Source organism: Tasmannia lanceolata, unplaced genomic scaffold, assembly GCF_043159265.1.
Source record: "Tasmannia lanceolata isolate RefF3 unplaced genomic scaffold, GAP_Taslan_0.1 ptg000011l, whole genome shotgun sequence".
NCBI classification, from domain to species: Eukaryota; Viridiplantae; Streptophyta; class Magnoliopsida; order Canellales; family Winteraceae; genus Tasmannia; species Tasmannia lanceolata.
Window position 1 is genome coordinate 4457751 of NW_027518688.1, and position 63519 is coordinate 4521269.

Below are 63519 nucleotides of genomic sequence, written 5' to 3' on the forward strand. Positions count from 1 at the left end.
GAGTAACATTTTTCATCTTCTGTTTGTATTCCCGGAACTCCGAGAGAAATTCTTGGATCTCCGAGAATTTCTCGGAACTCCAAGAAAATCTCTCAGAACTCCGAGAACACTATGTCATGTGAAAAATTATATCCGTTGGGGTTCTCGACAGAATTACGACAATGCCCTCAAACGGTCATATTTGGGTTTTTCTATATATATGTGTTCTAAACTTCACAAAAATCAATCATAACACTCTAAAACATTATTGGAACATCCTAAGAGTGAATCAAGCTTGTTTATGCCTCTCATCCTCTAGATTTAGGATTTGGATCATAGGCTCTCATTTGTACATCTTCTTCAAGATTGTAACCCTTGTGAAGGGATTTTTCTTTGTTCTTTCTTTCTTGATAAACCGTGTATTTGGGCGAGTGTTCGGAGAAGCGAAGCCCTCTCTCTATGGTGAGGATTGCCACCAAGGTTAAAGCATTTGGACATTGTAATTGGCACCAGTCTTCGCCAAGGTTAAGAAGATCAACATAGTGCAGCCATCAACATGTTTGGTTGGTGGAGTGGAGTAGGCCTCGTGTATGAGGACCGAACCACTTAATCTCGGGTGCACTCCTTCTTGTCTCTTGCTCTTTTATTTGAATTTGCACTTTAGATTTAACTTAGTTGCTTAAATTGTGTTTTGATCTCTTAATCTTTAATTGGGTTAAAAAGTTTTCAAAAGGTTAAATTTTGTTTTTATAAAAACCTAATCTCCCTCCTCCTAAGTTGCCAATAAGAATACTTGGGCCTATCATTGGAATTTCATCCTGCCCCCAATGTGGATGAAGAGCACTGATCTTCCGAAGGTCGCCACCCGAGGAGCATAAGGTCCCGCCGCCATCGGCAAGGTTCAGCCTCAATTATCAGTCCGCCGCCAAACCCTCGCCGAACGACCCATCTGCAAAGGCATCTTGAAGAACCGGCGGAACCAACCTTGGCAAACATCGCACGACAAGGTAAAAATTAAGGCAGACGGTCCACCATGTCGAAAACCAAAAAAGGCGATGTGGTTGATGGAAGTGACTTCTCATAAAGGACAAAACCTCGGAAAGCCGGCTAGACTTTCAGCTCAGTATTAGCACCATCAAAGTCTGAGTAGTGCTAGCAAGACTTGCTTTATTATTCCTCTAAGCTAGGGGCATTAAGACCATGCAATCCAAAGGGTATAATAACCATGCTGGAAATTCTGAAAAGGAAAATGAAACACCTTTAAACACAGTATTCAAGGCACTCTAAGAGTGGTAAAGTGCAACCATTTAAAAAATGTTTATCAGGTCAAGAAGCAGATTCTGTCTTGCTTAGAGTCCAGATCCTGTAATCGTCAAAGTTCTTCATTTGTTACTTGTCAAAGTTCTTTCTTTTTCATGTCAAGTTTGAGTTTCAAAGTCTTGTTTGGTCAGTATCTTTCCCAAATATGGGGTGATAGGTACAAAAATAAGAAGCTGCTTCTTTAGAAGACAAAATAAATCAGAACACAGTTCAAAAGAATGGCAGGCTCTCAAGCCTATTCCAGGTTTCTGCAGCCATAGAAATGAAAGAAGTTTCACAAGGAGAATCAGTCTCATGTATACATGAAAAACCTTTGTAATCTCCAGCATTCATTAAATAAACTTTTGGTCTCCTAAGACTCTTCTCATGGAAGTAAAATTACACTAGGGGCATTCTTTTATGACCTGGTTTGTTAGGTCATAAAAGATATCAAACACATAAAGATAATTGGGATAACAACTATTTCCAACAAATTAAGATAAGAGAAGTGTAAGCCCACGGGCTCATCCTCTTACCTTGTTTTGATGATCAACAAACCCAAATTGATTATTTCTTTATGGTGGGCTAATCATTTGCATTGAGTGTTGTGCTTTAGACACGTCCTAAACAAGTCAAATCATACTAGCACACACCTTGTTGGCCAATGCTTGAATATGAACCAAACACAATGGCAAAGGAGCTCAGAACATACTTGGACCAATCACACCTTCAAGTATAAACCAAGGAGAAGCTAAACATCAACTACAACAAGCATTTGGACAATCAGAAAAAATCAATGAAGGCCAAAGCTAGAGGATCAACAAGCAATGCAAAGGACAAAGGAGCTTGAACCAAATGGTGGCATCATCCTTGGAAGGTGTCAAAGAAAGAAGCTCAACTTTGAAGATCCCAAAGCAAGCCAAGCACCACATTGAAGATCAAATGAAGATTGGCTCAAGAGAAGTTCAAGAGAGTACTTAGAATGGTAGTATGTATCACCTTTCTCTTTTGTGTTTTCTCTTGATCAAGGCACATCTTAAAACCCCTAAAAATATATTTTTCAAAGAGACTAACACACCCTTTAAGAACTTAAATGGATAATGGAATGGCCATGGTAATGTACCAACATGTTGGGACCCATATGGCATTCAACACAACATTGAACAAAACAGAGTTTCAAATAAACAACCTGGACCAGCAACTAAATCCTATCACAACTTATTTAAACTATTTTCAAATATTTTTAAAAATATTTTTAACAGATAGCTCTTGTTTTTCTCATGTTCGTAGAGTACAAGAACGTCAAAATCTAACTAGAAATGAGGGAGATATGAATTTTACAAGTTGGAAGTAGATTGCTGGAAATCCAGTCTCGGAGCTCCGAGAATTTTTCTCGGAACTCCGAGACATTTCTCGGAGCTCTGAGCAAACAACCAGGGAAAAAAAATATAGCCGTGGTGGTCCAACGACTAATTGACTGTTTGACCCAGTTTTGACTATTTTGCCCCCCAAACAGTCATATCGAGTTGGGACTTCATATATACCCATTCAAAGGGTCTAAAAGAGTTAATGAACATGGTCCAACTCTAACAAACCCTTGAAAATCATTTTGCCATCATTTTTGGATTTTTCTCTCCCACTTCTCTCTGTGCCTTGACTTGGAAAAATTATTTGAGATTGGTTTAGGCTTAAACTTGTTTATCTTTGAGAGTATATTAGGAGTTTCATTGTGCATTACAGCCTACTTAGAGTCAAAGCTTTCTTCCTCTTCCTTCTTAGATCGGTGGCAAGGGCATCCATTTTTAATTTCCTTCTGAGGAGCGCTTAGAACTCGGCGAAGTAGGAGAGTCATTGTAAAGGTGGCTAAGGCATCCTTATTTAATCCTTTGGGAGTGTAATAGCCTCGGAGCCAGGTATCGTGGAGGTCTCAATAGTGGAAATCCTCAAGTACGGCCTTGAGTAGAGTGGAGTAGGCCGTTGGCCGAACCACTATAAATCTTTGTCTCACTTGTGTGATTGGTATTTCTCTCTCCCTCTCACTCTCTTATTTGTGCTTGCATTTTTACTTAGAATTGAGTGAGTTAACATTAGCATTAAAACTTGAATATCTTTGCATTGCTAAATTTTCCATCTTAATCACTTAATTAAGTTTGGTAATCAACAAAAGTTTTGAACTTATATAAATTTGTCTAAGTTCAACTATTTTAAACTTAATTTAACAAGGGATAAGTCTTGAGTGAAATCTTAGAAAAAAAATTTAAAAGGCAAAGGTTTTATAAACATCCTATTCACCCCTCCTTTAGGTTGCCAAACCGAGTCACTCCTCGAATTTCAATTGGTATCGGAGCTTAGGCTCTTGATTAAGACCCTAACAGGTTAAGAGTTAAAAAATCAGATTTTTGACAACTTTAAAAGATAGGATCTAGACTACCTATTTTGAATGGATCGGATTATGGATCATGGTTGATCCATATGAAGACATATCTTAAAGGTCTAAATAGATATATGTTGAAGATAATTGAAAATTGTTTTGTTTAAAATGCTAAATCTAGAAAAATGAGTGAAGATGATAAAAAATTATCATCATTAAATACTAAAGCCCTAATTGCCATATGTTGTGCCTTGCCACCAAATATCTATGATAAAGTATCTTCTTGTCAAAATGCAAAAGAAATTTTGAACAAAATTAAAAAGGTTAGTCAAAGTTAAATTCTATGCTTGACCGAAATACTTGATAAATCAAATGAAAAGACTTTAGAAAATTTTGGTTTCACTTTTGAAGAACTACAAATTGCATTTCAAGATTTGGATAAGAAACTTAAAGATCAACTAGCTAAAAATTCAAACTTGAAAAATCATATTGCTAGTATTAACAAGGAGTTTAGGTTGTTGGAAATTGATCATGCACATCAAAGTGAGAATATTGAAAATCTAGAACAAACGAACAAACTCCTTAAAGAAGAAGAAGATAAAATAAAGATTTCCTCATCTCTTGAAACAAATAACTTAACAATGGAAATTAAGGACTTGAAAATCAGGAATGAGAATCTTTTGTTGAAAAATCATAATTTACAAGAGAATGCTATTGCTCACTCTTGTAAATCATCATGTTCATCTAGTCTATCTATCTACTCATATACATCTTGTGACTATTGTGGTAGATTTGGACATTACAAGTTTAAATGTATATTTAGACTTGTAAAAAGTACCAAGCTTGTATGGATTAGAAAAGATTCATATTATAGGACAAACTTGAGTGGAACAAACATGGTTTGGGTTCCAAAAACCCCAACTTGATCTATATTATGTTTTAATTTAGATTTAGGGGTATGTGCTATAATTGGAATATCATTTAATAAATTTGATTGTATAGGTACCATATGTTTATTCTTGTTTTGATTCCATGTATCTATGCATGCTTGTGCTTAAATGATAAATCTCTGTTTAGAATTCAAAGTCTATGTGCTTAAATTTATTTGCAATAAGACTTTGACATGTTATATTGTAATATCTATTGGAAAATGTTCCCTAGATATCCCATGTTGATATCTAGTTTATGTTTGTGCTTCATGATTACATCTTTTTAAAGAAGTAATTTATAGATACAATTGTGGGACCCGATCCCGCGAGAGGGGAATGGCCCTGAACCGCCTTCCTCTTTCTTGGTCTCTCGTACCCACGCGATTAGCGCGTGTCTTTTATTATTATTGATTATTGATTACCCAACCAAGCCGGCAACAACCAAGCCATAGGGTGCAAACGAACGTGCAACCCAGTACCCACAAGGGCAGGGGTAAGCCGCCGAGCCCAGCAAGGTGTGATTTAATTCATCATTTTCGTAAACTTGGCTCACTAAAAGAATCTGAATTCCACATAAAGGAGAATAACAGAGTCGCCGCCTAGATGAGGGATCTAGGACTCATAAATAACCATAAATCTAGACTCGTTACCTGGTTACGAGAATGGAAAGTATGGGAAGTTACCACCACATGCACCATCCTCGCCCGATAATCCGGTCTTCGATTTCAAAAGTTAACTCTCTTGAATTTCTTTTAAATGGCTCATTTAACTCTATTGAAGTGTGAACTACGTGACATGCATCATAAAATCTAATTTTTATGTAATTCCTAAATGTGTATTTTGATTTTCGTAATTTGTTTGAATTCAATCTAAGTGAAAGTTCTCTTAAAATTCTAATTTCATGGAAAGTTTTAAGTGATTTAATTAGTTTTAATTTAAGGATTAATATACAAAATCCCACCACTAATGTGTGGAGCCGACTCGGGCTTGGTATGCCACTCAAGTATCCAAGTTACCTACGTATCACAGCCTTACTAGAATCAGAGTCGATCGTAGTTTGGTGCACCTGAACTAAGCTACTTATGGCTAACTCATCTAGGACACCGATCTAGACTGGATTGACTGTTTTAACAGTTTAAGAGAAATTATTTAATTCAAGTTGAAGATTTTATTATCCTAGGAGTTCATCTAAGATGCTATATGGTCTTATCTAAGTCCAAGTCGTCCCTTCGACTAATGTAGGTTAATCTACATCCTAGGTAACTAGGTTTGTCGTAGGAAAAAATTGGGTGACTAGTGTAACTAGATCTATGGCACGGTTGTTATCCATAACAAACGGCCGTGATGAGGCTGGACTCCTAACTCTAGGACTCCCTAAAACCTAGGACACAACGTGACGTAAGTGTTCCTAAGGAGCCCTAAAAGGTTCCTACGATAGGAGACCGCAATCCAACAGCTCCTAAGACTTTGATTAAGTTAATTCAATTTGTTGATATTGGTGATTTTTAGATTGACTGATTTTTTATTTTCAAGAATTTTTGATTCCTAAATATCTAAGGGATACCAAAGGTTCTATGGTTTACCAGTTTCGGCCTCGAATCGCAACCATGGATGGGAATCACGCTCTCAACCTTTGTATAATTTAGCACATAAGTTATAATATCTTATTACCTGGCATGTTTCTCAGGATTTTCGTGGACAGTGGACCTCGGAGCCAATATCATACTATAATTTACGCACTCCAATTATGCTGGATTAATCGCAATTAGTATACGATTGTGGTTGCGATCTCGGCAGTTAGACTACCACGGTATAACAAATTTACATGTGAGATCTATGAACCCTAGGGTTTCTGTTTCAAAAAAGTTAGGGATTAAATTCATGATGTAAAGTTAAGATTGTTGGAGGTTTTTACTCACTTTTGTGTTGATTTGCTATTAAATTATGATTTATTAACATTAAGACCAGATTGTTAGGATTACACAGAATCCCTAACAATCGAAGTCCAAATCAGTTAAAAATTTTCCAGTAACAAGATATGGTTGATTGTGGCTTACTGGAAAATGTTCATGAATTTTCATTAAGATTTAATATCAATCTCCGATTTTTTAAAATTCAAATGAGTTCATAGGTTAAGACAGTAACTTATAGCATATCAATTTTAAATTAATCCAAACTTTCATAGAATAAAGATATAGATGATTATAGCTTACTGCAAAATATGCATGAATTATCATTAAGGTTTGATATTAATTTCTGATTTTTCCAAATTCAAATCAGATTATAGATTAACACAGCAACCTATAGCATATAAATTTTAAATCGACTCAAACTCTTACAATATAAAGATAATCATGAGATTAGACTACTGTATGACTTTTATGGATTGTTATTACGATTTGATGCCAATTGAAATTCACACACGAATCAGATGAAACCAAAGAAATACTTAAAAAGCAAACCTAATGGAATCTTAAAATCAAATAAAAAATTTCAGTAGATATATAATAGATTATAAAATTTTCTATCAAAATTTTAAAACTTAAAAATTAAATTTCAACCCTAAAATCAATTTTTAAATAGAAAAGGGTAATTTATTTCCTAGAAATTGAAACCTGTTTATTAAAATAAATTACAAAGCCATATTAAAACTTTGCAAAACAATTTGAAAATTTTCCTCTAATATTCCAGTAACCTAAGTTACTGGTTTGTAAAGAAAATTTTTAAAAATTTACTAATTTAATATGAAAAAGAATTACGGTACGTAAGCCGAAGAATCGATTAGAAAACAGTAAAGAAAACATTTTTTTCAAAATTTTATTCCATGAAACCTTCAATTTATAATTAAACATGAGTTCTGGATAGTTTCATCAATTTTAAAAATCGTTTGATATTTATTACAAATAACCCAAAATTAAAATAAATTAAAACCGGATTAACCAAAATCAAAAAATTCCAACAATTTTATGATGAACTGGAACTCCAAAAATCGGTTGGAACCAAAGTTTCATGAAATTTGGATTTGATTTGACCCGTTTTCCATTTTATTCTTCAATAAATAACCCTTTGCCGAGTTATCTTTCGAAACATAAAACGGAAATCGAGGCGGTCAAACCGTGGTCCAAGATTTCACTTTCCAGTAGTTTTGAAATTTTTATTAACCTAAAAAAATTCATTTTTTGAAAAAGATTATGTTTTCAAATACTTACCTTGAAAATTGAATTTAAATTCATATTAAAGAATAAAGAAAGAAAATTAATATTTTTATGGAGGAAAACTAATTTTTTGCTGAAATTTTGGATTTTGAAAGCCTTTAATCTATGCTACAACATACTGGAATTTCAAAAAGAAAACTCATTGATTTGATATTTCAAAAATAAAACCCTAGCATGCTTGTTCTAATTCGCAAAGAAGAGATATACCGTTGATCGCGATCATTGTCTCTAGGGTTGTTGATCCGAGATATACACTTTGTCCAACCCTTTTTATACGCTCAAAAAGATTCAAAGAACACTCCAATAATCCTTGATTCTAGGATGCCTTGGAGAAGAAGAAGAAGTTCAAGAACCCCTTTTGTGAAGAATACTTGAGAGAGAGATGAACACACTTGAAGAGAGGAATGAATTCCAAGGAGGAAAAGAGAGAGGTATCACTTTTCTAGAGCCAGGCCAAGGGTTGTGCTTGCTTTGTTTTTATATAGGGTTAAAAGAGAAATAGTAGTTTTCAATATGAGAGCTCTCATCTTTGGCTTGTTTTCAATTTTCCCCTCTTGCTTTCTTTCTTTCTTGTTTCCAAATTGGATTTGATTCCGATCTTAATTTCTTGTCAAACAAGACATGCTATTCCCATTCCACACTGCTTCTTTGGAAAATCCTTTTTAAGCAACCATTCATCTTTTCCTTCTTTCCTTCTTTTCTTTTTATTCTTTTTATTTTTATTTTAACCAATATGATGTCACCACCATGACATCATCTAGGTGGGGCACCCAACTCATGTGGGTCAGCCGTGTGGGGTGCCCACCATGGTAGTCGACCCACATGGGCTCCATTCTTGCGGGCTTTAGCCCAATGGGCCATTTCACAAGGGTTTCGGGTTTTTTTCGTAAAAATTCAATAAAATCTTTCTAAATTCAACATTTTATGTATGGACCCAACCCATTTGAGATTTATGGTGCATCCCTAACACATGATCGAACCATCTTTTTTGGAAAAATAATTTTTCAGACCAAAATGTCCCTATTTGACAATTACACATCCAAATGTGACCAAAATACCCTAAATTGGTTCACTCTTAAAGAAAAAAGTTAAAAATAAAAAGTCTTTGTGGTCAAACTTCAAAAATAGAAACTTTTAAAGTTGGGTCCTTTTGGTGAGGAATATCAAACAGGATCATTTGGTATCTCCTGAAAATATCCAAAATACCCTTGACACATAAAATTTCCAAGTCAAGTAAAACCCCTGAGAAATTTTAAATTTAATAGGTTTTCCAAAATTCATGAAATCATCTAAGATTCCTTAGATACACCCTAGAGGTCAAATGAAACACATTGAAAATGACCAAATTACGCCTGAAGTGCAAGAATAAGAGAAACTCCGAGAAATCTAAATTTAGTAGGGTTCCCAAAACTTATGAAATTACTCATGATTTCTTGGCCATACCCTCATGGTGATTTTGGATATATGGGAAATGGTCGAAATATCCATAAGATGATGAAAATGTGGAAGCCTCATGAGTTTCTAAAAATAGGAGATTCCCTAAAACACTTGAGATTTTCGAGGATTCTTCAGTCATACTTTAGAGATAGTGTCAGGCACACTAGAAATGACCAACACAACCCCCAGTATACCCAAATTGGGGAAAAACCCAAAGAGTTTCTAAAAATAGCAGCTTTTTCAAAATTCGTAAAATCACTCAAGATTTCTCAAATACAACTCGGGGGTCAAACGGGACACATCGGGAATGACTAAAATACCATGTAGTGCAAAATTGGGCAAAAATGAGGGAAACCCTAAAAAATTTTAAAATAGCAGTTTTTTGACTTGCTTGGAAACTCGAACTTTCATCTTCTAGATACTATTGGAACACCCTAGAAATCTTTAGGATTGCGAATCAACTTCAGGATTCCTTCAACAAGGCGAAATCTACCCTAAAATGCACAGATGCCTAATCCGAGGTGGAATGCGGACTCGAGACTTGACAAACTACGGAATATTTTGCTTTTTAAAGTATAGCAAACTGGGAGTGTCTACAACAATAGGCTTGTATTGTTTGATTCTCATGTATCTATATGTTCTACTCTAAGTGCACACACTAAGACTTAGATCCTTTTGCACTTAGTGATCATCCACAAAAGAAAGCCACTCTAGAGAACTTAAAGTGAAAATCATAAATTGTTCTTATAGAATATTCAACCACAACTCTTGCCCATGTGTTCAAATTAAATCTTCAAGTACATCTTTTTTTGTGCCCTAGGTGAACAAAAATATTTATTACTTTGCACTTATTTGTCCTTCACTCTCTCACAAGACTTTTCTATTATGTGCTAAATAGTTATCACTATATGTAATATGAAGTCTTTGATGAGTTATATGTGAGTGTGTATTCCTAAGAGCTTTAATTGGAGATCCCTTCATGACTAATATGAATCTTGAGATTTAGATATATTTAGTCATGGTAGTTCATTTCTTGGAATACATGTGTCCAAGGTAGTGTCACTAGATGATTATATTCTTAGTGTCCTTAGAGCCTTCCCTAGATTCTTAAAGAATATATTTTATAGGAAAAATTGAAAATGGTCTAGATTCAATGTATTTAAGTAAAATTGAAAACATCTTATGAATCTAGTATCTTATTTGGGCATATTTCACCTTGGTGGTTAATACCCTATACCTTGTGATAGGAACATGTATCTCCCACATATTTTAGTTTTCCTGTGGGCTTATGTACTTTGTGCCTAATGCCTTGTCATTTCACTATGTGGATCGTGGATGTAGGAAGTAGATGTTTGGACCTTGTATTTCATTTGCCATGATTAACTTGTCCAAACATTGTTGACTATCCATGAAGACCTTGATATGGATCATATCTTTCTCGTGAGGTATACTCTCACCTTCATGAATCATGGATGTCTCTCTAAGACATGGTACTTTATTGACCATTCTCATTATATCTTAGTCCTATAGAATTAAGCTCAAATTTGTACATATATATATATATATATATATATATTCTATAGTTATCACCCCTTGTTTGATAATACCTACACATATGAGATGTTAAACATTTATCTTAATAGTCACTCAATTGGTACCCTTAGCCTTCTTAGTTTCTAAGAGAGAGACGGTGCATTCACCTTAATTAAATATATATATATATATATATATATATATTCTATAGTTATCACCCCTTGTTTGATAATACCTACACATATGAGATGTTAAACATTTATCTTAATAGTCACTCAATTGGTACCCTTAGCCTTCTTAGTTTCTAAGAGAGAGACGGTGCATTCACCTTAATTAAAATACATAACAATTTGGCCTTGTGCCAGCATCTCAAATATGGATAGATATATATATATATATATATATATATATATATATATATATATATATATATATATGTGTGTGTGTGTGTGTGTGATCTCCCTAACTAGTTATGTATGTTACATACTTAGGGGAGTAAAGCTTGAATTTAAAAAATATTATATCATATTTAGGAGGAGCATGAGCCAAAGATTGAAAATCTTTTGTGCTATGCTTGTTTATCATGTAGAGCAAGACTATGGCTATAATTTTATTCATGATAAACCGACACTTAGAGAGTAGAGTGTCATTGTAGCCCAAGGGTTGAGTCTAACTTGGTATCTTTTGAAAAATATATCCAAAAATCCTTGGAGTCAATGTGAGGACAACCTTTGGATTCATGCATTGTATGATTATTTTTCAAATGGGGGGCTTTAAAGGCAAATTTTCTCCTTAGTAGCTTATCATATGATTCCTAATGTGGTTATCACTTCACATATGATAAGTACACTCATTTGGAGCATGGTTGCTCCATATGGGTCATGTTCGGGTTTGTCTTGTGCTTTTATGTGTGTTTTTGAGTTTAAGACAAGAAGCCCATAGCCTAGGTTTTAGGGTCATATCTTTTTAGGCTTGTGACTTATCTTGGATGATCAATTATGTTATCATCTCTCCAAGAATAAGTTTTAGTGGCCAAGTATTCTACTGTCATATCTTTAGCCTATTGTGTCATGTCATGCCTTAAATCTTAGGTTTATCTAAGGCCAATGACAAATAGTAAGAGGGAGAGCTAATTGTTGCTATCTTTATGTTTATATGGATCATTGTATGATGCTTAAAATATCCATTCAAATATTTTCCCACTAGTGGTGCTAAAAATTGCATATATACATTCATAGGAGTGAACTAAAATTACTAATCTTAGTTTCTATGAATTTGATTGCTTATCATGTGTACCTTCACTTGGATATTTGTATTTTTATGATAAGTTTCACTGTCATGCCAATATCCTAATAGTTAGCCATATTATGATCAAATGTCCATTTCTATGCATGACAAATTTAGAAAAGGTTCTTAACTTGATATACAACTATTCTTGCTTATCATGATAGGTTTTACATCATAATTAATCCATCACCTCATGATAAAATTCTATAAGGAATTCATAAAAAAAAATAATAAAAATGGGGGCGTATCATGCTAAGTCTAAAACTTGCTAAATTTCTTTCATGATAAGTTGAATATAAGCTTTAACTTGCTAATCTATTATTGTATTATGGGTCATAGGGTAGATTTATATTGGATTTATACATATACTAAGATATACCCTAAAAATTTGTGCTAAAATTGGAATGTCTCATTGTTTGTCTAACATAGGCTTTATTTGTATTAGTTTATTCATTTCCTATGTTATTATGCTCTTATCATGCCATATAAACTATAATTTTAATTAGTAAATCATGAGAAGAAGTTAGGGGGAGCATCTAGTCTCATTGAATATCTTTGATGCTTTATGTATTCTGCTTAAATGTTTAATCCTTCATTTTCGCTAATGCCGAAAGGGAGAGAATTTGTGTAATTGATTAGATCCATAATCATATGCAATCTTGTACTATAACTTGTTAAATATAACTCATGCATATGTTGAGGGGGAGTAGTAATGATTAAATTGTTTATCTAATCCTCACAAGAGGTTCCTCCCACCTATCTAATCAATTTAGTTTGTCATCATAAAAAAAGGGGGAGATTGTAAGCCAAAGGGCTCTTCCTCTTACCTTGTTTTGATGATCAACAAACCCAAATTGATTAGTTCTTTATGGGCTAATTGTTTACCTTGAATGTTGTGCTTTAGACAAGTCCCAAACTAGTCAAATGATACTAGCACACACCTTGTTGGCCTATGCTTGAAGATGAACCAAACACAATGGAAAACGAGCTCGGAACATACTTGGACCAATCACTCCTTGGAGAATTAACCAAGGAGAAGCTAAACATCATCCACATCAAGCATTTGGACAATCAGGAAAAATCAATGGAGGCCAAAGCTAAAGGATCAACAAACAATGCAAAGGACAAATGAGCTTGAACCAAATGGTGGCATCATCCTTGGAAGGTGTTAAAGAAAGAAGCTCAACTTTAAAGATCCAAAAGCAAGGCAAGCACCACATTGAAGATCAAATGAAGATTGGGTCAAGAGAAGTTCAAGAGAGTACTTAGAATGGTAGTATGTATTACCTTTCTCTCTTGTATTTTCTCTTGATCAAGGCACATCTTAAAACCCCTAAAAATATATTTTTCAAAGAGACTAACACACCATTTAAGGACTTAAATGGATAAGTGAATGGCCATGGTGGTGTACCAACATGTTGGGACCCATATGGCATTCAACACAACATTGAACAAAACAGAGTTCCGAAGAAACGACCTGGACCGGCAACTAAATCCTATCAAAACTTGTTTAAAATATTTTCAAATATTTTTAAAAATATGTTTAACAGATAGTGCTCATTTTTCTCATGTCCGTAGAGTACAAAAACGTCAAAATTTAACTAGAAATTAGGGAGATATGAATTTTACAAGTTGGAAGCAGATTGCTGGAAATCCAGTCTCTGAGCTCCAAGAATTTTTTTCAGAACTCTGAGCTCGGAACTTCGAGACATTTCTCGGAGTTCCGAGAAAACAACTAAGGATAAAAAAAAATATAGCCGTTGTGGCCCAACGGCTAGTTGAGTCTTTGACCCAGTTTTGACTATTTTGCCCCCCAAACGGTCATATTGAGTTGGGACTTCATATATACCCATTCAAATGGTCTAAAAGAGTTAATGAACATGGTCCAACTCTAACAAACCTTTTGAAAATCATTTGGCCATCATTTTTGGGTTTTTCTCTCCCACTTCTCTTTGTGCCTTGATTTGAGAAAATTATTTGAGATTGGTTTAGGCTTAAACTTGTTTATCTTTGAGGGTATATTATGAGCTTCATTGTGCATTGTAGCCTACTTAGAGGCAAATCTTTCTTCTTCTTCCTCATTAGATCGGTGGCAAGGGCATCTGTTTTTAATTCCCTTGTGAGGAGCACTTAAAACTGGGCGAAGTAGGAGAGTCATTGTAAAGGTGGCAAGGGCATCCTTATTTAATTCCCTTGGGAGTGTAATAGCCTTGGAGCCGGGCATCGTGGAGGTCTCAATAGTGGAAATCCTCAAGTATGACCTTGAGGAGAGGGGAGTAGGCCGTTAGACGAACCACTATAAATCTTTGTCTCACTTGTGGGATTGATATTTTTCTCTCCCTCTCACTCTCTTATTTGTGCTTGCATTTTTACTTAGAATTGAGTGAGTTAGCATTGGCATTAAAACTTGAATATCTTTACATTGCTAAATTTGCCACCTTAATCACTTAATTAAGTTTGCTAATCAACAAAGGTTTTGAACTTATATAAATTTATAATATTGTCTACGTTCAACTATTTTAAACTTAATTTAACAAGGGATAAGTCTTGGGTGAAATCTTATGAAACGTTTTTAAAAGGCAAAGATTTTATAAACATCATATTCACCCCCCCCCTCTAGATTGCCAAACCAAGTCACTCCTCAGATTTGAAGAAGTTTGAGCACATTTGAGCCAAATCTCCAAATTCCTCGGGTGAGTTTATTCTCTAGTAGAGTCAAGAAAATCAGTTTCTCTAGTGGAGTCTAGAATTAGCTCCCGCAGTCTTCAATCCCCAACAGAATTCTTTTATCTTTGTAAAGGGTCAATCTCAGAAATCCTAGCAAGTTTCTTGAATCTGATCTTCAGCAAAGATCATGCACACTTAATTATTCTCGGCAAGAGGTAATTAATCCATTAGTGAAACCAAATCTATTAATCATTCTGTGATTGTTCAAAATTCCTTGAGAAATTGTCAATGGAAAACTTCAGACCCTGATGTCTGACCTTTTTCCCAATAACTAGGTTGGTGATAAACATTCTGTGGATTTGCCTAGTTACTCCGTGGTAAGCCATTCTGTGAGCTTGTATAATTTGATATTCTGGTAAGTAACTCTTGGAGCCCGGTCTATCATTGATAATTTGTATGGCGAGAGACCGTTCTGCAGGTCCATATAACTATCGTTTCCTTAACTAGTACGATGATATGCCGTTCTGCAGGTTTCGTCTAGTTATTATGATAATTAGCAGTGAGAAACCAGTCTGTCGTATGTTTAATTGTCGACTTTTTGTGTACCTCTACCTAAATTAGGAGTCAGGTATACCAGTAATGGTTAGTAGGGTAAGAAACCGTTCTAAACATCCATATAACCATTGTCGACTGTAACTAGTTTGGTGATATGCCATTTTGTAGACTCATCTGATTATTCCATTGATTAGTGGAGAGAAACCATTTTTGGGTCCATCTAATAGTCCGATAATAAACTGTATTACCAATTTTTCTATCCAATGAGATTTTGTTTTATCAATTTATCTTGTGGTTCGATAAAAGGCTGTTTATCGATACCATTGTGGGGGTAATAGGCTGTATTACCGGTATTTGGCGTTTGGTGAAAGACTGTTTCACCAATTTGTCATGTTGAGTGGTAGAAGGCTGTTTTACCTAGTTACGTTTCCGGTGAAAGGCTATTTCACCAATGTGTTCTGTTGCCGAGTTACGTGTCCGGTAAAAGGCCATTTCACTTATGTGTTCTGTTTTACCAAGTTACGCGTCCGATGAAAGGCTGTTTCACCAATGTGTTCTGTTGTCGACTTATATGTCCGGTGAAAGGTTGTTTCACCTATTTGTTTTGTTGTGTGGTAAAAGGTTATTTTACCCATTTACCTATTGTCCGGTGAAAGACCGTTTCAATAATATCTAATTCCCTAAATCAAAACCCAATTTTTATTCTTTTGTTCGTAATTTTAGGCTGGTCGAAATGAGTTGTCTCGTCAACTTTGGCATTTGTGCGACAAGCACACTCTGCCAAAGAGGGGTATCTGTAGACACCTCATTTTGACCGGACCCTAAACCATTATTTGTTTGAATAAAAATCCCAAAATAAATGAATTAGAGTCCCAAAATCACCCAAAGAGTAGTTAAGGATATTACGAAGATCCCTGCGAAATTCAGAAAAATTCGATAATATTTGCCTAATAAGACGAGCCAAGTTTTTATCACATTGCAAAAGGGGAGTGAATTATCCAGTTAACCAATCATCTATGAACTAGAATAAAAGAGAGGTTAATTAGCAAAATCAGGGAATATCTTAGCCTATGATCTAAGCTAACACCTACAAGGGGGTGGATTCCCCACTAATATTTCATTAAACGTTTTCTTATGGACTACCCCACTCAACAACATACCAAAGCAAAACACATCAACTAAGTGGGTTGTCCCGAGGAAGATTGGGGGGGACAAAATTATCACCAAAACTCTATAAATAGAGCTCAAAGTCTCTCATTTGGGGGAGAATTCTCAAAAGCTAGGGTTTCTTAACTTTTCTAGAGAGAGAGAGATCTAGGGTTTGCCTTTCTTTTATTCCATAGTGAGAGAATTAGAGAGAGAGAGAGAAAGAGCCATCGGCCATCTTCTCCGGCCAATCTTCTCTACCGATCATCATTTTCATCTAGTTTTCTTCTATTTAGGGTCAGATCTTTCCTCTATATTCCTTTTACTCTTACAAACCTAATTAAAAACCTAATTTACTTTGTCGTTTACTATTCCTAACCTTAGCTCCAAAGATTCCGACGATCTGGTCGGAATCCATTCATCATCATAATCCACCATCTCAAGCCTCAACCTCCATTGATTCCGTAGAGAAAATTTGATAAATCTGAGAGAGATGGGATGAGAGATGAGTTGGATCTAAGAGATTGAGAGAAAAGAGATTTGAAAGAGAGTGAATAGGTATAGATCTGAGTGATTGAAAGAGAAAGAGAATCTGAGAGGGGAGCGGTAGCTAAGAAAGAGATTTGAAAGGTGAGAGCTTAAAGTAGCATAGGGAGAAGTAAGGTAGAGAGAAGAGGAGAGAGAGCGAAAGATTGGAGACAGAAAAGAGAGACAGAAAGTAGAATTCACATATATTATCAAAAGCATGGTATTCTCCTTTTCCTTCTTTTCCATTTCCTTGTATGTCATGAATCAGTTAATGTCTTGGTTCGATTTGGTTTTAAAAGTAAAAATTTGATAATTGATTTGATAATTGGGCTACGGTTTTAGGCTCTGGTTTTGAAAACATTTGAATAATGAGTTTTGATTTCGCTAGAAAATCATAATATTTCTTAAGGAATTTTATGACAAAGTTTGCAAGATTTGAAATGATACAAGTTCAATCTATTATTGCTATCAAAATCAATTTTCTGGCTTATTCTTAAGAATTGCAGAGATCTCTGAAGTTTAGGTTCTTAGCTTCTTTGATTGAATTGCATGAATAAGATGGAATGAAAGTGCCATTCATCTACTGTAACGGCATAAAAATTAGCTTGTTTTTTCTATTAAAATAAGATTGCTCTTTATTGTGAATAATTCTGAGTGATAGTTAGTTTGCTTTTCTTGTTAAGAATGTCAAGTTTAATTTTGTACGGTTACTAAATGAAGATGACGCTTGTGTTTGAAGTTCTTTTTCTTACTCTGAATCCAATATGATTTAGTTTCAAGCAATTATCTGTTTTAGGTTAGTAGCTACTAAAACTTGTACTATCATTTTTTTTATATCAACATGCTCCGGTATCAACATGCTAATATTGATTTGATTAGAGTTAAAGCAATGCAAATGTCTTTCCTTAGATTTGTATTCACACATATTTTTAGTAGATTGCTTTATGAATGAGAATATGAGCAAATGTTAGGTGATAATTTGCTCTAATACAATTTTTGTTGAGTTGGATCTCTCTCATGCTACAGGTTGATTATCCAACTTATCAAATTCGAGTACTATGTGCATGTGTTCTTTTTTATTCCAGTGAGTGTGTATCAATCACATATTTGATTTCATCATATTTATGATCATATATATTTTTTCTTGTTTGTATCCCTTGCTGTGCACCTAGTCTTGTTTATTGCATGTGAGGAAGATTGCTTTACATGTTTTAAGTTGGAGGTTTAGGTCATGAAAAAATCACAAGAAGAATGATTAGAATAGTTAGTGTGTTTGTTATCACCTTATCAAAGTCATTCATCGGCTGTCCAAAGAAAGGTTATTTCATCTCAACTTTCTCTAGCTTTCGTGATTGTTGCTCCTTCGTTCTCTAGGCTTTAGTTTCTATATGGTTCGTGAAATTCAAGTGACATTGTTTTGTTTTAACAAATAAATAAAAAAAATTGTTTTTTTTTTTGACACACCTGTGGTTCTTAATCCCTCACATTCAACATTGCCTCCCATGTCTTATAATCAGGAGACTTCAGTTAATCGCAATTGATGTTGTATTTTGATTTTTTTTTTGGAATTAGTTTTAGGTTTCCTTCTTTCGTTTTCCTTGGTTGTCACTTGCACCCTATCCTTTCTCCCTTTCTTCGATAGGAGCTTCTTCAATTGCAGGATTTCTTTTGAGGGATTAACCTGGGCTTGTGGATTTCCTCTATAATATATATTCTTGAGATTTCATTGGGATTCAAAACTCTTGGGTTCTGGTGTTGACGGAATGTTTCTTGAGCCAACCCCTTCTCTTCCTGCCTTGCAGCTTTTGCAGGTTAAGGGATCCCGCTCTCTCTTTAGGGTCATTCTTAGAGTTTAAGATTTTGTCCATTAGCTTAGAATTCTTTCCACTAGTTTAGGATTATGTTCACTAGATTATGATTTTGTCCACTAGTTTAGGATTTTGTCCATTAGTTTAGAATTATGTTCATAAGTTTAAGATTTTGTCCACTAGTCTGGGAAGTTGTCTAGAAATCTGTCCCCTCAAGTCTTATTAGGATTCTGTCTTATTCATTCCTTGCTTAATCTTATTAGGATTCTGTCTTATTCATTCCTTAGGATTATTCTTAGCATCGTTTTGGGACTCTCTTATTCATTTGTTTTCGGGATTTCCCTTAGCTTCAGGGATTTTATCCTTTCGTGTCGGCATTCCACCAGACTGTGGAGTATGGAGTATCTCTTGTATGTTCCCTTTAGCTGAAAGGGTGAAAACACATTAAAATTAAAAAAGAAAACACTTAAGAAATGCTAAAAATAAAAAATAATAGAAAACTTAGAAAACACAAAAAGCTTTTTTGAAAATACAGTTTTCGAACTATGTTGACTTGATCCCTTTCCACATGGTACGTAAGCAGCTTGGGTTCACCCAAGTCCAGTCAAACCTTTCAAAACAATAAAATGGTTTTTGAGAAGTAAAGAAAAAACAGTTTTCAACCAAAAAAGAAAAAAGAAAAGGCTTTTCTTTCCCTGGTCGACGGCATAATGAGATCGACATCTTTTGATTTCATTAGACCTAGGCGATAGGTCATGATGATTGCCCTCTCTAGCTTATTGTGCCTTTACCCCTTTTCTTTTGTTTATTATTTCTTTATTGATTCTTTAATTGCTAGCATGCCTATTGCTTGCACCTTTAGATGCTTATTATCTTAGCATGTGATAGATTACCGTTCTTTTGCATAGGTTTGCATAGATCACCTTTTTATTACTTGCTTATTGTCTTCTTATCATTATCTCTTGATACCAGTTCACTTATCTGCATAGCTGTAGCGTATGATTGTTTATTTCTTTCCCTATTATATCTGCTTAGCTGTAGTAGAGACAGAAATTAGGGTCATTCAACGTTGGAGTTGCACTCGTCTTTTCCGCCTCCCCATGAGAGATGCGGGGATTATTGATTTATTCTATATTTGGTATGTATATTTGAGAGGGGAAGACTGTAGACTCTAGTGCTCCTTCCAAGGTTGGGTGAAACTGATATCAACCCTCCTTAGGATGTGGATGTGTTTTTTCCCTTTCTTTATGGTTGTGAATGCTCATCCCTGAGCTATGTATGCCGTAGATAGGTCGTTTATTCGGGGATGTAGGTTCCCATTTACATATTTTCGCCCAAAATTCTTTAAAATCAACAAAAATGGCATTAGAGACCGAGTATCTCAGGCATTACTCTGTTATAACTAAATGACCGAACCGAACCGAATTGGTTTGGTCGGTTCGGTTCGATTTTGGTTTTTTTTTTTTGGAAATTCGGTTATTCGGGTTCGAGTTCGGTTATCTCAAAAAAAATAAAAATTGGTAAACCGAATAACCGAAATTATGGATAAAAATCATTATTTTCCCAAAAATAGTGCTACATGGGCACTCCGTAGGATGACCAAAACCATCCATTTGATTGACCACAACTTAATTAGGTTGTGCTCAAAAAATCATTTCGATTGGATGATCCTAGCCCTCCGATCCAAACTGAGATTTCGTGCACAAAAATTGAATAAATGAATTTTAATCGGTTCAGTTTTTGGAAATTTCGGTTCAGTTTCGGTTATCGAAATTATTTCGGTTATAAAATTTCGATCTATTCAGTTCGGTTATAACCGAATGAACACCCCTAGAGTGGGGTACTTAACACCTTCCTCATTCGTAACCAGACACGAAACCTATTCTTCTGGGACATCCTTTATTCATATACAGAGTTCATATGTGGGTTCCAGGTCCTTATCTTGGATGGCAACTCTAGTCATTATTTCCCATTGGATTCCTTATCCATATGGGGACATAGATGTTAGTACTACTCGGTTTTGGAGCTTTTGATCCCAAATCCAGTGTACTGCACGTCGTTCACGTCGAGAGCCACACGGAGCTCCCCATCGTGTGGAGATCGAGGGGGATTCCCCATCTTCCCTCGAGGGTCCCACGATAAGTTTGGGAGTCCCAATTGATTCACTAAATCCAAAATGAATAAATGTAAGCCTTGGTATTGTACTAGACCCTGAAATAATTTTTCCATGATATATCTTATTTACGAGGAATGCTAAACTGAGGGCCGACCTTGAATAAATTGGAGGAAAGGGCACCGTCATTGGTTGCAACTTCACAAAGTGCAATGTTCTTTTACTTTTACATATTTTGAATGCACTTTGTGAAGTTGCAACTAATGGGGCCCCCTTTCCTCGCATTCTGCAAGGGCTCCTTTCATCCGTGCATCTCTCTTTATTCATTGAAATATTTTCCATAAATTTTCTGTCGATCCAAATACCATAACGTCATTAACTAGTAATTTTTTGTCGTTTGCCTATCTGACACTCGCTGTTCAACGACAAAAAATACAGAGCATCTCATCTTATGCTTGCATGATTGGATTCATTTCAGGCAATAAGAGATCTAAAGCATGGGATATCAAATGGACGGTTCAGATCAATATGCCATAGTGGACACGCCAAACGGTATTACAACGAGGTCGCTCCATACTACACAGTGATTCTAATTATGTCTTTAATTTTGAATTTTGAATTTTGAAATTCTGGTGGGGCCCGCATATAATGCAGGCATCTCGCCGGACTTGGAAGAAAAGCCCAAAATGAAATAATAATAGACAGAGCAGCGACATTTTTATAAAGCCTGCAAATCACCTTCTGCTTTTCCACATTCAGATCTCTCTCTCTCTCTCTCTCTCTCTCTCTCTCTCTCTCTCTCTACCACTGTTTTCTAGGTAATTTATCTTGCCTTTCTTTTGTCTTCCGATCTCTTCTCATTCATCTCTAGATTTTGATTTAAAAAGAGAAACCCATTTCACAACTTGGATCTGTTTGTTTTCTCCATATAGATTTCACAGATTTGATTTCTTATTCATCAAGGAGAGATGGGTCGAGGTAACAGCAGCGGAGGTGGTCAGAGCTCGTTGGGATACCTTTTCGGAGGCCAAGACCCACCTAAGCCTGTTGCGCCCAAGCCCACTGTTGAAGCCGCTCCTGTGGAGCCTAAAGTGAACGGTGAACCTGCCGGAGTTTTGGCCCGCAACTTAAACAATTACCAGAGAGCAGATGGTCAGAACACAGGAAACTTCATCACGGTAAAGATCTTATTTACATGTTCGATGAAATGGTGCCTTTTTTTTTGTGACTGTACATTACATGCTCGATGAAATGCCTAACTGACTTTCTTTTGTAAATTGTACATTACATGCTCGATGAAATGACTTTTTTTTGTAACTGTACATTACATGTTCGATGAAATGCCTAACTGAAAGAAGGTGGCGTCTGATTTTACAGGATCGTCCCACTACCAAGGTTCATGCGGCTCCCGGGGGAGGCTCCTCCCTAAATTATTTGTTTGGCGGGGGAGGAAATTGACGGGGTCAAGGGTGCAGAAGAATCTCTTTCAATTTCCTTGTGTTTTTTTTTTTTGGTTTTTCTTTCTATAGTTCTTTGTCATGATGTGAATGGAATATTTTTCTGATTTCTGTCTCATTCCTCATTTATTACGTATTTTTCAAATCCAACCTATGTGTTGGAAATGTGGTGGGTTTTTTCCTACGCAGATCTGCGCGTATTAGGGCTTGTATTGCACAGGAAGAAGAATCTTTGATCAATCCAGATTGTCCACCATGTGATCTAAGTTTTGAAATTAATCAGAGAAAATCGTTTTTACAGTCACTCATGGGCATGATGATCAGGTCTGTGAATCTTGTCGGCCATCAGAAAGCGAGATCTAAAGGCCAAAATAATTTCTGGGAAGATAAATGCTGCAGCAATACAGCATGCAATTAACTTTGATATATCAGTATACTTGGATTTATGGGTCATATCTAGACCTGGCAAACGGGTGGGTCGGGCCGGGTCAACCCGCGGGTGATGCGGGAGCGGGTAACACGGGTCGGGTCAGGAGATGACCCGCATTTTTGCAGGTCAGAATTTTGGTGACCCGTGCGGCCCGCTGGTGGGCCGGGTCAACCCGCGGGTCACCCGCAAATTCAAACAGTAGTTTTTTTTTTTTCCCACAGATAATAATTTTCTACATGGAAAAACAGACGTGAGGAAAGAATAGAAGAGAAGAGCAAGAGGAGTGAGTCTAACCGATTTGAACTCGGCGGCAAAGACAACCGCCCAAAAACAGTGTTTTATTTTTCCTTCTCGTTTTTTTTTTTTTTCTTGAGCGATCGATTTCTAGTTTTAAGAAAAATCTCTCACGCAAATCGTATGCTTCGGGTTTAAGGAGAGAAGAAGGCACGTGGATGGCTTCTGTGAGATAGAGCCTTTTTTAATACTGTAAAAAGTCATCTGATCAAATGTCATCAATACAGAAGTTCTGTCATACAGATGCTATTTTTGAATAAAGCGCCCATTAGATCAATTTGTTTTAGGTCCTAATGAGTGATGATCCAAACCGTCCATTAGATGGCCCACAGCCTAAATAGGTTGTGCCCCAAAAATCATTTCAATAGGTTGATCCTAACCCTCCGATCTATAGAGGGTTAGGATCAAGTGATCAACCCTCTAACATTCAAATCGGAGGGTTGGGATCAACCTATGGTGCTAGCCACAACCTATTTATATTCTATGGTGCCAACCATAACCTATATAGGCATCAAACCCTTAAAAAATAGATTAGCATGACAAAATCTAACTAGATTAGCATAACAAATCACCACCCTTTAAAAAACCAAGTGACTTGCGGGTGCCCGCGGGTTGACCCTCCCGACCCGTGTTTTTGCGGGTTGGGTCACCCGCGGGTTAGTTTTGACGGGTCACTAAAACTCAGACCCGTGCCCGCAAATTTGCGGGTGGGTCGGGTCGACCTGCGGGCACGGGTCGCTTTTGCCAGGTCTAGTCATATCCGTTTGTTAGATACTTAAAGGGCAATGACCCACTTCTATTACAATATTCACCACCTATTTTTCAAAATGGACTGTACAGACCATACCATTGGACCGTACATTTTATGGACCACAAAGTAAATAGAGGTTGTGCCCAAAAATCATTTTCATAGAATGATCCTAGCCTTCCGATCTATAGGGGTTTGATTATATGGGGTTCTCTATAGTTCGGAGGGCAAGGATCATCCTATGGAAATGATTTTTGGGGCACAACCTATTTACATTGTTGGCCATCAAATTGAGAGTTAGTTTCATCCTATGGTGCGGGCTGTACAGTCGATTTTTTAAAATAGGGGGTGAATATTGAAATAGAAGGGGGATGAATTTATCATAGCCCTATTTAAATTTACAAAAATCATCACAGGTGATCGGTGCGGACGACTGGCAACCATGATGCATTTATAGCAATTTTTGCCAATGTTTATGATCTTTTGGCCGATTTCTAATATATTGTCCGATGTTTTTATCCCATTTAAAAAAACTGATCAAGAAAATAAAAAATATATATTTATTTGGAGCCTGTTTCATGCCCAAAATATGAGCCTTTTACTTTCAGGCTCTGTTCGCCTTCCCGAGAAAGCAAATCCCTGGAAAACAACCTCTTTATTCCTTGACAAGACAGAATTCTGGTGTTCACTAGCTTTCTCGGGAAAATAAAATTACACATGTGGAATTTCTACAATAAGTCAAAAAATGACAAGGAAAAGCCCATCCCCCCCTTTAGGGTCTTAATTAAGGGAGATTAAAAATTAATCTTCTAATTAAGCACTAATTAGTCTAACCCTTGTTCAAATATGTATATCAATAAAAGCAAGGATTTAGACTTTCTAATCATGCACATTTACTAACCCTTGTTTAAATGGATATCATAATGCAATTAGGATTTATAACATTTAACACAAGTGCATTTACTAACCCTTGTTCAATTAAGGCATAAACACAAGTAAGGTTAGAGATTACCAATCACCACACGTGCAAGAGAAGGAAAGAGAGAGAGAGAGACAATGCACACCACAATGAGGACGCCAAGATTTTATAGTGGTTCAGTCACAACTTGACCAACACCACTCTTCTAAGTTTGGCTTCTTAGGTAGTCCACTATGGTGTGATTTCAAGCCTAATCTGGAAGCTCTTACAATAAGCTTTTTCATTCTCAAGGGCCAAAGCGAAGCCCGTCGCACGAAGCCTTGGAAAGGAAATCAAACCCTCACACATGATTCACCTTTCTTCACGGCCGAATCGGAGACCCTTTTCTTCACTTTTCTTTACGGGCCGAAGAGAAGACCCTCTCATGAAGAACAAATAAAATGTAAAACTCTCAATGCCTCTTAATAGGCGGATTACAACTTTGTAAGCTCACATTCACTCTAAGAAATAAACAAATAAAAGCCCTATGGAGTGCCTCTTGATAACATGTTGAAATGGAAGATCAAAGAGGTTTTTAGCTTTTGAAATAAAATGTTGAAGCTCAAAGAGAATTGGTCAATTAGAAATTTTAGGCTTAATTAAGGGAGATTAAAAATTAATCTTTTAATTAAGCACTAATTAGTCTAACCCTTGTTCAAATATGTATATCAATAAAAGCTAGGATTTAGACTTTCTAATCATGCACATTTACTAATCCTTGTTTAAATGGATATCATAATGCAATTAGGGTTTATAATATTTAACACAAGTGCATTTATTAACCCTTGTTCAATTAAGGCACCAACATAAGTAAGGTTAGAGATTACCAATCACCACAGGTGCAAGAGAAGGAAAGAGAGAGAGAGAGAGAGACAATGCACACCACAATGTGGACACCAAGATTTTATAGTGATTCGGTCATGATGAACACATTTATGTATGAATGGTAGTGGTAGGATGCATGTATATTTTATTTTTTAAGCGGTGCTACTAAGATATTTTTGTTGTTTCAGGGTTTTTATTGGAATTATGAAGGAAATGGAGCTTAACATATGAAAATAATAAAGAAATGACCAATTGCCATGAGAATCCAAAGTTCCAAGATGCCTTAGTTGGCCGAATTGGCATGATGCTTTAGTAGGATCAAATTGATAATGCCACACCCCCTTACTTTGCTTTGAAAGATGAAATTTCAAGGATAGATGATGAAAAATAAGAGAAGAGAAAGGATCTTAATTCCAATGGTTGAGATTGAAATGATTAAGAGAGGAGAAGGGAATTATTAGTTGTTTATGTGCATTACAAAGGAATGGTAGATTTGCCATTTGCGAAAGTATATGGCATGCTTGCAATTCATTTGAAAGTTAGGGACAATTTGGTTTTAGAAAGTTATTTTTCTATTATTTTTCTACCATTTAGAAAGTTACTTGACAAAATAATTAGAAGGTTTTAGATAAACCTTTGAAAAGAAAAAAAAAGAAGAAGGAAAGTAACCCATGTGTTTTTTAGAAGAGATATAGAAAGATCATTCAAGCCTTAACTTGTCCTTTCATTTGTTTCCTAAGATTAGCTTTTTAATCTCCACCTTACGTCTTTTTCAATCCCCTAATTTAGCAACCCTTCTCACCCAAAATCTATATATTAATCTCTCTTGAACTCTCTCCCATCTTTTTGAATTTTTAGTCTCGTCTCGTCTCGTCGCGTCTTCAGCAGTTTTTTTTTAATTTTTTTTCTAAAACTTCAATGGACCATAACTTCTTCGTTTTAGCTCCGATTCGCGCGTGGTTAGATCCGTTGGACTCGTATCGACGAGAGGAATCCGATCAAGGCTTGAAAGAGGACAATGATTCAACCATTGAAGGAGAAAAAGAATAAGTTTTTCTTATTTTGCTCTTTATTTTAAATTATAATTTGATGTATTTTTGCTTTCAATTTCAATTAAAGAAGAGTTCTTTTTATTTTCTTTATCCTTCTCAAGTTTTTCATTGCAATTCTCTTCTTTCTACTTTTTATTTTTATTTCTTTGACTTTCTTCATAGGTAACTAAATCCTATATACTTAGGGTTTAGTTGAAGCCATGGCGAAGGAGAAATATTTATAATTAAATCAATATACTCGGTTGAAAATTTGTGTAGGATTTTGTGTTTGGAAAATCCCAATCATTCATGCCATTGGCTTTCTCCTTTGTATGAATGATTGTTGATTAACAAATATAAAGTTCTATATAATCAATGTAAATTGAAGAGTGGATTTGATTAATTACTTATAAGGAATGACATCCCTTTGATCTTATTTCTTATTGACTAGTTAATCGAATTTTCAACCAAATTCAAGAGTTGTTTTAATTAATCAATCTAATCCAAACCCATGGTGGATTCTAACCCTAAGTATTCTTTTATATTGAATTAAGGTTTTTACATTATTCCAAATTACTTTTGCAATTTTTCAATTTACTTAAGCCCTTAGAATTTGGTTTTCTAATTAGATTAGAAAAGTAGTTAATAAAGATCATTACCGGTACACTTTGCCTAAATTAAAATTTCCAAATCGCAATCTTATTTGTGTCCGATTCTTAGATTGTTTAGAATAAAAATTCATAGATATTGTTGGCTCCAAGGTACATCCACGGAAATCCTGAGTAAATGCCAGGCATCATATATCATAGTTTATATTCAAAGTGATACAAGAATAGGATTCACAAACAAGATTTCTCTTTCCTGAGTTCGACCCGTGACTACACGCAATCCGTGCACTTGCGGTTATTTAATATTACAAACAAGTTTTTGACACCTTTGCTGTAGACACCCCATTTTGACCGAACCCTAAAAAAAATCCTTTAAATAGGTGAATTTCATGTCCCAAAATCAGTCCTAGCATAGGTCAGGGTCCCATTTAGGTCCCTCTAAAATTTCAGAAAAATCCGTTGCGGTTTGCATAGCGAACGAGAAGGGTAGATAATGTTGTGTAAATTTAGTGTCACAGAAGAGGTTTGCATTATCCTGACCCGCAGGTGACTGGTGGGAGTAAAACATGGGTGATTTGCTGCAGGAGGGTGTCCCTGGGTAACCAGAGAGGCACGAATTTATCTCTTTTTATCTCATTAAAATTTTTACTCATGGGCCACCCTTTCCAGCAAAGTAATGTAAAAAAAAATACACAGAGGGAGTGTCCAAGCAGCTTAAAGGGGGCGATTTTATTCCTTTATTTTCATTAAAGCTTTTCTTATAGACCACCCTTCCCAACCAAAGCATAGTTAAAATACATTGTATGGGGGTTGTCTCAACAAATTCAGAGGGTGATTAATTAAAGGAATTTTCTATAAATAAGAGGATCAAGTCCTCATAAGAAAAAAAAAGGGTTTTTCCCAAATTCTTTAGAAAGAGAAGCTCTGAGATGAGAGAGAAAGTAGATCTGAGCCAAACCCTCACCCTTATTCCTTTTCTTCTTCTCCGATCGTCCATCTGGCAAGATCACTCGAGCTCCGGTCGGATTTTCAACTCCGGTCATCTTGTTTCTTCTTGGCAAGCTTCGGTTGTTATTATTATTTTTTCTTTCTTTTTTTATCATCAAAGCTTCAAATCCTTGATTCTAGTTTTCAAACCTCAAGGTAGCTTTTAAAAACCTCCGATCTAACCATAGCCTCTGCGAAAATCATAGATCTGTTGATTTTCTCCTTACAAACCCTTAGAATTTTAGATTTCATCATTTTGTTCCAATCTAGCCGTTACAGTCAGAAATATGCTATTTGAAATTGAAAGACAAGTGAGGAATTTGATACAAATCAAGATCAGAAGGATAAGAAAAGAAAAAAGCTCATAAAGTGATGCATTTTAATGTCTCAGAGGTTAAAAAAAAAAGAAGAAGAAGAAGAAGAGCATAGAGCATAGAGCAGAGGATCAGAGGTAGAAAATAACATTATCATCTCATATAAGGTGAGCTTCTCTTTTATTATTCGATATTCTTACTAATGCACTATGTTCTTGTGATTAACTAGTTTTATTTTGTTTATCTATCCGATCGGTTTGATTAATTTCCATGTGTAAATGAGATATTTATCTTTTGAGGATAGCACTATGAGTGATTTTATAATTTGACTACTGTGATTAAATGGTATTTACTTCTGGGCAAAGATATATGCAATCGCTAATTGATAGTGCTCTGGATCAGGTCAATTTAGAAAAATTATGCAAAAATTCATATAGAAGTAGATAGCTTTAATTTTCATTGAGGTGATCTCGAAGTAGTGATATGTTGAGTATAGGTATTCAGCTCTTGATGCAGTTGGTATACCAAACATAGTTTAATTACGGTATACAAGAAGGATTTGATATTCTCCATGTTCTAAGCTTGTAGATGAACTGAAAGATTCTCTAACTGAAATAAATGTTTCAGTATCCTTGTAAATTTTTGAGCTAAATTGATCTTCTTAATTTGTAGCTTCTATGATAACTGGTTTTGTGCTACCTGTCTCTATCCAATTGGACTTCATTAGCCTCCTTTCATTTTAAAGATTTAGTAATCAGAACCTTCATTTGGCTGGAGTGTTAGTTGGCAAAAGACTACACCTATATTTTTGTTTGTTAAATTTCTTCAAAGAAGTCGAATTAATGCAAGAGTGACATGATTTTTATTTTTATTGGCTTTAGAATGAGACAAGAAGTACATCCATAGTTTCGAAGTTGAGTTTACATGTAGTTTCTGCAGTCAATGAGAGAGCAGTGTTCTCGTGGAAAACAAGCATTTGAAACTAGCTGCAAAGCTAGTGGACAATCTTTTCACTAATAATAAAACCCCGCTATAGATGTCCTTTGAATTTTTAGCTTCACCGGCCACAGCACAACCTTTTCTATGTTATTAAATCAACTTGTAAATCAGCCCTAACATATTTGATGCTGGCAGCTTCTCCACCATCCTTTTTATGCTGTTTGTCACATAAAGCTGCTTGTGGGGAAAACTTCAGTGTTTTTATGCCTAAAATTTCAGCCCATGTGTAATGTGTATGTGCATACGTGTCTGTGTAAACATCGTGTGAGCTTGATTGCTTTGAATTTGGGGCATGGATAGGATTGTATGGTTGTAATTGCTGCCCCTATAGGCTGTTTCACCTTACAACTGTGATTTATGTCTGCTTAGAAGCATTTAGCTGCTGCCTTACACAGTTTTATACCCTATTGTTATGTTTTGTAATTGTTCATAGGTGCATAATGGCAGCCCTCATGCACATTTGCTAATGGCAGCCCTTATACCCTCAATTTTGGAAAATCTTGCACATCTTTTGATAATAGCAGCTCTTACACTCGTATGATTTTGGTAGCCACTACCATAATATTTGCAGCCCCTTTTGACTTGGATTTTGGCAGCCATTACTTTGATATTTGTAGTCCTTTTATCACTTTGATGTTTGCCTCCTTCTACTTCACTTTGATATTGGCAGCCCTCGCCCTTTGCTACTTGACTCCCCTTTGCATGGGAGCGCATTTTTTGTAACATGTTATTTGTTCACCAAAATATAGTCAGGTGCATGATGGCCACAGTTCTATGCATGTATACATGTCAGGGTGCCTATTGCATATATGTGAATAGATGCTTCCGAGCATATGCGCATGTGTACATATGTATACATAAGCATGTATTTGAGAATATGCCTGTATATGTGAGGGTGTACAGGAGGGTTATATCTATAAGTGGTGGTTTATTTTGGGGAATTCGAGGTCTGTTGTGAGGGATCTTGTTTGCCACTTAGGGTGATATATTTGTGTCTTTTAGTGTTTTCTTTGGAGGTCTATTACCCTTTAGAAGACTACCTTTCGTCTCATTAGACTGTCATTTGTAAAAGACTTACTAAGTCTTTTAATTGTTTGCCCTGATTTGTGCTCCTTCTCATTGCAAGGGCAATGAAAGAGTCATCTGGAGCCCCAATAGGAGACACACTCTATCTCATTAGGCAGTTCTTCTTAGGAGACAAGCCTTATCGTTTAGAGCCCATTCCTTAGGAAGTCTACTTCAGTAGAGAATTTTCCCATTAGGAGGCATGCCCTGCCTCATGTATAGAACCTTTTTAGGTTGTATCTCAACTGGTATCCCCTATTAGTTGAAGACCAACTTGGTCTGTTAGTTGCCTTTAGACTTATTCATTGCAAGGGCAGTGATAAGAATACTTGGGGCCCACCTTTGTGTCTGGGAGGCATGCCTTGCCTCATTTACAGAGTCCCAGTCTAGAGACAAGCCTCATCTCATTTAGAGAGTTCCCCCTTTAGGAGGCTTACCCAGCCTCATGTTAGAATACCCCTTTCTTCTAGCGAGTCTTTGACTCATTTTTACCCCATTCTTGATAGTGTTATTAGAGAGTCTCTGGCTCATTTGTACTCTCTCTCTAGTGTTATTAGTTAGGAGTTTTTCCATTAAGAGACTAACTCAGTCATATAGAGCCTTCCCTGCTTGGGGATCTTAGATTGTTTTCTCTGTTCTTGGGACACTAACTTTCTTGTTATGGATTGTCTCTTTGAGACGCTAGTTGATTGTTCGGGGTTTCCCCTTTAGCTTTAGGGCTTTGCCCTAGTTTGTGGTTGTACTTGCGTGTTCCCTTTAAGAGTGAAAACATTTAAAGGTCTGAAACATTAGAAAAGCTTTAAAAAAAACATTAGAAATTTGAAACTCAAAAGCATTTGAAAAACATTAAAACCGTTAAATCATTTGAAGTGTTAGGTTTTAGTTAAGAGAGTTCAGTCCGAACTACGTTGGTTTGATCCTCTTTCACGAGGTACGTAGTGCAGCTTGGGATCCACATCCCAAGTCCAGCCAAACCTTTAAAAATAAACATTTCAAACTTTCAAAAAAATACAAAACTTTTCAAAACCTTTTCAAAAAGATCTTCCCCTAGAGTTAGGAGTCTGTCATAGATATTTTGGGTGTTTTAGAGTTAGGAGTTTGTCTTGTTTGTATTGATATGGTGTATCCTGTCGTGTGAGTGTCCCTAGAGTTAGGAGGCCTCGAGTTGGTTGGTTAGACATTTAGTCGAACCGATGGCTAGACCAGGAAGCATATAGTCCGCCCGTGATTTTCTTTAGGATGCACAGCCTAGTTACACATATGCTTTAGGGTCCACCTGCATTAGCTTAAGGCTAATCAACTTGCATTAATTAGGGCATATAGAGAGTCCTGAAAATTACAATTCACCTGAACTTAAGCAATCGTGCAAAAAGCTTTAAAAATCAGTCGAGCCTAGTGGATCGAGTCTAGAATAGCGGTTCTAGATGGTTAGGCATCGTAGTTAGAATAGGTCATCGAACTACGTTGACTCTGATTCTTCCCGAGGCCGGGATACATAGCGCAGCCAGGGTGGATGGCCATTCTGGTCAGAGTCAAGTCCTGCATTAGAGTTTTAGGATTTATCTTGTTCAGTCATGTATAGAATTGATTTGTGTTTTATGTTTTGATGTGTTTTCTTACTTTCTTATACTGATACTATACCTTTAGCTGTAGCTTGTATGTGTATGTCCACCAGAACTTAGACACTCATTAGGCATGTCACTCATAACCTAGTTTTGCTTAGGTGACACATCTTTCATGTCATTTTGTGTATGCTTATTACTTTATCCTCAGGAAATGCATGCTTAGGTAGACTACTCCTGAGAATTGTTCCTATTTCATATGATTTTCACCTGAAACTCTTCGAGGTTAATAATAAATGGCATAAGAGACCAAGTGCTTGCACTCGGACGAATTGGGGGTACTCTTCAGACCTTCTCCATTCGTAATCAGGCACAAACTCATTCATTTCTGGTTATCCATGGTATACAGAGCATATTTTGTTTAAGGATCCATGGCCGTATACCATGGATGGCGACTCTGAGTTTGTTTAGGTGCGTTTCGAATCCAGACTTGTTCCCGAATCGAGATGTATCTCTTTTATATCGCCACTCGTGCTATGCTATGAGGGTGGCATCCGTTTCGAGAGTTCCTTGGTACAGCTCTCCTTCACGTGTGGATGATCCAAGAGGATGCAGGGACTCGTTTCCTCATCATCCTCAGGATCGGGGTCCACAGGCTGGCGACTCTGCTGGGGATAATCTTTCGAGATATTGCCTAACTCTGTTAAAATGCCATTTTAATTAATTTTGAAGAAATTTGACCAAAAATCATTATAAATGGGAATTTAATCGCTTAGAATCCAGGGGCACCAAATAGGTGTTTAAAACAAAGGATTCATACACTGCACAGCATACATTATTTTGTTTTTTATTCTTATTTTTCTTTTATTAATTTTTATTATTATTAGCTCCACGGGATAGATACAATGCGTGCCACATGGGATGTCATTACCCTGATGGTGCTGTTGTATCTATTTCCAAGCTATGCGCCAGTGCTGCAGTCGTAAACACTCGGTGTACTTGTGTTTACAGCAGCCGGTGAGCAATGAAGCATACTGTATATAACACTCGGTGTACTTGTGTTATACACTTAAAGTATGGATCATATGCATAGTGCCCGATATATTGAGTCTGGAGCCCTACTTTCATTTTAAATATATTATGTATGTGAATATATCTGCTGACTTAGTGAAATCCAATTAGGATCTGCATGTGCTTATATATATATATATATATATATATATATATATATTGCATCCATATAAAGACGAACATGTGTTGCTTAGGCATGTTGGAGCCTAGATTTAGGAGCCATGTTGAAAAACCGATATAGGGGGTCCCAAGTTATAATTGAAATGGCAACTATGAGGAGGGAGAATACGGTTGTTTAAGAAAACTAGAATTTACCAATTTGAAAAACTTAAACCGATTAAGAGATCAAAAACAATATTTTAAGCATACAAGTTAAATCTAATGGTGCAATGCAAATGAAAGAGCAAAGAGATAGAAAGAGTGCACCCGAGATTTAAAGTGGTTCGGTCCTCAAACCCGAGGCCTACTCCACTCCACCAACCAAACCCGTTGATGGCTTCACTATTTGATCTTCTTAACCTTGGCGAAGATCGGTGCCAATTACAATTGCTTTAACCTTGGTGGCAATCCTCACCACGGAGAAAAAAGGGCTCCGCTTCTCCGAATACTCGCCCGAATACAAATTTTGAAAGATGAAAGAAAGAACTAAAAAATCCCTTCACAAGGGTTACAAAAGATGTACAATTGAGAGCCTATGATCCAAATCCTAGAGTTGGTGATGAGAGGCACAATTGAAGCTTGATTCACTCTTGGGTATTCAAATGAAGTTTAAGAGTGTTAGGATTGATAGTTTGTATGTTTAGAACACCCATATTTATAGGAAAAACAAAATATGACCGTTCAGTGGCATTATGGTAATTCCAGCAAAATTCCAAACGGCTCTTTTTCAGACCGTTGGAGTGTTCTCGGAGTTCCGAGAATAATTCTCGGAGTTCCGAGAATTCTCGGAGTTCCGAGAAAAAATCTCGGAGTTCCGAGAAGCCACACAGAAATTGGAAAAAGTCTACTGGACCATTTCTCGGAGTTCCGAGAATAATTCTCGGAGTTCCGAGAAAACCTCTCGGAGTTCCGAGAAGCCTATGCAGAGCAGATTTTCAATTCTGTTTTTGGGCTTCCAGTTCTCAACCAAGATGGGATTGCTATGAGGGTTCCAAGGTGTTGGAACTCCACAAATACAATCACTTGTCTATTTAGGGTGTGTGAGATTACCTTAATTATGCCTCTAAAAACCTAATCTAGGTTTGGATCAATTACATTTAAGAAATGGTCTTCAATATTAATTTCTTCATGTCTTCAAGTCTTCATGACTTCTTGCTTGATGACTTTGGCCTTCCAATTAGTGGTCTTCTTGGCCTTCAATCCAAGCATCCTTGATCTTACTTTATCAAGATCTACAACTTAGACAAACAAACACATTAGTGATAAATGATCACTTGTGTATTGGAATCATCAAAACAAGATGGGAATGCCAAGGTAAAAACCATTGGGCTTACAATCTCCCCCTTTTTGATGATGACAAGCACAAGAGATTTACAAATCAAAGCATATATTCTTTTCACATTTTTCTTACACTAGAGACATTGCTCTAGATTCTTCTCCCCCTTTGTCATCAACAAAAAGAAGGGGTAAGAAAAACAAGGGTTTAAAATTTACAATTTTAAAGCTCCCCCTTTTTCAAAGAAAAATTCAATTTTAACTCCCCCTAGTTAAAATAATTTTACAATACAAGAGGGGTTATCAAACAAAACATACAAATGAAATATATTCAATTTTAAGTTCAAAAACCCCTAATCTACACAATATGAATATCATCATATGGGGGTTTTGGGAACCCAAGATTTCTTGGTCCCACATCTAGCCCTACTCTTGGATGCACATTGGAATTGGTAATGACCATTCATTCCACAAAAATGGCATCTAACAAGAGGGTTAGATACACTAGTCCTATCATGATAAGCATGTTGAGGTCTAAGACTAGTTTTACTTAGGATTATGTCAATAATTTTATTTCCATTTAGAAATCCATGTAAACATAATCTAAGTCTTTCATTTTCATTATGAAGATGGGATGTTTGAACTAAAAGCTCATTTCTTTCATCTTCATAAGAATTGGAGGAGCTTGCCATATTTTGAAATTTTAAAAGTTGGCAAGTTTTCTCATCCAAGCTACCCTTAAGGGTATTAATCTCAAGTTTATGATTTTCAAGTGTAACTTGTTCTTGAGATATGGAAGAAGATAAATCACTTTTCAAAAATTCAAGTTCTTTTTCTAACTTTAAAATGGATTTTTTAAGAACTTTGTTTTTGGAAATTTGGGTATGCAAGGTTTCACATAATTCATCATAAGGTATACTATCACTTTTACTACTAGATGAAGAATATGAGGGGTTAGAGTTTACCTCAACTTCATGGGTGATTGTCATGAAGCAAAGATCATCTTTTTTATTTTCTTCCCCTTCACTTGAGCTTTTGCCCGATGTGCTTAACGCATCCCAACCGGCGGCAAGAGCCTTATGCTTCTTCCAATCCTTCTTACCCTTGTACTTAGAGGAAGTTGATTTTAGAAGTGGACAATCCGGTCTTTTGTGTCCAATCTTCTTGCAATTGAAGCATCTTAAGGCTCTTTCAACATCACTTTCCTCTTTCTTCTTCTTATCTTTCTTATGCTTCTTTCTCCACAAGCTCTTGAATCTTCGTAAAGCTTCTTCTTCGTCACTATCCGCTTAACTTGATGAGTCTTCCTTGGAAGCCTTGAGTGCTAGGGATCTAAATTCCCTCTCCTTCTCCTTTGGCTTCTTTTCCTCTTGTCGGCTAGTAAGGAGCATCTCATGGGTGATGAGAGATCCTACAAGCTCCTCTATGGTTAGAGTCTTGAGATTTTTTGACTCTTGAATCGCGGTCACCTTTGGATCCCAATGGGGAGGAAGAGACCTAAGTAACTTACTCACAAGCTCATCGTTAGGATAAGATTTACCAAGATTAGCTAGTTCGTTAGAAATAATAGAAAAACGAGTATACATTTCCGAAATACTCTCGTTTGGACTCATTCTAAACATTTCATACTTGCTCTTTAACAAGTTTATTTTGGAATCCTTGACTTGTGATGTTCCCTCATGGGTAGTTGCAAGGGTATCCCAAATAGTCTTGGCGGAATCAAAAAGAGCAACTCTATTAAACTCCTCGGTAGCTAAGGCACAAAACAAGGAATTTATTGCTTTGTAGTTCAAATTAGCTTGCCTTTTCTCTACCACATTCCATTCTTCAAAAGGATTGGAAGGTACATTGTATCCATTTTCAACAATGTACCAAAGTTCCACATCTATCGAAAGAAGATAGATGCGCATCCTTGTTTTCCAATGTCCATAGTTTGACCCATTGAAGAAAGGAGGTCTAGTTGTGGAATGGCCTTCCGGAAGTCCGGTTCCAATTTGGTGTGCCATTTCACAATTAGAAGTTGCCAAATAAAATCTTTCCCTAGTTAGATTTTGAAATAACTTTTACAAAAATTTTAAAATCTTTTAAGAGCCAAGGCTCTGATACCAAGTGAAAAACCGATATAGGGGGTCCCAAGTTATAATTGAAATGGCAACTATGAGGAGGGAGAATACGGTTGTTTAAGAAAACTAGAATTTACCAATTTGAAAAACTTAAACCGATTAAGAGATCAAAAACAATATTTTAAGCATACAAGTTAAATCTAATGGTGCAATGCAAATGAAAGAGCAAAGAGATAGAAAGAGTGCACCCGAGATTTAAAGTGGTTCGGTCCTCAAACCCGAGGCCTACTCCACTCCACCAACCAAACCCGTTGATGGCTTCACTATTTGATCTTCTTAACCTTGGCGAAGATCGGTGCCAATTACAATTGCTTTAACCTTGGTGGCAATCCTCACCACGGAGGAAAAAAGGGCTCCGCTTCTCCGAATACTCGCCCGAATACAAATTTTGAAAGATGAAAGAAAGAACTAAAAAATCCCTTCACAAGGGTTACAAAAGATGTACAATTGAGAGCCTATGATCCAAATCCTAGAGTTGGTGATGAGAGGCACAATTGAAGCTTGATTCACTCTTGGGTATTCAAATGAAGTTTAAGAGTGTTAGGATTGATAGTTTGTATGTTTAGAACACCCATATTTATAGGAAAAACAAAATATGACCGTTCAGTGGCATTATGGTAATTCCAGCAAAATTCCAAACGGCTCTTTTTCAGACCGTTGGAGTGTTCTCGGAGTTCCGAGAATAATTCTCGGAGTTCCGAGAATTCTCGGAGTTCCGAGAAAAAATCTCGGAGTTCCGAGAAGCCACACAGAAATTGGAAAAAGTCTACTGGACCATTTCTCGGAGTTCCGAGAATAATTCTCGGAGTTCCGAGAATTCTCGGAGTTCCGAGAAAACCTCTCGGAGTTCCGAGAAGCCTATGCAGAGCAGATTTTCAATTCTGTTTTTGGGCTTCCAGTTCTCAACCAAGATGGGATTGCTATGAGGGTTCCAAGGTGTTGGAACTCCACAAATACAATCACTTGTCTATTTAGGGTGTGTGAGATTACCTTAATTATGCCTCTAAAAACCTAATCTAGGTTTGGATCAATTACATTTAAGAAATGGTCTTCAATATTAATTTCTTCATGTCTTCAAGTCTTCATGACTTCTTGCTTGATGACTTTGGCCTTCCAATTAGTGGTCTTCTTGGCCTTCAATCCAAGCATCCTTGATCTTACTTTATCAAGATCTACAACTTAGACAAACAAACACATTAGTGATAAATGATCACTTGTGTATTGGAATCATCAAAACAAGATGGGAATGCCAAGGTAAAAACCATTGGGCTTACACATGTCCTATCCATAGATTATTATAGCTCACCTTATGTGGCTACAACGCAGTCCTAGTGTACTCACATGTCTGTCTTGAGTCAAGTGTCTTGACTCTGCGGGATTATATTTAGGGCTGGTGCCCCTGGTTAGGGTGTATATATGTATATGTACTTATTTATATTGATTATTAGTTTAGGGCTTTAGTATTTAATGAGGGTTCCTTATCTAATTCAAATCAATTATATCAATCAAATTTTCAGATTTAGACCTAGCCTGTGGCTCTTTCTCTGTCACTTTCGTGGCTATGGTTTATCTTTTGATCCATTGGTTACATTCCACATGTAAATCCATTGGTTACATTCCACCTGTATATCCATTGGTTAGGATTTACCTTTTTATAGAGATTCTTTGTACATAAAAATTATTTGTGTGTTCATCTTTCATTCAGATTTTAGATCTGGTCCTTGACTCTACTTTTGTCATTCTTATGGCCATGGTCTATCGTATGAGCCAATGATTATCCATTTGATCTATGTCTTCCCATCCTTCACTTTGTACTCTTGTATCATACCGTGATCATTAATGGATTGGTTATGTCTTGCCCATCTATCCCATGAGTGCATGATTAATGCTGAGATCAAAATCTATTTAGATTAAGGGTGTTTATCGTTCTTGACTCTTTCATACCCGAAATAAGAGAAGTCATACCCGAAGAAAATTTAAAGGAGTTGATTGAGGATTTCTTTGAGACCCAGTTTACTTAGATCATGTCATCATTTTTGACATTTTGACTTGAGTTACCAACAGATATGCTCAAGATTGCTCTTATTTCTATTTGTTCAGAATTCTTATCTCATGACTGTTGATCTAGTGTATGCGCTTCCAAGTCAAGAGTCTGTGTTCAACGAAAGACCATTCCTCCAAAAGACAAACCACTTTCAAACACATTTGATCAAGGCAGTCTATTGCTTCCCCTATATTGCCAACATAGCCTTTTATTGTCCCACTTAACCCTGGCCTTGAAGGGTTATCCTTTCCGAGATTCCTACTTCGGGATCGAACTCAGTAGATACTTTTATCATAGAGGAGGGTATACCGCCCAGGAACTTTCAATGCCAGTCTCTTGCTCATGAAGAAGTGTCAAGTTTTCAGAGTTTGTCTTTTGTTGAGTTTATACCAACTCTTGTGTCAAATTTGGTAAGTCTAGTCGTGTCATCAATAATTCAGAATATATAGTGTTTGTCAGTCTTCTTGTCGAGTCAATGTCCAGTCTGCTGTTAAGTCTGATGTAGAGCCCATTGAGGCGCGTCAAAGAGTTACTGATGTACTTACATTTTTCAATTCAATAAAGTTGTTGATTTCGTATCTTTGATATTCTTTGATTCACCCTTGGATTTAACGTTTAAATAACTAAAGACACCCTACTCGGATAAGAATGCAGACGAAATTCCCCTCGAGATCTAAAAAATGGTCAAACAAGAGGAAGAGCATCTAGCATAGCCACTCAAAGAGGAAATCGAAGCTATCGATAGTGGTATTGAAATCCGAAACTCAGGAAAGATGGATTGGCAAAACTTTATCTCCCGATGTAGACACCCCATTTTGACCGAACCCCAATTAGGTGGTTTAACTCAAAACCCTTTCAAATAATAGAATTAGTGTCCCATGTTATGCCATAGGGTATGTTAGGATCCCTAATATGTCCCTTTAAAATTTCGTAAAAATTTGTTGAGGTTCGCTTAGCGAACGAGTGAAGTTCATGAGATAGTGCATATATAGTGTTGCAGAAAAGAGGCAAATTTTATCATTTCACTTTATTTGAAGGAAAAATCAGAGAGGCTTTTTTGTCTTAGAAAAATCAAAAGGGAGGAGGAAAAGGGGAGTGGATTAGCATTAAAAGGACTGTTTTAGAAAGGAATGGAGAGAGGACAAATATCACTTTCTATAAAAACCCAAATTAGAACATTTGAGAAGAGTGGTTGTCCATGGAAAGAGGAATGGGGGGTGACGTATCCCACAAGGGTGTGTCAATGCAAACCCTATATGTAGTAACAAGAGTTAAATTTTATCTCTTGTTCTTCCCAGACCACCCAATTTAAGTGAAAATGTTAGTCATAATGCATTAGAGGGAGTGTCCACTTGGATTTAATGGGTGTAAAAAAATTTCATTTAAACTCTTTAAATACCCAAGAAGGATCGAGAGAGAGGGGCTTTTCATTTCTCGTTCACAAAAAGCCCTAGCAGAAAAAAAAAACCAAAGCGAGAGAGGGGAAAATTCCACCGAAAACCTAACCCCAAATCATCTTCTCCGGCAAATCCACCTCCTCCGATTTTTGCAGAGTAAGAGAGAGATTTTGATATTTTTCTTCGGCATTCTCGCCAGAGCAGGAGATCAAGCAATTGACATTCATGGATTCCGGTATATGTACAAATATATGAATGAGCATTAAATACAATAAACAATTTAGCAGTGCTCCCCCTCACTATATGTACAAGTATAATAAATGGATATAAAGCATGTGGTGCGTATACAATTGGACTACCTAATCAATTTCCAAAATTCTCCCCCTTTTGGCAACAGGAAAAAGGTAGGGATATGCAAGTGTGAGTGCAAGTGAGGTGTCAAGATGAAGAACAACACATAAGAGTTATTCAAAGTGTATAGAATGTGTCAATGAAGCTTATATGATGCTTATCAAAATGAAAATAAAGTGAAATGCATGATAAGCAGAGTTTTTTTTTTGAAAGATATGTAAGTTAAGCACAATTATGGGGGCAATAGACTATGTGAGCATATCACAATGGTCTATATAAACATGAAAAAGCAACCATTTGGCTCCCCCCTTTATTTTTCATTAGCCCTAGGTGAAACCTATGTGATAGGGCATGACCAGGCAGAATGGTTTAAAAGGTGAGTGATATAAACACTTAGGCTTCATTTGCAACTTGTAAGAAGATGAGTCTCTACCTTAGCAAGGATATACTCAAGTATTAGACATAACTTTCATGTTCACAAGTTGCATTGTGTAGGGGATCACTGGACAATAAGCAGACAAGTCTCTTCCAGATCATTGATATGCTCTGAACTATAAAATAATTTTTTTGAGATGACTTGTTTCTTGGTCATAGAGATTTACACATATCAAAGTGAAAGCTCCACTTGACTGAGTGCATCTAATTTAAATGTAATAGATCAAGGCACATAGAACCCATGATTTAATTAATCACCTTTAACCATTTAGATTGCTCCATTAAAAAATCAATCACACTTTGAATATGAATGGATGATTATTAGACATAGAATATGAGTTTAAGGTAGATGGTCTAATAAACTGTAGACACCCCATTTTGTTTTGTTTTAATCAACAAATAAATTAGTGTGTTAAATCCATGTGAGAACCCCCTCTATCATTGATTTATATGTTTTAGGTCATTAATATCTTGATCTGACTTTACGGATCATCAATCGGGACAAAATAAGCTAGGGTCACTTCATAGCCCGGACCCTGATTCCATTCCGAGACCCGATTTCCGTAAATCGTTAGATCAATGGCAGATCATGACCTGGGTCTAACCATCCAAAACCACCTAACCTCTCCTCTCATCCTAACCATTCAAACCTCACCTAACCTCACCTAACCTCTCCTCCCATCATAACCATCCAAACCTCACCTAACCTCACCTAACCTCACCTAACATCACCTAACCTCACCTAACCTTACCTAACCTCACCTAACCTCACCTAACCTCCTATCCCATTCTCCTATAAATACCCTCTCATCTTACCAAAGAAAAGAAGAAAAAAAAAGAAAAGAGGAGAGAACCCCTCTCTTAGAAAATTCAAGCCCTCTCTCTAGACCAAATCCCTCTTCTCCATAAGTTTGCATGGAATATCGTCTACAAAAAGGTATGTCTTTTGGAATTTTATTTTCTTTTCTATATTTGTAGGATTGAGTGTTGTTTTGCGTATATTTTGGTTGATGTCATGTTTAATTTTGTACTAGTTTGGCCTTGGTCATGTTCTCACTTATGCTAAATATGATTAATGTGTTAGGGTCATTAGAACCTATTTGCAATGGGATGTTGAAATCATTGGCTTGTTAGGGAATTTAGATTTCTTTTGGGAAAACAATTCATTAAAAATTTTGAACATTTACAAGAAAGAAAACTTGAATTTTACATGAATTATCAAAACCCATTTAATTTGGCTTACAAAACCTCCATCTTTCAATTGATAACAACAGCCCCCACTCCAATTTGATAACAACAGCCCCCACTCAATCTCAAGAACCCAATATCCATACCCCACCTTGCCAAGTAGATAAAAACAACCCCTTTTTCAAACATCCCATTTGAATCTAATCTCAGGCCCATTCAAGCCATTTTTCATATTCACCGTCTTTTAATCACTAAAAAAATAAGAACTATCAAAAGAAAACATGGGGGTGCCAATATCATTCCCGTCATAGTGCTAGCTGTTAGACTTTAAACAGATTTTTCGACCTCTAAACAACAGAATCGTGGGAAATGGTTAACTACAAAGTCGTAGATATTTTCGTGCCGTTTCCAACGAGTATTCGTGCTAGATCAGACAGCGAGCGGTTAAAAAGTTAAGTCCAAAATGGTTGCGGCACACCTTTAGGCATTTCCAGTTTAATGTTGCTGTCCTTTTGTTTGCAACACAAATTCGAACCTCTAAATCACAGATTTACAAACAATGGAGAACTACAAAGTTGTAGCCCTATAAAAGATCTTTCCAACGCATGTTTGTACGTTGAATTTGGCCAAGCGGTTAAAGAGTTACGACAGTTTTAGTGGGCTGCATTTGTCAGATCTTTTAATGGTCAATGGTTTGTCGAATTTGTGCAATTGTCAAAACTTGGTTGTGTTAACGTCATTTTCCAAACCAAAATCGAAAGACATTAATCTAAAGTACATCCAACCTAAAATTAACAAAACTAAAATTCACCCATTTAAAATCCACTGATAAAAATCCGTTAAAAGCCATTAACCAAAAGACCACTAAAAATTTCAAATGAAACTAAAACCTTCTAAATAAACAACTTTAAAAGCTACCAAACACACTAAATACCTTCAGATAATAAAAGCTTCAAGAAAACTCTAAAAGTTTCCACAAACCCAAAAGAATTCGAGATTCCCAAGAGCCGGTGGATTCAAAATTCCTTTAGGAACCCTTAGAGCCCAATTTAGGAACACTGGTGTCGTGTCGTGTCGTGTCCTAAGTTTTAGGGAGTCTTAGGTTTTAGGGAGTCCTAGAGTCAGGAGTCCAGCCTCATCACGGACGTTTGCTATGTATAGCAACCGTGCCATAGGTTTAGTTACACTAGTCACCCGATCTTTTCCATAGGACAAGCCTAGTAAACTAGGATGTAGGCTAACCTGCATTAGTCTAAGGGACAACTTGCATTTAGATAAGAATCATATAGCATCTTCGATGAAATCCTAAGATAATAAAATCCTCAACTTGAATTAAATAACTTCTCTTAAAACTGTTGAAACAGTCAATCCCGTCTAGGTCGGTGTCTTAGTTGAGTTAGGCATATGTAACTTAGCTTAGGTGCACCGAACTACGTCGACTCTGATCCCAGTGAGGCTTGGGTACGTAGGCAGCTTGGATGTCTGATGGCATACCACCCGCGAGTCGGCACCACAAACAAATTGTGGTGTTTTGTATATTAATATTCTTGTAAATGCTTAATCAAATCACTTAGGACTTTCCATTGAAATTAGAATTCTAGGATGCATGTCACTTAGTTCGCACATAAACATAGAGTTGAATGAGCCATTTAAAATAAATTCAAAAGAGTTAGCTTTTGGAATCGAAGACCGATTATCGGGCAGGAATGGTGCATGTGGCGGATAAATCCCCATACCTTCCATTCTCGTAACCAGGTAGCGAGTCTAGATTTCTGGTCAATTATGGGTCCTAGATCCCACATCTAGGTGGCGACTCTGTCATTTTCTTTCGTGTGGAATTCGGGTTGCCTTAGTGATCCCAAGTTCACATGAAAGACGAATTCAAATCAATCATAAAATGCACACGCCAATCGCGTGGTTACGAGAGACCAAGAGAGAGCGCGCGGCGGCTCGCGCCCACACCCCTCTCGCGGGATCGGGTACCACAGTCTGGCGACTCTGCTGGGGATCACCTAACTTCATTAAAACTTCAAAAGATAATTCATTTGAATTTAATTTTAAATGGCTCATAAAAACTCTATACTTGTTAGATTAGTTTGTCTTGTTTTATTTTCTCATCACATTTTACTCAAACTTAATTTAACAAAACCTGAAGGCATCATAGATTGCGCAAACATATTGCACACACTTACATCACTTGCATCTAAACTCTTGCATCTCACGTGCACACACGTCCTATTTTAGGAACCCGGAGTGTTATCTAGCATGGTTGACTGGGATTTCATCACCTGGTGCCTCTGTGCTAGAGAAGCATTCCACCCTTAGCCTAGTACCTTTATGGTACGTAAACGGATCTCTTGTTCACGTACTGATACGCCGGACACTGGTACAGTATATCGAACAGGGATTCGCGCTAAGGGAACTCTTGGCCTTACCCCTAGATTAACCCACACATGCATGTAGTATACGAACACATGTGCATCACGTGTGTGAGCCTAGTTTAGGATATCCTACCCATTGGTGTCTAGATTAGGCCGTGGTCCATCTTCCAATGGTCACGATCGGTCCTTAGATACACGAACAAAGTCATAAGTCGAGATTCTCTCTCCACTCCGATAGATTAGGATTAGGGTTGATGCCTTCAGGTAACACTGATAAAATGTGAAAAAAAAAAAAAAAAAAAAATTTCCCTTTGGGTTAGGATATAAATCCCATCATTTTCAAAGATCTCATAGGATTAGTCATTCATGATCTATCCGTTGAAAGCAATCCTATGCTATCTCATCTAATCTCTTGATCGTGCGTCTTTCATTCTTCTGCCATACGATTCGATCGTATCTTCATGCCATCCCCTAACTGGCAGGAGCACAATCTCACAATCTTTCGATTATGCAATCTCATGATCTGATCATGCCTGGTCCAGATGATCCAATCTTGCTTGTACTCTTAGTCTTTCTTACTCTAAGGACAACCTTCTTCGAGAATATTTTGATAAGTCCTTCAGAGTTCACTCTCATGATCCATGAACTAGGGGCATTTCCTTATACGATTTTATTATCATTGTCATATCTTGGTCTTTTGGGATTCACTCTATTGTCCCAATTACTTGCTTAAATGAGTAATCTTTGTTTTAGTCATTGAGAATGAACACTCCATGAATGTCAAGCTCATACACCTCGTGTTCATTATTTCCATCACAGGAAGTTGGCACAATAGCTAACCCCACTGCTCCTTGGGTTCGGGTATCTTCACGATTGGAGAGGAATTCTGTCTCTCTACCATCCTCTCTGAGAACCCCAGCGTCTCCTTCTTTCTCATCCTCACCAATGGCAGATAACCAAGATGGCCTTCCACCTGCTGCAATTACCGATACTCTTACCTTAATTCTCCAGCAGCTTCAAGAACTCAAAGAAGAAAACCAAGTTATCAAGGCTCAGCTTTCTGAAAAGTTGGGACCATCGTTGTCCAAGGATAAAGGGCCTATGCACCAAGCAGCTACTTCAATAGCACCTGCCCATCCAGTGTTCATCAATATCCATGATAAAACCGAAGAAGATTTGGAAAAAGAGCAATATAGCGAGAATCGCAGTAGGCCTTCTCAGTTCATGGTTGATAAGTCTGTTATGGAGAAATTAGAGACTCTTACCAGGAAAGTTCAAGACATTCAGTTTCAAGACCAGGGTGGTTTCAATCCCAGTGATCTTACTCTATTTCCCGAAATCCGCCTTCCTGCCAATTTTCAAATGCCCGATTTCGACAAATATGATGGTGTGGGTTGTCCAATCACACATTTGCAAATGTTCACCATTATGTGTCAGCCTCAGGGCTTATCTCCTGAGCAAATGGCTCAATTGTTCCCAGTTTCCTTAACCAAGGTTGCTAGGAGATGGTTCATGGTCTTGGACAAGACTCGTTACAGGACATGGAAGGATATCGGCGAGCAATTCATCAGGCAGTTCAAATATGATGATGGGACAGAAATCACCAGAAAGGATTTAGAGAGAACAAAGCAAGACTCGAGGGAATCCTTTCTGATTTTTGTGAAAAGATGGAGGAGAGTAGCAGCTCAGATGATGGAGCGCCCGTCTGAGGAAGAACAGGTCCAGATAATCATGAAAAATATTTCCCCCCAACTCCAATATCACATGTCGTTGCAGTATTATCCGGACTTCAAACACTTTATCGTGGCAGGCACCCAAATAGAGGAGGCTATGGCTCAAGGTGTATTCAACCGAAGTAACCCGAATACCAGAGAATTCAGGAAGTCTCCATCAGCTGAAATTAATAACCTTTCCCGCTCCAATCCTCAGCCTTCCAAATCTCAGAACCCCATGGTGATGGACTATACCCAACCTGCTGTCGCACCTCGACCACAGGCCCAGACAAAATTTACCCCTCTCCCTCTTCCACCATCTGAGATACTCAAGGAGTGTCTAGCCTCAGGTCGCATAATCCTGCCCGACATTAGGGCTCTTCCCAATCCTTTACCAGCAAATTGGCGAACAGATCAACACTGCGAATACCATAGAAATTCCGGCCATCTCACTGATAATTGCATTGCCCTAAAATTCAGGATCCAGAGGTTGCTCGACAACAAAGATCTTGTGTTCGAGCCAAAACCTGATAACTCATTACCTGGTCATGCAAACCCTGCTGCTGCTGTTAATGCTATAACCATAGGGGACCCAAAATTTGATCCTCTCACTCTTATCTGTGCCTTAGAACCTACCTTTGAAACGTCTGGGTCGGAACCTTTTGAAGAAGAGGAAGATGCAGACAGTGGAGATGTTCTAGTAGCTGCTATCCCGATACGAGCCAGCCTTCGCCGAGCCTTCAACGCCAAACAGTTGCAGCAGTTAAAGTTTTAGTCACTTACTATTTTATGTTGAGTCAGTCATCATGGTCAGTATAATTGTTGAGTCCGGTCTTACAGTTCAAGGTCAATGCCTAGTCCAGGCAAGTTATCTTCTGTTTCTCTTTAGAGTTGTGAATCCTGAGCATGTTCAGGATAGGTCATCAAATGTAATAGCTTTTCTTTAAATAAAAATTTCAGTTCCAAATCCTTAATGTAATTCACTTGTGTCTGTTTCTTAAGTATGCTTCTGATCTTAAAGTAAGGCTCCCTCCTCAAATGCGAACAAAATTGACGAAACTCCACTTGAGTCAGCAATTACTTGAACAAGAGGAGGAGCGCCAATCCCAACCTTTCAAAGATGAAATTGAAATGATAAACATTGGCACTGAAACTTTGATTCAGTGAATGCCGATTGAAAATACATTACCCTCTGAAGAGTGTGAAGAATTGATAAAATTATTTCAAGAATAAGAAGATTGTCTAGAAAAGCTACAACCGATACCAGGGGCAAGACATGGATGGAAAGCTCAAAGAAAATGAAGAAAGTGAGAAGATATATGCTATACAAGGGGCATAGAGTGGAAACAACTTTCATATTTTCAATCAATGACCTTGGTTCTCAAATTCATAACATAAAGCCAACAAATTCAAGATAAGAAGTTCAAGAGCAAGCATTGAAAAGTGATCATCAGATATCAAGAGTACGAATCCATAGATGGAGGATGTCAAAGAACAAGTTTCGCTCTATGAAAGTCTAAAGCACGCTTTAGAATCTTGGAAAAAGAAGATCCATTATCTCTTACCTGGAAATGCCGTCAAACTCCGTGAAAAAAAAAACAACAAAAAAAGAAAAAGAAAAAAAGAAAAAAAATAATCACTACCAGACAGACTCTAGTAACCTAGATCGATTCCCAATCTGAACATCGAAAGGCCTCCTTTGGCCGATTAAATCCCAAAATCAAAACCCAATGTCAAAAGAATACCGATTTGCAAACCCTTCGAGCCTAAATCAAATTTTCTTGAAAACCCATCAAACTTGGGGCATTCCCCCGAACTACGCGAGACCTGATCCCTATACTGGGGTACGTAGGCAACTCGGTTGAACCGAGTTCGGTCGATTCAAAAAGGAAAAGAAATTCAATCCTTTCAAAAAAAAAAAAGAGAGGGACAAGTTCCAAAAGAAGAGAAGTTAATTGTTCCAGAAAGAAAAGAAAAAAGGAAAAAAAAAATCAAACAATTTATCTTCAAACTAGGGGCATTCGCCCTGAACTACACACGACCTGATTCCTACCTTGGGATATGTAGGCGACCTGTTCACAGGTTCGGTCGAAATCTTTGTTGAGCCTTAAGCCATTCTTTGAAAAGCCCTATCCTACCTATAAAAGTCCTTCTGGTGTTCAGAACTAATGAGCTAGGTCCTGAGATACAATAAAAAAATGAAATGATGATGAATAAGAAAAATAACGGAGTTTGAAGATCTGCTAGACTGAAAACCTGAAAGGGCGGTCTAGGCAAAATTTAAGATCATTCCCCTGCTAAGTTGAAAACCCGAAAGGGCGGCTTAGGCAAAAGCTAAGGGGATAGCCTGCTGGATCGAAAACCTAGAAAGGTGGTTCAGGCAAAAGTTAAGGCTAGCGCGGTCCGCCAAGTTAAAAACCCTGAAGAGGTGACTTGGTCACGGTAAGAGAATCAGTATAAGAAGGCAACAGCCGGTATCAAGACTGAAGATCAACTGAAGTTCAAGCAAATTCAAGTGATATCCTCAAAACTGGGGGCATTGAAGCTAAGCAATCTTAGGGGTCGTAATTAAATTCTTGAGGCATTACTGTTTCGAGGAAGAAGTCCGGTGTTTACCAATTGAAAAACTATTCCTTGAAAGGATAGACTTACCAAACAAAACATTAACTAAGTCAGAAGCATCACTATGTTTGTCAGTATAGTCAGTCAATCTTTATTATTCTAAGTTCACTCCTTCAGGGCTGCTCAATCCTTTGAGTAGTGCCTTTCATCTAAGTTTTCTCTTTAGAAAGAGTCAATTGTCGTTCCTATGTCCAAATGATGTAACTGTCTTGGTGAAGGAGGCCAGGCCTAGGCAGCTCCCTGCAATTATACCTGAAAGAGCTCGAGAATTTAGTCAAACAACTTCATTTCAAAGAAGATCAGCTCAGAAAAATTCAGAAGTAGAAACATCAGAAAGCCCAGCTTCCGTAAAAAGATCATACCCCAGGAAGGCACCTTAAGCTTGGAAGAACCTCAGATGCAATGGTGGTTGAGCCAATTTCTCAGAAAGATGAACCATTCAAATTCATAATTCCCTTCCGGTTAGTTATCCTGGTCAAGAAATGTTTATCTAAACACCTGTCAAGAAGCAGATCCCGCTTTTCCATGAGAGTCGTTGTTCTAAATTACCAATCTCAAATGTCTTGTTCAAGGTTTCAGTTATCAAAATCCCCAGAAGACAAGACCAGCAGTCTCTTTGAGAAAAATCTTGTTGAAGTTTCATAAAAATGTTCCTAATCCATTCTTGCTAGTAATGGTTCTTCGTTCCAAAGGTTTGCCGTTTCATCATTCGTCAAAGTCCTAGTTTCCAACATCTTTGTCGGGCACGATCCATAATATCCCCGATTTCATTGAGTTCAAAAAAATAAAAAATTCATCAAATCCAATCTTACGTCAAATTCAAGTTCATGGAAAATCTCTAAATTCTTCGAGCCCGTTTGTGAACGGTACCTCTTTTCTCGAGCCCATTTGCAAATGGCCTCGTCTTCTCCTTGAGCCCGTTTGTGAACGGTGCCTCATCTCTCGAGTCCATTTGTGAATGGTTTCGTCTTCTCCTTGAGCCCATTTGTGAACGGTGCCTCATTTTCTGAGTTCATTTATGAATGGTCTCATGTCCTCCTTGAGCCCGTTTGTGGACGGTGCCTCATTTCTCAAAAAATCAAAAATTCATCAAATCCAATCCCCAATTCAAAAAATCCAATCCTACGTCAAATTCAAATTCATAAAAATCTCTAAATTTTTCATTGTTGAATTCATCAATCAAAGCTATCTTGTGTCGTCGAGCCCGTTTGTGAACGGTGCCTCATTTCTCGAGCCCATTTGTGAATGGTCTCGTCTTCTCCTTGAGCCCGTTTGCGGACGGTACCTCATTTTCCAAAAATAAAAATTCATCAAATTCAATCCCCGATTCAAACAAATCCAATCTTACGTCAAATTCAAGTTCATGAAAAATCTCATGTCCTCTTTGAGCCCTTCTGTGAAAGGTGCCTCATTTCTCGAGGCCGTTTGTGAATGGTCTCGTCTTCTCCTTGAGCCCGTTTGCGGACGGTACCTCATTTCCCAAAAATAAAAAATTCATCAAAACCAATCCCCGATTCAAACAAATCCAATCTTACGTCAAATTCAAGTTCATGAAAAATCTCATGCCCTCTTTGAGCCCGTTTGTGAACGGTGCCTCTTTTCTCGAGGCCATTTGGGGATGGTCTCGTCTTCTCCTTGAACCCGTTTGTGAACATGTTTCTCATTCTCTGAGTCCATTTGTGAATGGTCTCATGTCCTCTTTGAGCCCGTTTGTGAACGGTGCCTCTTTTCTCGAGGCCATTTGTGAATGGTCTCATCTTCTCCTTGAGCCCGTTTGCGGACGGTACCTCATTTTCCAAAAATAAAAAAATTTATCAAATCCAAATCCTTAATTAAAAAATAAAAATAAAAATCCATTCCTACGTCAAATTCAAGTTCATAAAAAAATCCCTAAATTCTTCGAGCCCGTTTGTGAATGGTGCCTCATTTCTCGAGTCCATTTGTGAATGGTCTCGTCTTCTCTTCGAACCCGTTTGTGAACAGGTGTCTCATTCTCTGAGTCCATTTGTGAATGGTCTCATCTTCTCCTTGAGCCCGTTTGTGAACGGTGCCTCATTTTCTGAGTCCATTTGTGAATGGTCTCGTGTCCTCTTTGAGCCCGTTTGTGAACGGTGCCTCATTTCTCGAGTCCATTTGTGAATGGTCTTGTCTTCTCCTTGAGCCCGTTTGTGAACGGTGCCTCATTTCTCGAATCCATTTGTGAATGGTCTTGTCTTCTCCTTGAGCCCGTTTGTGAACGGTGCCTCATTTCTCGAATCCATTTGTGAATGGTCTCGTCTTCTCCTTGAGCCCGTTTGTGAACGGTGCCTCATTTCTCGAGTCCATTTGTGAATGGTCTCGTCTTCTCCTTGAGCCTGTTTGTGAATGGTGCCTCATTTCTCGAGTCCATTTGTGAATGGTCTTGTCTTATCCTTGAGCCCGTTTGTGAATGGTGCCTCTTTTCTCGAATCCATTTGTGAATGGTATCGTCCTCCTTGAGCCCGTTTGTGAACGGTGCCTCATTTCTCGAGTCCATTTGTGAATGGTCTTGTCTTCTCCTTGAGCCCGTTTGTGAACGGTGCCTCTTTTCTCGAATCCATTTGTGAATGGTATCGTCCTCCTTGAGCCCGTTTGTGAACGGTGCCTCATTTCTCGAGTCCATTTGTGAATGGTCTTGTCTTCTCCTTGAGCCCGTTTGTGAACGGTGCCTCTTTTCTCGAGTCCATTTGTGAATGGTTTTCTATCCTCCTTGAGGCCGTTTGTGAACGGTGCCTCATTATCCAAGTCCATTTGGGAATGCTTCTTATCCTCGTTGAACCCGCTTGTGAGCGGCGTCTCATCTCCTTCTAAAAACTGTTTGAGAGCGATCTTTGTCCTTTCCCTTCAGAATCCATTCGAAAATGATATCTCATTCTCTAATTGCCCGTTTGTGAACGGCGCCGCATCGAGTTTTTATTATTATTCAAGTTCTAGGGTTTCATCTAAGGTTTTGCATTATGTTAAGGTGCGTTGTGTCTAGAGAGTCCTTTGTCGATTAAAACTACGCAAAATGGTTCTGTCATTTTTAACTTTGGTATTCAATGACTACGTCATCTCTACCAAAGAGGGGCATCTGTAGACACCCCATTTTGTTTTGTTTTAATCAACAAATAAATTAGTGTGTTAAATCCATGTGAGAACCCCCTCTATCATTGATTTATATGTTTTAGGTCATTAATATCTTGATCTGACTTTACGGATCATCAATCGGGACAAAATAAGCTAGGGTCACTTCATAGCCCGGACCCTGATTCCATTCCGAGACCCGATTTCCGTAAATCGTTAGATCAATGGCAGATCATGACCTGGGTCTAACCATCCAAAACCACCTAACCTCTCCTCTCATCCTAACCATTCAAACCTCACCTAACCTCACCTAACCTCTCCTCCCATCATAACCATCCAAACCTCACCTAACCTCACCTAACCTCACCTAACATCACCTAACCTCACCTAACCTTACCTAACCTCACCTAACCTCACCTAACCTCCTATCCCATTCTCCTATAAATACCCTCTCATCTTACCAAAGAAAAGAAGAAAAAAAAAGAAAAGAGGAGAGAACCCCTCTCTTAGAAAATTCAAGCCCTCTCTCTAGACCAAATCCCTCTTCTCCATAAGTTTGCATGGAATATCGTCTACAAAAAGGTATGTCTTTTGGAATTTTATTTTCTTTTCTATATTTGTAGGATTGAGTGTTGTTTTGCGTATATTTTGGTTGATGTCATGTTTAATTTTGTACTAGTTTGGCCTTGGTCATGTTCTCACTTATGCTAAATATGATTAATGTGTTAGGGTCATTAGAACCTATTTGCAATGGGATGTTGAAATCATTGGCTTGTTAGGGAATTTAGATTTCTTTTGGGAAAACAATTCATTAAAAATTTTGAACATTTACAAGAAAGAAAACTTGAATTTTACATGAATTATCAAAACCCATTTAATTTGGCTTACAAAACCTCCATCTTTCAATTGATAACAACAGCCCCCACTCCAATTTGATAACAACAGCCCCCACTCAATCTCAAGAACCCAATATCCATACCCCACCTTGCCAAGTAGATAAAAACAACCCCTTTTTCAAACATCCCATTTGAATCTAATCTCAGGCCCATTCAAGCCATTTTTCATATTCACCGTCTTTTAATCACTAAAAAAATAAGAACTATCAAAAGAAAACATGGGGGTGCCAATATCATTCCCGTCATAGTGCTAGCTGTTAGACTTTAAACAGATTTTTCGACCTCTAAACAACAGAATCGTGGGAAATGGTTAACTACAAAGTCGTAGATATTTTCGTGCCGTTTCCAACGAGTATTCGTGCTAGATCAGACAGCGAGCGGTTAAAAAGTTAAGTCCAAAATGGTTGCGGCACACCTTTAGGCATTTCCAGTTTAATGTTGCTGTCCTTTTGTTTGCAACACAAATTCGAACCTCTAAATCACAGATTTACAAACAATGGAGAACTACAAAGTTGTAGCCCTATAAAAGATCTTTCCAACGCATGTTTGTACGTTGAATTTGGCCAAGCGGTTAAAGAGTTACGACAGTTTTAGTGGGCTGCATTTGTCAGATCTTTTAATGGTCAATGGTTTGTCGAATTTGTGCAATTGTCAAAACTTGGTTGTGTTAACGTCATTTTCCAAACCAAAATCGAAAGACATTAATCTAAAGTACATCCAACCTAAAATTAACAAAACTAAAATTCACCCATTTAAAATCCACTGATAAAAATCCGTTAAAAGCCATTAACCAAAAGACCACTAAAAATTTCAAATGAAACTAAAACCTTCTAAATAAACAACTTTAAAAGCTACCAAACACACTAAATACCTTCAGATAATAAAAGCTTCAAGAAAACTCTAAAAGTTTCCACAAACCCAAAAGAATTCGAGATTCCCAAGAGCCGGTGGATTCAAAATTCCTTTAGGAACCCTTAGAGCCCAATTTAGGAACACTGGTGTCGTGTCGTGTCGTGTCCTAAGTTTTAGGGAGTCTTAGGTTTTAGGGAGTCCTAGAGTCAGGAGTCCAGCCTCATCACGGACGTTTGCTATGTATAGCAACCGTGCCATAGGTTTAGTTACACTAGTCACCCGATCTTTTCCATAGGACAAGCCTAGTAAACTAGGATGTAGGCTAACCTGCATTAGTCTAAGGGACAACTTGCATTTAGATAAGAATCATATAGCATCTTCGATGAAATCCTAAGATAATAAAATCCTCAACTTGAATTAAATAACTTCTCTTAAAACTGTTGAAACAGTCAATCCCGTCTAGGTCGGTGTCTTAGTTGAGTTAGGCATATGTAACTTAGCTTAGGTGCACCGAACTACGTCGACTCTGATCCCAGTGAGGCTTGGGTACGTAGGCAGCTTGGATGTCTGATGGCATACCACCCGCGAGTCGGCACCACAAACAAATTGTGGTGTTTTGTATATTAATATTCTTGTAAATGCTTAATCAAATCACTTAGGACTTTCCATTGAAATTAGAATTCTAGGATGCATGTCACTTAGTTCGCACATAAACATAGAGTTGAATGAGCCATTTAAAATAAATTCAAAAGAGTTAGCTTTTGGAATCGAAGACCGATTATCGGGCAGGAATGGTGCATGTGGCGGATAAATCCCCATACCTTCCATTCTCGTAACCAGGTAGCGAGTCTAGATTTCTGGTCAATTATGGGTCCTAGATCCCACATCTAGGTGGCGACTCTGTCATTTTCTTTCGTGTGGAATTCGGGTTGCCTTAGTGATCCCAAGTTCACATGAAAGACGAATTCAAATCAATCATAAAATGCACACGCCAATCGCGTGGTTACGAGAGACCAAGAGAGAGCGCGCGGCGGCTCGCGCCCACACCCCTCTCGCGGGATCGGGTACCACATAAACACATGGATATGAGAATGAAATTAATGAGGTACATATCCATGGCAACCAAAAGATCATGTACACATAGATGATGACCATAAAGCCCAATTTACATGATCAAGATGGAAGATTAATACCACATTTCTTTTATTACTTTAAGAAGTGATAAAAGTGGTATTTGAAATTCTCTCGAAAGAAGTAAAACTAAACTTCTTTTCTTCTATCCGGAACTCTTCTACTGATGAATGTTTAGAAGAGCTTAGATCAATGCTTAACCCTTTCTTCCATGTAAAGGAGTATCATTTGACAAATCTTTCCGGATTGAGAGATTGGGTACTTGTTTTAAATCTTCTCCTTCAACAAAGGGTCATCCTTGAAAGGATGATCATGAAGTGCACATGCCAGTCTTTAGACAGAGTCTTCAGTTTTCTTAGTCTCTTTTCATTCTTCACAGTGGAAGAATGTAGAGATGGACAGAGAAAAATTGAGTACATCTACCATCTTATTACATCTGGCACAATGGAAGAGACAAGTACCATAAATAAGCTAAGAAGGACATGATCTGAGTGGGGTCCTCCCAAGCTAAAATCTTGGAAGAGATGATGGGATATGACAAACTCACAAATATTTAAATCATCCATCTTCCAAGAAATTGTCATTGGCCTTAAATAATTCTTATAATGCAAGCCTGACAATACACAATGGTTATAGATAAGAATGTAAAAGCACAGCCATTGTAACTTATCATAAAAAAAGATGTTCTTAGGATTAAGAGCACATGATAAGAGATTACTTCATAGACAATGAGATGATCATCTCAGGCATTGTCCAATGAAGAAGGGTTCTAGAGATTTTTCTAACTCTAGAACAAGATACTTATCATTGGCAGAGATAGAAACATATAAGTCTATCCAAGATAAGTATAAGGCCAAAAATGATATGGCTCTAAGGCTTTAGGCCAAGGAAACTTGTCAGAAGATGAGAGATGATCTAAAATTTAAAGAATAGGACATGACCCAACTACAACACAAATGGAGCAATGTGGCTCCACATGAGTGTACTTATCATATGTGATGCACATCACACATCATATGATAATGTGGATGGACAGACATTGAGCATGCATATCTCTCCATTTGTAAGTGACTCATACAATGTATGAATCCAAAAGACTGTCCAATCACATAGACACCAAGATATTTAAAGGTGAATGGTTTTCAAACCACCATTGGGCCACTAAAGCATGATTGCTATAGGTAGTCATATGATACCAAAAGAGGTGACAACCTAGCAAACCATGCTTTCCCTAAATTTGTGCAAATAATATATATGTATATATAACACACAAGGCACATATGGCTTATTATGGTTAAGATGCTGGCTAACAGCCAAAGAAATTAGTGTTTTAATTAAAGATGAGTGTACACTCTCCATCTTACAGGTAAGAGGCCTAAGAGTACTAATTGAGTGATTTTTAAATTTAAGTTTACTATATTTACCATGTACCTAGTAGCATGCAAGGAGAAATAACTATAGATTATATAAATTATCAATTAGGCTTAAATCTATAGAACTTAGACATTATGAGAGGGATCAATAGAGTCCCATGTCTAAGAGAGACATCCATGGCTCATCCAATGAGAGCATTCTTGGATAGTCTACCATGTTTGGACACAAGAATCATAGTTCAAACATCTATGCCTATATCCACAAACCACCATATAAAAATAGGGCATTTAAGTACAAAGTGCAAAAGGCCCATGGAAAACCAAAGATGTGTGGGAAACAAGTGTTCCCATCACTATGTGTTACATGATAACCATAACAATGAGAAACTGCCTAACAAGTACCAGATTCCTATGATATTTTTAATTTTACTCAATTGAGTTTCATACATTGAATCTAGACTCATTTTCAATTCTCTACACAAACAAAGATATTCATACAGAACTGTAGAGAATAATCCAAGGACTTCTAGAGAATGTCAAGTGATGAACATCTTGGAGACATGCATTCCAAAAAGAACTAATATGACTAGATAATTTTATCTTAGTCATGAGAGGATATTCATTTTAGGCATTTTTGGAATACATCAATCTAACCCATCAAGATTTCTTATGCTAAATAATGATAATCATTAAGCACATAAGAATGGGTTAGAAGGACAACTAGGTGGATAGTAATAAACATACTTACTCACCTAGGGCAAAAGAGTTGTCTAAGAACGGATTTGAGTGGATTACTTTAGACATGACTTTTAACACTCAATTTTGCTAGAAATTGTATTCTTCCTATGTTGAATATACAAAGATCTAGCAAAAGCTAAAATTGTCCTAAATAGAGTTCAAGAATGAAAGAAATGAACTTGAAGGATCAATTTGAACTCAAGGGCAAAAATGATAGTTAATTTTCATGGAAGCACACATATGGTTTTCAAATTTGAATTTTCTATTGTGGATTTGCTATGTGGATGCTAAGTGCACAAGTCACATGATTTGCACCTAGATAGGCTTTTCTAAAAGATATTCAATAAGCACAAAACTATAATCTAGGATAAGATATATCATTGAATTATACTTAGATTACAGAAATAACAAGATGTGATCATTTAAGCTCAAAATTAAAAAGATATATCATTAAGCTCAAGCAAACTAGATACAAAATAAATTCAATGAATTTAAAGTATCTAGTAAGAATGTGAATGATAAAATAATTTAGCATAGCCCCTAAACTAACTCATTCACTAATTAGATTAGAGAGACTCTTTTGGAACCCAAATCACTTTGGTTCCATCCAAGTTTGTTTATGGGAGTGTACATTTTCTTATCCAAACAAACTTGTTAGATTTCACAATTCCAAGCTTACACTCAGAATTGTGAAGCTCAACTCTACCACAATAATTATGATTGGTAGATGAGGAGCAATTAGAATCATAAGACTTTGAAGGTTGTTTATCTTTTTCTTCATGAAGTCTTTGATTCTTAATTGAGAGTTCTTCATTCATTTGTTCTTCATTTTCACAAACATGTTTATATTTTTCAACAAGTTCAATGTTTGTGATTTCAAGGCTTTTAATTTCTTTCTCAAAGGCATTGCATTTTTGAAATAAGTCAACATTTTTATTTATTAAAAATATGCTCAATTGACTTAATTTTTCATTTCTTTTCAAACTTTCATTTATTTTTAATTTTAAAATTTCAATTTAAATTTCCAAATCATGAATTAAATGTTTGTGTGGGACCCGATCCCGCGAGAGGGGTGAGGCGCGAGCCGCCACGCTCTCTCTTGGTCTCTCGTACCCACGCGAATGGCGTGTGCTTTTTATTATTGATTTTAATTACCCAACCAAACAGGCAGCAACCAAGCCATAGGGTGCAAACAAACGTGCAACCCAGTACCTATAAGGGCAGGGGTAAGCCGCCGAGCCTAGCAAGGTATGATTTAATTAGTCTTTTCCGTGAACTTGGGATCACTAAGGCAATCCGAATTCCATGCAAAAAAGAGTGACAGAGTCGCCACCTAGATGAGGGATCTAGGACCCTGTGGGACCCGATCCCGCGGGAGGGGTGGGGCGCGAGCCGCCACGCCCTCTCTTGGTCTCTCGTACCCACGCGATTGGCGCGTGCATTTTAATTATTGATTTTAATTCATCTTTTATGTGAACTTGGGATCACTAAGGCAATCCGAATTCCACACAAAAGAGACTGACAGAGTCACCACCTAGATGTGAGATCTAGGACTCGTAATTAACCAGAAATCTAGACTCGGTACCTGGTTGCAAGAATGGAAGGTATGGGGATTTATCCACCACATGCACCATTCCTGCCCGATAATCGGTCTTCAATTCCAAAAGCTAACTCTTTTAAATTTATTTTAAATGGCTCATTCAACTCTCTATTAATGTGCTAACTACGGGACATGCATCCTATGATCTAATTTCAATATGAATCCTAGATGTGTATCTTGATTTCTTAATTGGTTTGAATTCAATCTAAGTGAAAGTTCTCCTAAAATTCTAATTTCATGGAAAATCCTAAGTGATTTAATTAAGCATTTACAAGAAAATTAATATACAAAACCCCACAATTTGTTGTGGAGCCGACTCGCGGTTGGTATGCCATCAGACATCCAAGCTGCCTACGTACCCAAGCCTCACTGGGATCAGAGTCGACGTAGTTCGGTGCACCTAAGCTAAGCTACTTATGCCTAACTCAACTAAGACACCGACCTAGACGGATTTGACTGTTTCAACAGTTTTAAGAGAAGTTATTTAATTCAAGTTGAGGATTTTATTATCCTAGGACTTCATCTAAGATGCTATGTGATTCTTATCCAAATGCAAGTTGTTCCTTAGACTAATGCAGGTTAGCCTACATCCTAGTTCACTAGGCTTGTCTTAGGGAAAGATTGGGTGACTAGTGTAACTAGACTTATGGCACGGTTGCTATCCATAGCAAGCGTCCGTGATGAGGCTGGACTCCTAAATCTAGGACTCCCTAAAACCTAAGACACCCTAAAACCTAGGACACGACATGACACCACTGTTCCTAAATTGGGCTCTAATGGTTCTTACGACGGAAACCGTGATCCAACGGTTCCGAAAGACACGAGATGAATCGATTTCAGTTCTTGAAGTTAATGAATTTCAGATTTTAAGGATTTTCAGCTTCTTGACATTTAAGGATTACCAATGGCTCTAGGGTTCACCAATTTCGGCCCAGAATAGCATCCAAGGAAGGGAATCGTGCGCTCTTTCCTTGCGCAATTTAATACTTAGGTTATAGCACCTTATTGCCTGGCATATCTCAGGATTTCCGTGGACAGTAACCTCGGAGCCAACAACGTGCTATAGCTTAAATATTCAAATTGTCAAAGATCGAGTGCAATAGGGATACGATTATGAATGCGCTGGCCATTTTTCCAGGGAAATCTAAAGATCCTAAAATTTCTGTTTCGATGGATTAAGGAATTAATATGTGACAGAATTTTAAGGTTCCTTAGGAGCTTTGTGAAGATTTTTAATTAATTTCGAATTTTCCATGAATTTTATCAGCTTTATACCATAAGAGTGATTTTACAAGTGAAATTGTTGCAAAATAATTCGAATTGAATTGAAACTTCTACAGCAGCAAGATGGGAATGCATGTAGCTTATTGGAAGAGTTTTACAGATTTTTACATTAAGCTCATATCTAATTTTGATTTAATAATTAAGTGACCAGATTACAACAATAACACAGAAACTACTAGAAATAGAAATCTAAATTCAATGAAATTTCTACAGTAGTAGGATATAAGTAAGAAAAGCATGCTGTGAGATTTTCATGAATTTTAGAAACTATTTACTATCAATTTCGGATTTTTCAATTTTCAAACCAGATTATGAATTAACACTACATCCCGCATGAAACAAGCTCCAAACCAATTGAAAAGTTTACAGAGACAATAAATATGGAATTTAAAACTACTGTAAAAATTTTGAGAATTTTATCTGTGATCTGATGTCAGTAAAAATTCTCCCAAAATCTGATAATTTTCAAAGAAAGCATAAAATAATATACCAAACCAATTCTAAAAATTCTCAAAAATTCATGGTAGAATGTACCGGTATCATATTATTTTCTCACGAAATTTCATTAATTTTGGAATCCGTTTAGTATATAATTTATTTTTCTTCGTCGAAAAGATATTTTTGAAGAGTTTTCTATTTTTAAAACACGATTTTCGAGAAAATTACGATTCCGGAAAACGTCCTCTAACTTTGTTCTGATGTGATGAACACAAGAAAAATTTAAAATTCCAAAAAATAGATCATCCTGAGATGGCTATTTTTTCGAATTTCGTAATTTCTCAGCCATTATTTTAAATAAAATTCCACTCTTCACTCAAATTCTCGAAAACCTTTGATCCAATGTCCAATCCGATCCGATGGTTATCTTACTCTATTTAAATAGATCGTTGTATTAAATTTCGGGATGAAACGGAATTGAAACACCCATGCAGATCATGATTTTAAGCACATACATATAATATTCAATTAAATTCAATTAAATGCTTAAAAATCATGCAAAATACATAAAAAATACCGAACAATCCTGGAAAAATCTGAGAATCGTGTACCTACCTGTAGTCGAGATCCTCGCCGAATCCGAGAGCCGAAAAAAATCCGAAAATATCCCGCCGATGTGCGATCTGACCCGCTTTCTTCTTCCTTTTTCTCTTTTTTTCTTTGTTTTTTTTTTTTTTTTTGTGAGAATGCCAGATGGAGTGAGAGAGAGAGAGAGTATGAGAGGATGGAAGAAAGAGTTTGTGAGAGAGTGAGAGAGATAGATGGAACGAGGGAGTGAGAAAGACAGATGGAGAAACAAATAGAGAAAATAAGAGATATAGATAATGGGACCGAGAGAGAGACCAAGAAGGAATGAGAGTGAGGATGATTAGAGATAGAGACCAAGAGGGAGTGAGAAATAATGGGAGGGATTTTTCGATAGGCTGTATATGGTAAGAGAGTGGAGATACCGTAGGATGACAGAGGGAGAAACCGAGAGTAACTGTGAGAGAGAGATAGATACGAAGAAAGAGAGAGTTCGAGATAGTTAGAGGAATAGAGAGAGAGAGAGAGAGAGAGAGAGAGAGAGAGAGAGAGAGAGAGAGAGAGAGAGAGAGTATGAGAGGGAGAGAGAGAGAGAGAGTATGAGAGGGAGAGAGAGAGAGTATGATGAAGAAAAACAGAGTATACGATACTCTGTTTTTCTCTTCACGCTGTTTTTCTCTTCTTCTTTTTTAGTTTTTTTTTTTTTGGAAAAAGGGGCTGCTGTTGGAGGGATGGGAGGTGAGTGAGGGATAGAGATGGGATATGAGAACTGTTGTGGGAAGATCAGTGTAGAGGTAGGGATGATAAGGAACGTAGAGGGAGGGATGAGAGAACAGAGGGGTAGAAAAAAACGTGGAAAACAAAGGGTCTGTAATGGAGAATACCAGAGTGGGGGAGAGGTTGTAGGAGAGATGAATATGGGCTGTGGGGAGTGCGAGAGATGTTGAGAGAGAATTGAGGGAGAGAAAAAAACAGAAAAACAGAGTGAAATGGTGAATGAGAGCAAGAGAGAGAGAGAGAGAGAGAGAGAGAGAGAGAGAGAGACTTAACAAAAACAAGAAAAACAGAGTGTTCAACACTCTGTTGTTTTACGTTTCTTTGTTTCGTTTGTTTTTTTTTTTTTTAGGCTGCTGTTATTGGGGATGAGAGGGGAGTGAGGGGTTCGTGAAAACAGAGAGAGAGGGGAGATGAATGCCTGTGCAGAGGGATGTGAGAGGATCGGTGAGAGTAAAACAGAAACTCTGTTTTTCTATTGTTTTAGGAAAACCAATCCAAACCGATGCTCTGCTTTTTTGGCCGTTTCCGAGAGAGCAGAGATGAGGTCTGTTCAGAGAGGTGGGTATGCAGAGAGGGAGAGACGGAGGGAGATGGAGGGATCCAGAGAAAAACCGAGTGAGGGAGGGATCGCCGAATCCAACCGAGGGAGAGAGTAAGGGAGCACCCCAAAACCGGCCCTCTTCTCTTGCTTCTTCCCTTCTTTCTTTTTTCTCTTTCTTTTTCTCACCGATCTCCTTCTTTCAATGGTTTTTTCATCAGATCCTATATAGAATTCTTTCCTTCTTTTTTTTTCATTCCTTCACGGCCAATCTTTCCATAGCCAGCCCTTGCTGTCTCTTTCTATATACATACATGCATGCCCTTTTCTTGCTTACTGTTAGACCTAAAATCGGTAACAGGTACAGCAGTGATGTAAGAGCTGAGCTGGATGACTAGAGGAGCTGAGTCCTGAAGGACCGGAGTGAGCGAGGAGTGAGGTGGTCGCGAGAGAGTCCTGCTATGAGGGCTGAGTCCTGCACAAGGCAAGCGAGGTCAGAAGACCAGACCGGGTTTTACTCCGGACAGGCCCTTCGACACTCAAGTCAGTATGAGCAGGAGTGAAGGGGAGATGTCTAAGAGTTTAGGGAGAGAAGGGATTTTCGCATTACCCATTGGTTTGAGCTTTGAATCCCTTTTTATAGGGAAAACCTGGTGAGGTGTCCTGGACAGGTGTCCAGGACAGATGGCGGCCTGTAAGAGGCTGGAGTTCACCTACTCCAGGACAGGTGGCAGGCTGTGAGTGGCTGGAGTTCACCTACTCTGGGACAGGTGGCAGCCTGTGAGTGGCTGGAATTCACCTGCTCTGGGACAGGTGGCAGCCTGTGAGTGGCTGGAGTTTTTACCCCCTATCAGTTGCCCCCCAGTTTTCCAAGTCATTGAGTGACTTGGGAAAGTGTGGTTGATCGCTTATCTGGATGGACAAGTGTTGTATGGAAGTGAATCGGAGGGTTCAGTCTGGAGGTCCAGTCCGGAGTCCAGCTGGAAGTGGAGTCCGGAGATCCAGTCCGGAGTCCGGCTGGAAGTGAAGTCCGGAGGTCCAGTCCGGAGTCCGGCTGGAAGTTGAGTCCGGAGGTCCAGTCCGGAGTCCGGCTGGAAGTTGAGTCCGGAGGTCCAGTCCGGAGTCCGGCTGGAAGTGGAGTCCGGAGTCCGGCTGGAAGTGGAGTCCGGAGGTCCAGTCCGGAGTCCGGCTGGAAGTGGAGTCCGGAGTCCGGCTGGAAGTAGAGTCCGGAGTTCGGCTGGAAGTGGAGTCCGGAGGTCCAGTCCGGAGTCCGGCTGGAAGTTGAGTCCGGATGTCCAGTCCGGAGTCCGGCTGGAAGTT

The 63519-nt window shown here is 37.5% G+C and overlaps 2 protein-coding genes across 2 annotated transcripts; both read left to right on the plus strand.

Annotated features, from left to right (window-relative positions):
- The first annotated feature begins 21528 nt into the window (after positions 1-21528).
- Positions 21529-22431, plus strand: LOC143886114 (protein SPIRAL1-like 1). Its single transcript, XM_077390081.1, has 3 exons — positions 21529-21685; positions 21800-22045; positions 22245-22431. Exons 2-3 carry the CDS (start codon positions 21836-21838, stop codon positions 22323-22325), a joined length of 291 nt encoding a protein of 96 aa, XP_077246196.1. The 5' UTR covers positions 21529-21685; positions 21800-21835; the 3' UTR covers positions 22326-22431.
- A 19376-nt stretch (positions 22432-41807) lies between these two features.
- Positions 41808-47248, plus strand: LOC143886377 (uncharacterized). The gene is made up of 2 exons (XM_077390322.1): positions 41808-41937; positions 45389-47248. The coding sequence occupies exon 2, from the start codon at positions 45515-45517 to the stop codon at positions 47054-47056; it is 1542 nt and encodes a 513-aa protein (XP_077246437.1). The 5' UTR covers positions 41808-41937; positions 45389-45514; the 3' UTR covers positions 47057-47248.
- Positions 47249-63519: the final 16271 nt, after the last annotated feature.

What these genes read in the sequence shown, in the direction of transcription:
- LOC143886114 (XM_077390081.1), top strand. Translation starts at nt 21,836, where the DNA reads ATGGGTCGAGGTAACAGCAGCGGAGGTGGTCAGAGCTCGTTGGGATAC. An exon ending in ACACAGGAAACTTCATCACG is followed by an intron (nt 22,046 to 22,244) that starts GTAAAGATCTTA and finishes CTGATTTTACAG; the next exon opens with GATCGTCCCACTACCAAGGT.
- LOC143886377 (XM_077390322.1), top strand. Translation starts at nt 45,515, where the DNA reads ATGGCAGATAACCAAGATGGCCTTCCACCTGCTGCAATTACCGATACT.